Raw genomic sequence first — 72,089 nt, 5'->3', positions numbered from 1 at the left:
AATACCATTGAGAAATGTAGATTTGACATCAATTTGATATACCTTAAATCCTTTGTATGCAGCATATGCAAGTAAGGTCCTAACACCTTCCAATCTTGCAACAGGAGAAAAAGTCTCTCCATGGTCTATTCCTTTTTCTCGAGAGTAGCCTTTACATACCAGTCTAGCTTTATTCCTTGACATCTTACCATCTTCATTCAACTTATTTCTAAATATCCACTTAGTTCCAATCACATTTTTATCTTTAGGCCTAGGTACAAGAGTCCATGTTTTGTTTTTCTCCATTTTCTCTATCTCTTCATTCATAGCCTCAATCCAACTTTCATTTTCTAATGCATCTTTGACATTTTTAGGTTCAAAATCAGCAAGTAAACAGGTAACTTTTAGCTTACTTATTAAGATTTGTCTCCAATGATCTGATCTGGAGCATGATGTCTCCTGACATACTTGGCTAATACAGGTTCCTTTCCTTCTGGACAAACTGCATTATCATCCTCTTGTATTTCAAATTTAGGTTATGGCTGCTCTATCTGCTACTTGGGTCCTTTAGACTTGGTAGGCATTAGCTCAATAGCATCTGAATGTGACTCGGGTTCTTGTAGCTCGGTTTGAAATTTTTGCAACTCAGTGACTGAAGACTTGGGAGTAGAAATTTCCTAATTGACAAATGTATCTGGCACTATATCAGGTTCAATGAAAATAAACATCCTATAATCTTCTAGGTCCTTTTTGCTTTCTTCTTTAGTCCTTTCTACAAACTCATCAACTTTCACATGTGCACTTTCTATGACTTTTTGAGTAGACAAATTCAAACATCTATATGCTTTACTCTTGCAAGATTATCCCAAAAATATTACTTCATCACCCTTCACATCAAATTTACCTTTTCTAGATTCTTTTATATTATAACATTTACTTCTAAATACTTTTAGGTAACTTACATTAGGTTTATAGCCATATCATAACTCATAGGTAATTTTGAATGAGTCCTTCTTCAATCGTACTTGGTTCAAGGTATGAACTGCAATGTTGATGGCTTCCAGTATTTGATAGCAATTTTCTTTTCAATCATTAAAGTTCTTTCATAGTTCATGATAGATTTGTTCCTCCTTTCAGCTATTCCATTTTTCTTAGGAGTTTCAGGTGCTGATACCTATCTTTTGATTCCTCTTTCAATGCAAAAGTTGTTGAACTCATGGGAGATGAATTCACCACCTCCGTCTGACCTCAAGCATTTTAGTCTTTTCCCTATTTCCTTCTCTACTTTGGCTAAATACCATTTGAACTTTTCAAATGTTTCTAATTTCTGTCTTAGATACATGATAGTTATCATTCTAGAGTAATCATCAACGAAAAGAATGAAGAACTTTTTTCTAGTATAGCTTTCAATTCCAATCAGTCCACACAAATCAGTATGCATAATTTTAAAAACTTCTTTAGACTAATAATTCTTAATTTTAAAGCTAGCCTTTCCCATCTTACCAATCTAACAATTCTTGCATAGCCCAACCTCGAGTTTCTTTATACTAGGAATGCCTCTTACTTTCCTGAATTTTCTTATTTTCACCAAATTATTAAAGTTCACATGAAATAACCTTCTATGGCATAACCAACTTTCTTCAACTTGAGCAATAAAACATGAACATTCACCAAGTTCAATATAGAACAAGTTACCTTTAGTTTGTATGCCTGATCCAATCAGCTTTCCTTTGTCATCCAGCAATCTTCCTTTTTCATGCATGAATTCCACTTTGAATCCAATATTGAGCAGCTATGCCACACTCAACAAATTGTGTTTTAGACCTTCAACCCAATAGGCATTATCACATAAAAGCTCTTTGGTTATTGAGATCCTTCCTCCTCCTTTTATGCAAAAAGGTTCATTATTACCAAACCTCATACTACCACCATCATAGTCTTCAAATTGTTCAAACTTAGTTTTTCCACCAATCATATGATGAGAGCAACTACTATATATGATCCATGTATCATTTTTCCTCACATGAGAGATGAGTGTAATTTTATCTTCCTCATCATTATTAGATTCATCTTACATAGAAATGTAAACAATTTCATCTTCATCATCATTAGAATCATTAGAATCCTTAGCCATGAAACATGTTTTCTTACCTTTGTCCTTAAATTATTTTAAATCTTTCTTCCCATTGCACTTGTGTCCTTTCTTCTCATCATTATTTTTCTTGTTTGGGCACCTAGCAGAAATATGTCCAATTTTCTCACATGAAAAATAGATCAGAGGAACCTTACCTTTGTATTTTCCTTTGCCTCTAGAATATTTCCTTGCTAGTAGAGCTTCAACCACCTCAAGATCACTATTAGAACTTTGTTCTGATTCTTCTTCACTTTCTGACTGAGAATCCTTTATCTTCTTGCCCTTTTCTTTGAGTGAAAGCTTGGCTTCAAATGTTGATTCAATGTTCTTGGAAGCTGGAACATAGTTATCATAGTTATCTAGCTCAAATGCAGTCAATCTTCCTACTATTGCTTCTAAATTTATCTTATGATTTGCTTCACATCTTCTTTCTTGAATTTCATAAACTCTAATTGCATAAATGGGAAGTAATGTTCTAAGAACTTTATTTACAACTATTTCCTCTTCAATGTCTCCTCTAGAAGCCTTGATTGCATTGATGACTACTTTGACTCTTTCAACATATCTTGCAATATTTTTCCCTCTCTCATCCTCATCTAATTAATTTTTCCTCTTAGACTCTCTACTTTGGCTCTTCTCACATTTTCATCACCCCCATACATATCTTTCAGCTTGTTCCACATTTCAAAGGTAGTTTTGCAGTCCTTGACATCATCAAATTCTTCATAGCTTAGGGCAGATGCAATGTCTATCATCATGGTGTTATAAGTCTTCTTCTCAGCAATGTCATTGATAGATAGTGTACCAGAAGGAGTCACATATTCTTCATCAAGATATTTCAATCATGTATCTCCAATGGAAGCCAGATGGAGTCTCATGAGACCTTTCCATGCTAAAATTTTATCCTTATTAAGTCTTTGAATTTCCCTCTTGTAAGACATCCTGATCTTTGGCTTAGATCCTTGAAATCTTTCCTGTAAGCACCAAAAGCTCCAATACCAATTGTTGGAAATATAGATGGAGTAACAGAGAGGGGGGGTGAATTAGTTGCCACAAAAAAAAACCCACAAATCCCTTAAATGTCTTATAAACTTAGATACTACTATCACTTGGTAGCCACATTGAAAAATATTGTAACTCAGTAGATGTATGTTAACTTATTTAGCATTCACAACGATTTAGCATGCATGCATAAAAGAAATAACATCAACAAAAGTCACAAAGATTCTAGTCTGGGTGTCTCAATGAGTACCAAACCCAATAAAATTTTTGGTCATGATTAACAATTAATGAGATTAATTTGTATAACAATTATGGTGATATTTTTGACCTTGTAGATGATGGATTCTAAATGCATCCCACTTCTTACAAGAAGATCAATGGCACCCCAATTTTGTCTATCCCATCTATAGGTCTTGTCATAAACACTATGGAGGTTCTTATGTAGTGGATAATCAAAAGAACAAATAAATGGGTGGGTGGACCTAAGTGAGGAAGAAGAGGACTAGGAGCATTGGTTCTATGGGTGGAGTATCTACTAGAGCTACCTAGTCAACTACAACAACAACCACCAAAACTACTATTTCAACATCTACAAGCCCATTACAGTCCATTGGTCAAGGTGGAAACCAACCTCTAGAGAAGAATGGGCCAATCATCCCTACCTATGAAGCTAGCTCTCTTTCAAACACTAGGAAAGTTGGGGAGGAAGAAGCTGATAAGGATAAAGGGAAAGAATAAGAAAAATTAGTTAGCAAGCCATCTTCCCCTATCCAAGTCATCATTTTGGATAGTGACACCAACCCCATGGATGGCTAGGAACAAGATGTATCTTAGCAAGGGGATACCTTAGCCCTCTTTGTGAATAAGGTCACTGCCTTCCCTATTGATTCTTAGAGAAAGAAAACCCCCTTAATTCCAAAGAATTTATTTGATCCCACTACCTTGCAGTTAGTTATCAATATGCTTTCTAGAGAGTCATGGATCAAAGAGGCCATTAATAGGAAGAAGAGGAGATATGAGGAAGAAATTCCATCAAAGAACTTCATCACACATGTCACCTCTTCTCAGCCATCCAAGAAGGTGAAGAAGCAAAAGACAATTTCTACAATGACTACTAATTTGACAACTAGCCATACTCTAGAAGAGATTGTTGAGGCACAATAGGAAGGAAGATTTTATGAGCATTCCAAAGATGACTTCTAGATCAAGATAGTGGATCTTGGCATCCAAGTTCATGACTCCATGGTAAACATGTGGAAGTCTACCAAAAATAAAATTGAAGATTAGCTAGAAGAGCTTAGAGAAAAAAAGGAAATCTTGAAGGCCTCAAATATAGAATTGGTGGAGTACATAAGGTCTACACTTGGGAGTACTTTGTCAAGTCAATTTGACCCAAATGTAAAGGGACAAAAACCTACTCCTAAAGCTACAAGAAGAAAGGCAAGTCAAGTTGGTCAAGCATGGGTAGATCAAATGAAGGCTTGAGATCTCCCATTAGTTGAAAATGTGGGAAGCCTAGTGTTAGATGCTAATAAAGTTAGGGAGGTAGCTTGAAATCATTAGACCACTATACAAAAGGCAACAAACAAGCTGACGAAGTAGTTGGCCCTTCAACAAGAAGCAATTGACATGAAGACAAATTTTTATATTACTCATGGGATCCTCAAGATGGGAAAGGAGTCACTCTTTCAATAGAAATAATCCTTGGATTTTGTTATAGAAAGCTCTATGAGGTCCAAAAATGAGCTTAAGGATGTACATGACTTGGTGTAGAAGGTCATTAAGAAGTTGTTTCAATATTTGAAGATATTTCACATAGATTCCTTTGTGTTTGCTAATGGAAAGCTTGTGGATATTAAGAGAATAAAATCAAAATTTATGGTATTTGTCGATGAAGTCATTGACCCACTCAACTTCCAAGTGTCCAAGATCTAGGAACTCTTAGCAGTGGATGTAATCATAAGGAGAGAATCAGAGAAATTTTGGTCAATTGTCTCTAGAATAGATGAATTGATTGAGGTCCATGACTAGTAGATGGTTTGAAACATCATCTTCCAAATGTTGAAAAACTGGACAAAGTAAATGATTCCATGAAATCTTATACAGCCAAGCTAGTTACTCCTAATAAGACATGTGTTTTTCCAAACACCTATCATTCTCCCTCTTCTCTTTCTTTTTGTAGCTATTCATTGCATTTTTTCAATCTTTGTAATGGAAAATGATTCAAACTTGTCCTATTTTTAGTTTATTTTTTTCAAAGGTGCTCTATAAGCAACCATGCAATGTAACCAACCATTTTGAGAAGGCCTATAAATGTAACCTTTTGAGAAGTTAATAAGATTAGCAATAATTACTTTTGGGAAAACCCCGATTATTGGGACTACTATGTGTGACATTGAGTCCATTTCTAGTTTTGATGTTTATTTAGTTTCAATATAGTGTATGGAATGAATTTTTTTTTGTTGAGAATTGAATGAATGTAAATAAACTTGGTTTTGTTTCCTTCATTCAAGAGATTATATGTCTTACTTTCTTGAGCATAATCATATCTTGTGTTCTCTCTCTTGTACATGATAGTCTATTTGTGTTTTCTATATTTTGTTACATAAGGAGGCCAAAAATTGGTGGATGGAGTAGATGAGAGATAGAAAATCTTGGTATTGTCAAAGCATCAGCCAGCAGTGTAATCTGGGAATTACCTATTTTTCCATCTCTTTCTTTCCTCCTGTTGGCACAATTGGTTATGTATGTTTCCATTTCTTGCAATTAGGTTAGAATATATTGCATGTTGTGAGTTAGTCCCCATTTCAATTGCCTAAGTTTATTAAAGTGTTGAGCAGCTCGGTATTTGCCTCTTCTACTCTCTAGTTAAGCACATACCCCAAAAACTCAAAAAACAAAATTCATTGCATATCTTGCATTCAAAAGGGAGTTGTACCTTTCAATCTAGGGTCCTTGATAGATTACTACATTGACCCATTCTATTGTTAACTTGTTTTTTCTCCATAAGCCATTGGGTAGTTTAAGAGTCGAGGTATAAACCAAAAAGATAAGGAGACAAACTATTAACCAACACATATCAACCTTTAATCCACTCTTCAAATTTTGTTTCTCTTTTGATACCACTATTACATTGCTAACCTATTGTAACATGATCCTCTAGCTATTACAATCTTCAAGTAAATTGGAACATGTTTATTCATCAAATATTTCAACAACTGTACAACCTTAGAAACCCTCTCAACCACCTCCTATAGATCCATTACCATCTAATTCAAAATAATATAATCTCTTAAGGTATATGTCATCTTCATTCTTAAGCTCTTATCTTCATTGTTTACTCTTTCAAAGGAAGTAAAGTAAATCTTATTCCACCTTTGATGATAGAAACAAAATTCCTTTGATAGTCATCAATAGCACTAATATATATTACCAAGGTCTACCCAAAAAAATATGTCAAGGATTCATGTCAACCAAATCACATAATTAATATACCATCCCAATATAGTCCAATATTTAGGTTAACCTAATACTATTATTTCAGTTCCACCATGTTGGGACTCAAAATCGAAGCCTTGATTTTGAGTACCATCCTAAATATTGAGCCCCTATAAGTGCATTAAATGCATGTGTACCTGGTTGTATTGTTGAGGCCTATGAAGTGTTTAATATTTCTAACACCTTTCATTCAGTATATACACTCCTCCCATCAAGATAATTTGTCATTCTAAATCATTTTGTGAAGTTTCATTTTGAGCAATGTTCAAATCTACATTTTTTGCATAAGTGTGAAACAATGACAAGTAGCCTAGTTTGCATTTGAATATCTTGCACCCAATAATGTTTCATGACTCTCTACTTTGGGAATTCTTATTATGAATATCAAATAACCTTTTTTTCAGATTTCAAGTCATTTCGATATGTTTTGACTAGGTTTTGAATCCCTCAAAGTCAGTTGTTTACTATTGTCATTCAGATGTGAATTGTTCAAAATTATGGGAGGCCCTATTTGACAAATTATAACTTTGACCAAATTGACCAAAATGAGAAAATTCCTTTTTTATTTCATTCTAGAGGTCAAAAACCTACTATTTTTCATATTTGAGATTATGATGAATCTATTTGATCATTTTTTGAACACGATTACATGCAATTTGTAAAGTATTACTAGTGTCATAAAATGTAGATTGATTAGTACCCCTGTTCGGGATGTCATAACACCAAATCCATGTTTTCCTTAACAAAATTGATTTTACCATTTTATTCTACTCTAAAAATTCTTTAAGTGTGTTATTTTTTAAGTCTTAATGAATCCATCTACACACTTTCCCAGGTCCATTCCATTTGTAAAAATCACTTTTTTACTAGTGTTTCCAATCCTACAAATCCAAGTAGCACACTTTGACCACTCATAAAATTTTCCCAATTATTCATCATAAGCCCTAATCCCATTATTATATTCTTCTTTTTTCTTTTAACCAATGCCCCAATTTTTGTGCCACCAAGTGTCTGTTTGACCTATTTTCGAAGCCAAAACTGAATGTGATTTACAATTTTCTAACATGTTTTCTTGCAAGTAGTTATAAGAAGGCAGCTTTGATGGTCAATATTTTTTGACTCCAAAATCATCATGAGGAACAATAAAATAGGAAAAGAGAATGTGGAACATATAATTAGTGTGTCTAATTTTAGAGCTCAGTCATGTGTTTTAGTCAGTTTTTAAAGCTAGCCTATAGGTCTTCCTATTAGAAAATCTTAGTCTGCATATAAGTGGTAAAATGAGTTTTGAATGGTCAAATAATTAACAATTCTGATCCAAATAAATCAAATTAGCTCAAGGGTCATATCAATGGATTCTAGATTTCAGGTGTTTCAGTTCAAAAAAAATTAGCCGGACCCATTTGGGGGCCCAACTAATTTAGCCATATTGTTACAATGTTAGGGAGTGAAGTTGCTCAAAAGATGTTTAAACTTTTTTGATCATTAAATACTTTGAGGTGTGGAAATATGATCATAAAAAGTCAAATGGTGTATAAATGGAAGAGTTAAACATGCTAAAGGCCTCAAGTTTCACATATGATGAGGACTATTTTAAACTATGGCCAATTTTTCAAAATTGTTGTTTAAGAGCCAATCTAATTTTCTAGACATATTTTGACTATGTACTAGACACATGATATGAGATATGATGCTTGATGTTGGAGTTTATATATCTAAATTTCTTACAAAGCATGTCATCCATTTACTATAACACACCCTAACATTTGAAGTATCCATAGTAGTATACATGGTCATATAAGTATGAACTTTTATCATAGTTGGAATATCAGAAAATGGAGCAGCATTTTCCATTTGTATATATTTCCATGACGTCTTGAAAATTAGTAGATGTGAAAGGAGAGGGATAGTTATGGAGTTTTTTCTCAAAATCAAGTATGGATCATGTTTGGTACCATGAAAATATGTTTCAGACATTGCTGCCAACAAATGAAAACTATTCTTACAAAAAGGGAATCACATATCTCATATGGCAGCTCTGTGATTAATTACCAAATCCAAACAAAATCTTGTTGTGGTAAAAGGATGAATAGTTTCTAATAGAAGTTCCATGGAGGCAATGGAATTGAGTGTGTAAGAAGAAGAGTCATATTTGGTCTTTGAAAGGAGCCGATTCTAGTAGGAACCACCCGACAGCTAATAGAGTTCAAAACAAAGAGATGGGTAGAGTTATGAGAGTGGAGGTTTGGGGCCCTATCTACATCTCTTCTATTCACATAGCTCACACCATAGATATATAGAGGAGCATAAATGCCCTGCCTAAAGCTCCCTCTCCCAATGCCTCCAGATATATGGTATGTGGGCATCTACTCCCCTCTCCAAACTATGGGGCAAGGGAAACTCTCTATAGTCAGGGCGAGCAATAGGATGGCAAACATCTACCAAATATATGGTATCTCAAGACTCCATATCTATCAGGGTGGCCTAACCTTGAAAATGTTTCAAACATTAGGGAAGCCATCATCTTTTTACCTCTCCTTCAAATCTTAGAAAATGTGGAAGACATAAGGAGCTTGATTCCACAAGGTTGGAGAAAACAAGCGAAAGTATTCTTTAGTCCTTTGCAGAGAATGGAGAAACACGTTTGAATTAGAAGAAGAATTCTCGTGTGGAGAAACTTTCCTTGAAGTTCACTTCTCTAAAATATCCCACATTGTGTAGGCATGTGTACTTTTGATGTTTAAATACACTTAGGAAAACCATTTAAGTGTCTAACAAGACACTAGACTTTTACAAGCCAAAGCCTCCATGCGTGGGCCCTACGCTTGAGTAGAGGTTGAGTTGATTTTGAACAAAAAAATGCACTGATGTGGCATAGTGACTAGATGATGACATGACCCTATGTCAAACCAGGAGTTGACACATGGTAGTAGGACAATGAACCAAAAAATTGACAAGTGAAATCTCATGGGAGATTAGCAAGATGACACATGGCAAATATCTCTAGACTTGGCACATTTCTAAAGGTGATATGGTGAATATATCTAGACTTGGCACATTTCCTAAGGTGATGACATCAAAAAATAGGACACATGGTAGCTTGTCACATTCTTGCAAGCGACATCACAATTGAATAACAAGGATGCAAGAATGTGACATGTTGACATGTGGCACTAGGTGGTAATGTGGCAACAAATAGGTCGGTGGACTAGATCATGCCACATGGAAGATCAAATGAACATTGCTATATTGCAAAAAAAAAAAGATGCAAGGAAGATAAGAAATACAAGAAATTGAGGATGTTACACATGGCAGTGGGCCTGGGTGGAAATGAGCAGTCTAGTCAACCAATCAGTAAGTGTCACATGGCCATGATGTGGAAAGGTTCCCAATAGATGATGACATGGAAGTGATCATACTTAGAGGACCAATCAAAGAGTACCACATGGAACCTAGATGGTAGTGATAATGAAAAATTCAACCAATGGTGAGGCGATAAATGTCAAGATGGTCAAACCCAGTTTGACTCAGATTGGTAATTGAGGGAAAATTTTCCAAATACAAAATATCAATTTTTTTATTATTTTCCTCAAGATCATGTATAGGTAGTTTTAAATAAGTAGGATGATATAACCTAAAGTTTTTACTTTAGGAAATTTTGAAGTTTTGCATAAAATATTTGTGAAGGGATGCAGAAGCTAAAACCCAATCCAGAAGCCTATTTTTCAATTTGATCTTCTGGGCATCTTTGGTAAGAAAATATATGACTATCATATACCATTGGAACTAAGAGAGAATGAACTTTCTAGTTTTGAATTTTATTCTCACATAAGAAGCAAATTGTTCAAGTTATTTAGGTTTTTGTACCAAACGCTCATTTTTTAACCACATTTAGTTATGGTAGTTCAGATTTGATTTCTGATGAAATAGTGAACTGGGTGAATGTCAAAGGTAGTAGGGATGTAGTTAGGGATAGATTTTTTCACATAAAAATTAGTTTCACGAATGATTTATTAGTATTTCAGATGTATGCTTGATGGTTTTTATCAAAATAGGGTTTTTTCATCATTTAGAGGAGATGTTTTGAGTTTGTTGAGATACAATGATGAGATTCCTTTCTAATTTTAGTTGTAGAGAGAAGAGAGATGCTTTACAATGGTAGGGAATGAAGATTCTAGTTGATACATGTCACTTCCAGATTATATCTAGCTTCTTCTTCCTTTCCTATAGCTTTCTCTTTCTCTCTCATTATAAGGGTTCTAGTTTCTTGGACATTTTTTGACTGCTATGATACCACAAGGATGGCTCCAATTACGTTGAAATTTCTATCATGACTATGATACCATTTTCTTCAACATATTTCTCTATTATGAACATTAGTTGTAGTTTCTTGTAAGCAATAGATTAAACACATTCATTATTTGTGTATATTCTGAGTTTTGGAATATGCCATGATGTATTGCTTTCAAGGAGAGTAATATAGAGCTTCATTTTCTTAGTTTCATTCTGATTCTCATCTCCTTCCTATGTTGTCTACAACATTTTGTGTTTAAGAACAAAAATCTTAAACTCATTTGCAATCCCTTAAGTTTTTATGTTTGGAAGGGTTTTCTATTGGAACAAAGAGCCAAGTAAATGCTTATTTACCTTAACAAGGTTGTAGGTTTCACTAGGAAGATATCACAATAAGTATGAGAGTTTTTATGAAGATGAATGTCTATTTACAAGGTTAATGAATAGATCAGATATTTGAATATATGAGTGTATCTCAGGTATCCATGTGTATGTTTTTATTTAGCTTATGCCCATTGAATAAGGGACTGGTCAGCTAGGAGATTGCATGTGTTTTCTATTGCATACTTGGGTTGTGTTTATATTCAACATCATTAATCAAAATCTTTTCCCTTTCATGTTGGAGAGCTAAAAAGTGTTACCCTCGCTCAACTTGTGGATTTCATAGAGTTGCAATTTGCTAATACATATCTTTGTTATTGCATAAGTATAGGAGAAAAAGGGGTTTTATCTTCTTTGTTAGATTCAAGTTTATGTTTGTGAACAACTGGTACCATATAAATGAATTTGAGGTCCACCCACCTAGGTTTTGCAAAGCCTAAAGTAGAAGAAGGGTCTAGCCTTATAGTTGGTCTAGTGTTTGAAAGGATGTGTTATAGATGGGAAGTGGCTACCCCTAGATGTATTCTATTCTCATCGAAATAATTTGAAACATAACATTTTAAAACACCAACATAGAATACAATCATATTGAAACCAACTTATGTTATAAAGACAAGGTTGTTTGAGTCTCCTTGACCCCAACTTCTATACCATTTCCTATGAGATTAGTTCATCTATAATTCCATCTTCCATTATCACTTCGAAACATTTTCGATTGGAATTAAAAACATTTTAGAATAACTACCTCCTCTATATAGGATTTATTCCCTTATTGCTTAACATAAATCTTATGGATATTAGAAATTCACTCATCTTAGGTGAAACTTATCTTTCAATTGGTTCACCCTTCTCTTCTTATTCTTCACATGAAACTAGGTTTTGTTTTCTTTTTAGGATCAACCAAACATTGGAAAACTCTACGACCATCAATCCCACATTTGAAACAAGTATCTTTGAAATTATAAAAATGAAATTGGTTGGGCTAACTCTAACATAATAAAATATGAAAAATAAAAATAATTTAGGGTTGGTCAGTCTTAGGGCCTTGGGCTAAAATTTGAGAATCTTCTTGGGTAGTGGAAAATTTCCTATACAAAGAAGGCATGTAGGGTTGTCTAGGTAAGTTTTGGGTTGTTGGTGGTGCCTCTAGCTTATAGAATATTGTAAGGAAAATGAACATGTGGCTTTGTATGTCATGTTTATAAAAAAAAAAATTTCATACTTTTGGAGATAATAAGAGGTCAACTATCTATTCTCACAAGTTGTTATTTATCTATTTTTGGTGTATCTATTTTCTGAAGGGGAGAAGCCTTTATCAAGTGCTATCAAAGGATTTCTTGAGTGTGTAGACAGATCACTACATGTGAAGAATTTTTTTTCCAAGACCATGGTTGTATATTTGAGTGATAAAACAAATGTCCCAAAGATGTGACAACCAAGGATTTTAGAGCCCTCCAAAGACAAGTGATAGAATTGTAAGAGGGGATTCATAGAGGACCGAATAATGTAGTGGGGGATGAAATTGATGATGAATTAAAAGAAGAATGAAATGTTGAATGGGAAAGAACATAAATGGATCCTCAGGAGGATAGGTTTTTCAAAGACATTTCTAATATTACAAAAGAGCTAAGATTGAAGTCCCCACATTTTTGGGATATCTTAAACCAGAGGAGATGATCGATTGGATCAATGATCTTGAATAATTTTTTGATTATGAAGAAAATAAAGATTCTAAGGTATAATTCCTATTCATTCACAATTAAGTTTAGGTAGAAATTTTTTTGATTAGGTTCCTCTTTAATTATAAGTTTGTATTTTCCTTTACCATCAACTAATTTATCCATAACCATAGGGGTATCTTTTAAACACATATTACACCTTTACTATAAACTAATAAGAATACTCAATTATACTAATCCTTAGAATATTTAAATCATATTAAATGTTAAGCCTTGGATAATTAACATATCTAGCCACTTTCTCCTTAGATGACTTTGTATGTCTAAATCCTATTATCATTTTGTAGAACTCATCAGTATACTCCATCATTGTCAAACCTTTCTATTTTGGGTTTTATAGTCTCTTAAAAAATTCAAGTTCATAATCATCCAATATAAAATTATCCTTAAGTATAGAAACCATAACCCTCCATATACTTATCTTACGTTCACCATTATCTTCCCTATATTTTTGTAATTTTTTCCACATAAGAAAACATGGCCCTCTAACTTAGTCTATTCTAACCTATATCTCTCTAGATCATTGACATCTTTAAGCTCAAATGAATCCTCACATTCATTAATCCAATCTATTAATTATTCTTGATATAAAAAACTAGAAAAATAAGTAATATCAATTATGACTCTTTCCCATTTGTGCTATAGCTCTCGATAATATTTCCTCTTTGACAAGAATAGCAATTTTTGTTGTCTAGAGATCTTTAGCACCTTCCTTAAATTCATCTTTAGTCTCAATATTTTTGATGTTAAATAATACTTGGATCATTCACAATCTTACATCACCCAACAATATTTCTAATAAAGGGTCATCCTAGACGTAAGGGAAACTTTGTATCACCCAAAAAAAAACTATGTATTATCTTCTTAATAAGGATTATTTTAGCATAGAGTTTCTATTTTTGGAAACCTACTATTTTTAGTAAGTTATTCATTCTAGCTCAAAATGTTCTAATTTCTTCTATTGAAATTCATTGTGTGTGTGTATGTGTGTGCGTGTGTGTGCGTGTGTGTGGGTGTGTGTGTGTGTGTGTGTGTGTGTGTGTGTGTGTGTGTGTGTGTGTGTGTGTGTGTGTGTGTGTGTGTGTGTGTGTGTGTGTGTGTGTCATCCTGCAACTAGAGTTTCACTACAATACCACATATATTAGTGAATTTATTGATAATTTTAGATACAAAATCATTGAACTTAGTTTTGAAGGACTTAGATGCTTTGAAATGGGTTCAAACCCTAGGTATGTGTAGGATCATGGTCAACCAAACTATGCTCTTAAGTGGTAATAAAAAATCAAAAAAATAGGGTTATGTCAACTTGACGTGCAATTTTCTACTTGCTATTAACTTTATATCAAAAATTTGAGAGAAAAGAATCTCTAGAAAATTGGATCTAGTTTCTAAACTAGGACTTATCTCAAAAAAATAAAAATTGATTGGTCAAAATTTTAAATTTTAATGCAATATTACAAAAATTTCAAAACAAAAATAAGAAGTAGATGTATGTTTGACCACCTTAATCAAAATCAAATGATAGTTTTTTTAATAATATTCTATATATAAGTAGTAGACTCATGCCTGGATGTGACACATATTTTTGGGTATTTTTATTCTAAATAAATAATGATTAATTAATTTTTGACTTTAGCATTTTTGAAATAAAAAAACTCTCATGTCTAACCACCTTAACTAATTCAAAACTCTGTAAAATTAAATTTTTCATTGGTTTTCCTTATCACAGAAGAAACCTAGAATGTGATGCATCTTTTGGATTTAAAAAATGTTGTACAATTTGAAAATTAGAGTTGTTTTTCAAATAGTCTGTCAGTCAGCACTTTATACGTAACTCCATTAGAAAATAAGTAATAATTACTTACTAAACTCATAATTTGACAAAAATTACATTTATGGAAAGATAAGAACATTCTTAAGAAACCCTTTTCATTTCATCAAATTTTGGTGAAAAAAAGTGATCAGCTACATGTTTGAAGTAAAAATCACATAAAAATAAGCCAAAAGCACATTTTTAGGATGTTTTTAAAGTTGACTATATATGTTTGGTGTCAAAAGATATAGTAGACCTTATAAAGATATTAATTTTTTTCATTTAGTATCAGGGTGGGTGGGAAAAAAAGTTGGAATAGATTTCGAAATGGTTTGAGGTATTTTAGAACTATAGATTTTTCAGATCGCCATTTTTTGGCACACCATGATCCTACACATACCCCCCTGACTAATGGCACTTACACTATTAACTAGTGTAGATCTAGAGGTGTCATTTCCAAAAATTAGTAACCATTGTCAATTAGATAAAAGGTTGATGGATTATGGTCTTTGGAAGTTGTTCTACCCAAAATTATAAAAATAAAATTGTTTGAATTGACTCTAACATAATAAAATATGAAAAAATAAAAAATAATTTAGGATTGGTTGGCCTTAGGACCTTGAGCTATAATTTAAGAACCTTCTTGGGGAGTGGAAAACTTCCTATTCAAAGAAGGCCCATAGGGTTGTCTAGGGAATTCTTGGGTTGTTGGTGGTGGCTCTAGTTTATAGAATATTATAAGAAAAACACACATGTGGCTTTTAAATTTGTATTTAAAAAAAAATTAATTTCATACTTTTGGAGTGGCCAAATTTCTATTCTCACAACTTGTTATTTCTCTATTTATGTTGTATATATTTGTTAAGCAGAGAACCATTTATCAAGTGGTATCAAAGAAGGAGTTCCTAAGTGTGTAGATAGATCACTTATTATGAGGAATTTTTTCTAAGGCCATGGTTTTGGATTTGAGTGATAAGAAAAATGTCTCCATGAAGTAACATGATAGAAGGGTTAGAGGTGTGGCAACCAAGGGTTTTAGAGCACTCTAGAGACAAGTGCAAGAATTGTAAGAGAGGATTTATAGAGGAATGAATATTGTCTTGAGCTATGAAAATAAGGATAAATTCAAAGAAAAAGAGAATGTTGAATAGGAAATTAAAGAAGTAGTTAGGGATCTTAAGGAGGATACGTTTCTCAAAGATTAGAAAAAGACCTAACATTGAAGTTCCCACATTTTTGGGAAATCTTAACCCAAGGGAGTTAATCAACTGGATCGATGATCTAGAATAATTTTTTGAGTATAAAGAAACTAAAGATTATAAGAAAGCCAAGTTTGCAAAGTAAAAAATTAAAGGACATGCAAAAATTTAGTGGCAGAAGATTCATTTGGAGTGAAATAAAAGAGGAAAGGATAAAATTACAAGATTTATTAAATGGTTGATAAATTAAAGTGATATTCATTCTTATTTGATATGAGGTTGATCTCCTAGATAAAATAAAAGATTTGAAGAAATTAGGAAGATCTATTCAATAATATATAAAAGAGTTCTATTGAGTCCTCATTAAAATATGTGGATTGTGAGAAGGAGAAAGTTTTACATTAGCTTAATGGGTTTAGTCCAAGTACTCAAGAGGATTTGAGTTTGGTTAGATGAACAATATTGAAGAGGAATATCAATTTTCCTTAAGGGTAGGGGAAAATATGAACAAGAATTTTGAGAGAAAATAAAGTGAAAGAAGTTTTGGGGGGAGATCCAGTGGATGATCTTCTAGAGGTAAAAATAAAAATCAAAAAAAGAAGGATGAGGAGAAGTTGTGGGGGGAGATCCAATGGATGATCTTCTGGAGGTAAAAATAAACATCAAAAAAAGAAGGATGAGGCCAAAAAAAATTAGAATCAAAAGGGAAATAATTTCAATTGTTTTCATGAACATAATAGTAGGAAATGGAGAGGAAGAGGAAGAGAGAAAGGACCAAGAAAAGGAGGTTTATGTGGAGCTTGTTTCTATAGTAGTGAAGAAGGTAACATTGCTTATGAATTTCCTCATCACCAAGGAAGGATAGATGTGAGAGGAAAAGGCCACAAAAGAGTTTTACATGTAGAAAACATCACATTCTAAAGATGCTAGTAAAGGAGAGGTCATAGTTAACACTAGATTCTTACTGAGTTATGAGAATGAACCTCAATAAAGGAGGATCTAGTTTTGAACTGGGTGCAAGTGTGAAGATAAGTGTCATGATGTAATTATTGAAAGTGGGAGAACTAAATTCTTTTTATTAGAGGAGATGGTCACAAATTTAAATCGAGAGAGAGAGAGAGACCCATGTCCATATCAGATTGTCTTGGTACAAGATGATCGCAATGTCTTAGTCAATAAATAGTTCTTGGAAAAGTTCAAGATTGGGAGGAACCATGTTGAGGTATTATGTGACATCATTCCCATGTATGAATTCCATATATTTTTGGGAGATTCATTGTAGTTTGACATGCATGTTTTACATGATAGCTATGTGAATACATATTCTTTGAGAAAGGATAAAGTGAGACATAAGTTAGATCTATTGAAGGACCTAGAATAAAATATATGCAGTGACTCCATAAAATGTCTAGTTAATGGAAGAAAATTTCTAGAAGGTATGAGGTGTGATCATATGTATTTTTCTTTAATTCAAAAAGATAGTAAAGGAGTAGAAGATGTACATGCAGAAGTTGCAAATTTATTAGGTGATTCTTAGGACATGGTATTTGATAATGCACCTAATGGATTTCCACTAGTAAGAAAAATCATTCATGAGATAGAATCGATTCCAAGAGCCAATTTAACAAATAAGGAAGAACATAGAATGAAACTAGTAGAAAGTGAAGAGTTCAAAATAGAAGAATAAAAGTTATTGTAGAAGGGGTTGATTTGAGAAAGTTTGAATCCATATGTTGTACCAATAAAATTAGCATCAAAGAAGGATGGAGAATGGAGGATGCTCATATAGATTATTATGCCATCAACAAGATCACAATGAAGTATAGATTTCCATTTCCAAGGATGAATGATAGTATGGACTATTTGAGTGGATCTATGTATTTCACAAAGATATATATAAATAATTGATATCACCAAATCTAGATCAGAGAAGGAGATGAATGGAAGACCTACTTAAAGAAAAAGGAGTTGTTATATGAATGGTGAGTCATGAATTTTGGGATAGCAAATGTACTGAGAAAATTTCATGAAACTAATGAATGAGGTATTGAAATAATTTACAAGTATGTTTGTAAACATTTTTAATTTTGTAAAGAATGATCTAATGTATCTTAAATTTATACTTTAAGTAGAACATCTAAACATGGAGCTAGAGAATGTGAGAGCTATCCTCAAATAACTATTTCCAAGAACTATGAGTAAGAATATATTTTTTTCCTAAAACATATAATTAAGAAGTAAAATAATTCTGTAGATGCTCTTAGTTAGAGATAAATTTTGTTGCAAGAGGTGTAGATCAAAGTAGTTGGGTTTAAGGAACTCAAGAGTGTGTACCCAAAAACTCTGGATTTTGGTGAATCTTGGAAATCTTGTATATGATCTATTACTTTAGACAAAACCAAGAGGTAGGATTTCATCATTAATATGTTATTTTATTTAGAGGAAATCAATTTCACATTCCAAGGAGCCAAATTATGGAGAATATCATTAAGGAGAAGCATAGTGGAGGGTTGGCTAGATATTTTGGTCATGATAAAATCATTTCTCAAGCTAGTGAAAACTATTACTAGCAAAAAATGCAGCAAGATGTCAAGAAATTTGTGTAGAGTTGTAGAGTATGTTAGATGGAAAATGGAGAAAAGAAAAATATATGATTATATCAAAAGTTATGTGGACCAAATCATGGGAGGATATATTAGTATGGACTTTGTTCTTGGATAACCAAGGACTCAATGAGGGAATGATTTAGCTTTTGTGGTAGTTGAAAGGTTTTCAAAGATGAAACATTTCATTCCTTGTAAGAATACTAATGATATTTTTCATGTGAAAAAATTATTTTTTAGAGAAGTGGTGAGACGACGTGATCTACCAAAGAGAATATTTCTAGATAGAGATACAAAATTGTTGGGTACTTTTGGAAAGTAGTGTAGTTAAATATGGATTTCAAATTCATCTCATCACATCATCCATAGATAGAAGTGCTTAATAGGAGTTTGGGATATTTCATTTGATGCTTGGTTGGGACTAAACTAAAGTGATGGTATTTGAATTTACCATAGGAAGAATTTCCATAGAATAATTTTATCAAAAGAAGCGTTGGTAAATCATCATTCTAGATTGTATATGGAAGTAGTTCTAGAAATAATTTTGATTTTGGACAAAGAGGAGACACATGCTACCATAGTTGAATATTTTATAGAGCACTTGAAGAACATTCATGAGGAGGTGAGGAAGAATATCACTAAAATAAATACATAGTACAAGGATAAAAATATGATAAAAGGATACATAAGAAATTTCAGGTTGGGGATGAAGTCATGTTTCATTTGAGAAAGGAGTGCTTTCTATTAGGAACACATATTAAGTTGAAGATGAAGAATTTTGTGTTGAATTTGATGAAATATCAACTCCACAACTCACAAGAATCACTTGCATGCAAACACCTACCACAAAAAGAGAGAAGCAAAAGCTATGGAGGTTGGAATTATTATATCCATAGATAAGACATTCTTGATGAAAAAAAGAGAATTTGTATTATAAAAAGTAAATGAATGTAAATTACAAAGAGATCAACCCTTATAAAGGAGATAAAAACCCTAATAGGTAGCTAACTTAGGTTGCATGATAATAATTAATAAAAGAATTAATTATTATTTGTCCAAAGTTTAGCTTAAGTAAACCAGATATAATAAGTGACTTAATAATCAATTCAATATGATTTAATTAACAATTAAATACTTTATTACTCTAACAATCGTGCCCCCCCCCCCCTCCCCCAACCCACCCTCAAGATAAACTTAGCAAGTAGCTAAAAATCTAGAAACTACTACTGAAAATATTTTTGGTTCCCAGCAACAAGGCTTGATGCGGTACCCAAGCACAACCAAATCTTTGTAAAGAGGATAAATAGAGAAAAACACATGAGAAAACCCTACTCTAAAAAGAGATGGAAATAAAATTTTCTAGAAGATAGGAACAAAAGGATGATCATGAAGAACACCATTGAAGCATGAAGCTGCAAACACTGCCAAGCTATTGATCTAAAGAACCTTCATTGTATAGAATATGACCAGGTAGAGAAGACTAAGTCTAAAGACTTGATCAATCAAAGATGAAAGGTATCTTATGGCCTCCAAAAATAGGAATGAAAGAATTTCTATATGGTAAATGATCCATCTCACTAAAATGCATAGGTATCCACCCACTACAATCACCTAGTACATAGGATCAAATATAGAATACATAGGTCACTCTATCAAACCAAGAAAGAAATAGAACCAACATATAACCCCCCCTATAATGCTAAGAGGTAAGACATGAACACTGAAATTGAATGCAATATCTCCTGCAAAAAGAAGAACTAGGAACATTGAGAGTGCAAAATAAGTACAAACACTAATAATGGCAGATGTCATTGATACATCATGAGGCTAATATTGTGGAAGGCACATTCACTTGAAAAATAAAGATGGAGAATATGGACAACATGAAACCCCCCAAGGCACTTTATAATGTAGTGTGAGTAAAATAAAATGTAAAGACGTCAAAGACCCTGAAATGCAATAGAGTAGCACTTTATCTCAGTGCATTTACAAAAATACTACAAAAGGATGTCAATAAAGATCAAAAGAGACATAAGGATGGTACAAGAGATAATACAACCCATGAAAAATTATTTGAAATACATTTGAAATACCAAAATTGATCCTCAAACTTGATACAACCAAGATATCCACTAGAATGCAAAAAAGCAAAAAATTAAATGGGATGTGCCTAGAGCTAAATCTAGAAAATAGAATGTCTCAGGATATGCCTCTCAAAGTTCAAAATAGAACCTTTGAATTTGAATTCATAAATCAAAAACCAAATAGCACCAAAAGTCAAAATAAACTACACCATCACAATGGGCTTGGAACCAACTTTTCAATGATATCTCATTTTCAAAAAATGAAGTACAGATGAGTAAGTTATAGCCAAAAAACTACATGTAGGTCAAAATAGAGCTAGAAGGGCCCAGAAACAATTACTACCTTGGGATACGTGTCAAAATGAATTGAAAAGTGTGCACACTAGCAACAAAAAGTTCCTCAAGAAGTGTGTCAGTTTTGTACAAAACTGTCTCGATTTGCTTACCTAAAATTTTGATATACACACCAAAAATCTCAATTTGCATGCTAGAAAATCTCATTTTGTGTACCCAAAATCTTGATTTACATACAAAATATCTCAATTTGTGTGCAAAAAAATGTGATTTGTGAATCAAAAATCTCGATATGTATGTCAAAAATCTTGATATATGTACAAAAATCTCAATTTGCATGCAAAAAGCTTTATTTTTAGCCAAAAGAGCTCGATTTGTGCGCTAAAAATCTTGATTTTTAATGCAAAAAATCTCAATTTGTGTGCCAAAAAATCTTGACTTTCAAGCAAAAACAACTTAATTTTTGTGTCAAAAATTAAAAAATCACCACCTAAATAGATGTGCCTAATTTGGAATCAATATTATTTTGCCTCAGATTCTAAGTATGTCCAAATTTGACAAATTCTATATGAAAATAGGGATTTTGGGGCACTCTAAGCTCAATGGTAATGTTCATTTGGGCTCAAAATGCACCAAAATTAGTGACCACCCATATTCAATACAAAAGTCCTTTGAAAGCCACAAATCTGAAAATTAATGCCAAATCTCTCAAGAACAGAATAGGGGCATGAAGATCTAGAGCTCTAGTACCATGTTGAAGTTGATGAAAGATCAACTCCATAGCTCTAAAGAATCACCTACATGTAGACACATACCATAGAAAGAGAGAAGCAAAAGCTATGGAGGCTGGAATTCCTAGATCCATAGATGAGACATTCTTGGTGAGCAAAAAGAGAAGTTGTTATTATCAAAAGTGAATGAATGTAAATTACAAAGAGAGCAATCCTTATAAAAGGAGATCAAAACCCTAATAGGTAACTAACCTAGGTTTCGTGATAATAATTAATAAAAGAGTTAATTATTATATGCCCAAAGTTTAGCTTAAGTAAACCAAAGATAATAAGTGACTTAATAATTAAATTAATATGAGAGGCATGATTTAGGAAATACTTATGAAATAGAATTACCAAGGAATTAAATATTCATTAATATTTAACATCTCAGATCCGATGAAGTATCATGAAGGAAGTGTTGAAGATTAGATTCCAAAAGCACAAAAAGTATTCCTTCAACTTCTTTAGCTGCAAAGGAAGTTTAAGATATACCAGATAGTTGTGTTGGGAAAAGTGCAAGGAAAATAACATATGAATAATATTTGGTCCAATAGAAAGGAATACTTATAGAAGATTCATCATAGTGGCTTACAAAGGAGGAGATTAGACATCTTTCTTTCCCTCTGAACACCTAAGATGTGACAGGGTCACTTCTCAAATTATCTTGGGTGTTTGACATAGGAGAATCTTAGGTGTAAGGCCAATATTGAATCACCCGAAAATATTTATGTTTCATTTTTTTAACAAGGGTTATTTTAGCATAGATTTCATATTTCTAGAAACCTACTATGTTTAGTAAGTTGGTCATTTGATCTTAGAGTGTTATGATTTCTTTGATGGAGGTTAAATTTAGATATACTAGTCTTCTAGTAGAGTTTCATTGTGATACTAACTCTATTCATGAATTATTGAGAATTTTAGATAGAAAAATTATCAACTCAATTTTGAAGTTCTCAAAGGCTCCAAAATGGGGTCAAGCTATGGATGAAAGCACGTATTTTGTGAAGCATTATAAATAAAGAGATGTCATTTCCAAAAAATGGCAATCTATTCAATCAAAGCAATGCTTGATGAGCTATGGACTTTAGAAGTTGTGCTACCTAAATTTATAAAAATGAAATTTTTTGGTTTGACTCTAATGTGGTAAAATATGAAAAATAAAAATAATTTAGGGTTTTTCATCCTTAGGTTCTTGGGCTAAAATTATAGAACCTTCCTATGAGGTGTAAAATTACCTATATAAAGAAAGCTTGTAGGGTTTTCTAGGGCAGTTATGGGTTCTTTGTGTTCTCAATGTTAGAATATTGTAAGGAAAATTCCCGTTTAGCTTTTTATGTTGTATTTCTAAGATTCATAATTCTATAATTTTGGAGATAAAAAAAAATCCATCTTTATGTCCCACAAATTTCTATTATTTCTCTATTTTTTATGTTTTCTCTTGTTAGGGGGAGCACCCTTCATCAATTTTCTTTCGATTTATTTCTTTCACTATTCATTAGGATAGTTTATTAGTTTGTTGGCTCATTTTATTTTGTGATCCTTATGGTGTGATCTAGGCACTATCAACTTCCTATGTGTGGGTTTGCATCATGATTTGATTTTTTGAAATGAAGATATCTTAAGATTAGTCTACTTTTGTTTTGGGTTTCTTTTTCTATTGGTCAAATTGAGGAGGTTCAAATTTCAATGGAGTTTTATGATTTAAGATCATGTTGCCACATTTTATTGTAACATGTTTCACCAACCCTCTTGTATGTTTTCAAGGAAGAATCCATTTATATGAGGGATCTTCTTACAGTTTGTGTCCTGGCCTATATGATGTAATATGTTTCTTTTGTCTTGGAGATGGGTAGTCCCACGCAATTGGTTCCCACTGTCCATCGTGAAGGAATTGGATGGAAAGTTGAGAAATTGAATTTTTCCAACTTCGCGTGAATCCATGGCTTCGAGCGAAGTGCACGTGGAACTTCGCTCAAAGTTGGCTTTGAGCAAAGTCAATGGCTTCGCTCGAGGCCCTGTGGGGATGCGCAAAAGTGGTTTCCTACTTTGTGGCTTCGTTCGAAGTTGTTATGATCGAAACACTTCGAATGAAGACCCCTTCATACGAAGCCTCCAAAATGAAACTTTTGTCCAGTTTATATAAAATTCACCCTTTTTTTGCCATTTGGAGGGCTCAAACAAGGGGCAAATAGGTCTAAATTTTTTAACTATACTTGGAAAAATCTTCTCCTTTCAATAAGCATTCTAATGAATATATTTTTAGCATATATTGTTTTGATTATGATGTTATAGTTTTAGTTTTAGTAAGTATAGGTTTTTTAATCATTTTAGAAACCTTAATTCAAAGCTTCGAGAAAAATATAAAAACGAAGAATAAAATTTTTGAAAAATATGAATATCAAAGCTATATGTGTTGGCTTTCTAGCAAATCAAGAAAAATATTATTTCGATAAATACAAGTCAAGTTATATTGATCAAAAGCAACCTATGTCTAAATTATAGTTACTGTCACTTTGACACTAAATAAAATCGTCAATTTTTTACGAAATTGAACAAAACCAAAAAAACGTGTTAGATATCGATGTTAGTATTCTAGCCTTGAAATAATTTTGTAATTATCAAATTTTTAAAAAAAGTTATGTGGATCAAAATACCCATCACTTTTTGAAAATGTCAATTTTCATATAAACCACTTCTCAAAGGAGATGAAAAAATGGACTTCAAATGAAATTATTAAAAAAATATCATTAGAAACTAGATAGAAAATGCTAAAAAATACTAGTTTACATCATCATCAAATTCTCTATGATTTTTTAGTAATATGTATTTGAAAATGAAGTTTTTGTTAAAAATATCTATTTTAGTGTCAAACTTGGCCAAAAAGTGGGAACCATTACCATGGGACTACCCAGATTGTTGATTGGATATTATAACTCATTATTGGAAATCTTTTATATAAGTAGGGTAGGGGTTCAACATTTAGTAGTGTTAGGTGTCTAAGGACATGTATAGAATTCAAGTGATAAATAAGTAGGAAGGATAACATGAGATATGAAAAGGAAAGTGATAGATTTTCAAAGATAGGAATAAGATTATAGTTTTAGAGATATTTTGTAGAGAATAAATATTGGAGATAAAATTTTACAATTCATGAGTTTGATTATAGTTGTTGATAATTTAGTGAAGATACCTTTGGTAGACTAGCTTAATGCTAATGTATTTATTCTTCCATATTATGTTCTCTATCTCTAAGTATTTTTTTATATTTATTTTGTGGCTCACTCTTTCTATGAGCTTGGACATCTCCCTTGGGGATTCTCTTATCTTTGCTACATCAAATGGTATCAAAGATGATTTTAATTTTAATGATCTACATTAATCAAAGGCTATTGCAAGCTAATAAGGAAATTATCAAACAACTATAAGGTAGAGATAACACTTCTAAACCTAATAGTGGGGTAGTAAAGTATTAGATCTATTTTATAATTATGGTGGTTTTACAAGAAGGATTATTTGGTTAACAAAGTTGATAATTTGAATGGTTACTAAAAAAACCTAGTTTCTTGAGTGAGTTTGATTGTGTTGGTAGATTGTCATATCTCATCCAAATAATCAACACGTGTTTAGATTAGTGAAGTTGTGGGATTGCAATTTGGCATCTTGGTAAACATGATGCCTAGAAGATTGCATCCTAAAAGAGTAGAGAAGATGATGCAAGATCTTAGAATGAGATAAGGGTTGGGATCTGAAATGCATTATCTAGGACTAGGAGAAATCCAAAGATAGAAGATGTATCTGAGGATGTTGTTGAAGATCTTGAGACAATAATAGATGTAGATATTTTTGTAGAAGATGAAATATTATTAAGAGTTATGCAACATATGGGTAAGATTCATTAAAAAATTGTTAGAAAGATTAATCTTTCCTTGGATATATTTTAATTGGGATATTCCAAGGGTCCCTACATGTAGTTTGTCCACTTGTACACATGTGGAGGACATGTCATTGTTTGTCCTTTATTCCACATGTAAGGACAACTCTTGTTTATTTCTTTATTTAGTTTATCCTCCTTAAGAGGATTGTGACACTTTGCACACACCTATTATGAATGTGGCATTCATAGAAATGGGAGTTACAAATGCAACTCCTCTCTCATCTCTATATAAGAGATGCTCCTCCTTCTTTCTTCATAACTACACACCACCCTAAGCACTTGATGTTATTGTATTGAGCTACCTTTGCTCCAACACTCTCTCTCTCTCTCTTCTTTAGGCATTTGCCTTCATTCATAATAACTCACAAGGGGTTTTCTTTGCTTTCCCCTTATAAATCCTTGTCTCCATTGTTGAACCATCTTGGTGTATGCTCTTGGAGTTGCTTATCTTATGGTAACATTGTTTCACACTTAACTTACTTGGATTGTTTCTCGTTCCTTGCTCAACATTATTCATTTCTTACAAAAATAAAATCATATTTATGGTTCTTTACATTTGGAATAATCAATATATTGGATTAATGAACTAGAAGATTACTTTTATCTTGAAGATGTTAAGGATACATAGAGAGTTAGGTTAGAATAGAATAAGTTGAAGTTCATGCTTCTGTAGAGTGAAAAGATTTGTAGAAAGATAGAGAAGATAATGGTTTACAAAAGATAACCTAATGGATGGTTATGAAACTTATAGATTTAAGGCCAAGTTCATGATGGATGATTATCAAATTGAGTCATTTAAGAAGTTGATAAATCTAAAAAGAAAATAGTTGTCAGCTAAAGAGTATATTGAGGATTTCCATAAGATGATAATCAAATATGGACACCAAGATTCATCCAAGGAGAAGGTTTCTATATATAAATGATATAGGACTTATGATCCATGATGAGTTAAGTGTGTTAAAAATTATATTAATTTAAAATGCTTATAACTATGCCCTAAAGGTAGAAGATAAATTCATGATAAATATAGTTACCTAAAGGGTTAGGGATACACTAATGGACAAAGGGAAGGATAAACTGGTAGTAGAAGAAACCAATTATAAACCTCATGGAAAGAGGTGAGGTGATAATGGAGATTCCAAAGGAACTTGTTTTAAATGTGGGATTGTTGGTTATAGGGATTCCTAATATTAAGCTAGTTTAATAAATGGAAAATAGAACTTAGTGATATATGAGCAACATGATGTGAAGGATGGATATTTGTAAAAGAAAACTATTCCCAAGATATGAGAGTCTCTATTGTCAAAAGATTTATTTTGAGAAAGAATGAACTAGAGCCTTAGTAGAGGATGTAATTGTTCTATACTATTTGTAATTCTTGTGACAAATGTTGCAAGGTAAATGGATGGTGAAAGTATATATAATCTTGTACCAAAGAAGATAGTATAGAATCTTTGATTAAGGAGAATTTAGTATACTTTTTCATATAAGATCATATGGTTAAGGTAACCAAGTAGTGCAAGGTTACTTTTAAAATTGGACTATATAGGGATTAGTTACTATGTGATGTGGTTAACATGAGTTTTTTCCATGTTTTGTTAGATAGACCTTGGAAATATAGTGTTGGTGTCATTTATGATTTTTGAAGGAATGTTGTTTCTATCATTAAGGATGTAAAAATATTTACTTTACTTCCTTTTAAGGATAAAGGAACTAAGTATAAGAACTTGAGAATGATAAAGAATTAGTACACCTAAGGTAATCAGACCATTTGAGCCACAATGTGATAGATCTACAATAAGTGGATAAAATGATTTATAAGGTGGTAAAAATTTTGAGATATTTGATGAAAAAATCATGAATAAGTTTTCTTGAATACTAGTGATAAATGAAAGGTGAAGTTACAATAAGGAATTGAAGAAAAAATATTATTTTTTGGGTAGAAAAATTTGACAGTGGATTGCAGGATGTTGAATTAGATGTTAGAGATGGATCTAAGCAACATAAGTTTAAAAAGAACCTTATAGTAGACTACATAAGTAAAACTAGTAGTCATAATTGGGTTAGTATAAAAGGTTGTGGAAGTAATGCCAATCAATTTTCTAATTTTTGTGGTTGTTTTGTTGGTGGCTTGTTGAATGCTTGCATCAATGGTAGCAGAAATTGTCATGTCCATATTTAAAGAAATTATAGTGGTTTAGATAAAGAAGGAAAGTGGGTAAAGAATTCCCATGAAATTCACATTCTAACTTCTTCTTGACTTTATAAATTCCTTTTATGAAACATATTTTATTCACATGGGGTGTTTGATTTAGGACCATCGTTGGGTCATTGGAAATATTACATCACCTAAAAAAATATTTCCTTTTTTTTATCTATTTTATTGTTCACTAGGATAGTTTCCAATTGTTTTAGTCTTTGATCAATCCAATTGGCTCATTTTCTTATGAGATCCCTAACATGTGATCTAGGAATTATGGAGTTCCTATGTCTATGTTCACATCATGATCTAATGTCTCTATATGGTGATATCTCAAGATATGTTTTGTCTTATTTTGGCCTTCTTATTCTACTAGTCAAGTTGGCAAGACTCATATTGTGATGGATTTTTTATGAATTGTAATGCATTTTGGTATATTTTGCAATATTTTAATATAATTAATTGACCCTCTTGTATGTTCATTAGTAATAGTGTATTTATATGAGGGATGTTTTTATAGTTTTTTCCTAAACTATATTTTACAAATATAAGATAGGCTAGGTTACTAAGAGGGGAGGGGTGAATCAAGAACCAATAAAACTTAATCTTAATTCATCAATTAATCCTTCATATGTATTCTAATCTAATTGTGTGCATGGAAAACTAAAAGCATTAAAAAATTCATAACACTTTGAGACAAGATATGGTGACCCAAAAACCTTCCAAATAGAAAGTAAAATTGGGGTGGAGATGATACCCATAAGCTTTAGTACTATAGTTTAAAGTTGGCTGGTTAAGGTTTACAATTGATCTCTTCTAATGATCTACCCTATTAGGAGTGATAAGGACTACTAGGTCCACCTTGTGAAAGGATTTACAAAACATACAATAAAGTATGCACTCAGTAAAGAGATTTACAAAAGACTATTAAGTCTACCTTGTGAAAGGATTTAACTATTCCACCTATTAGGATAAACTAGTGGCTGATCTCTAATCTACAACTTTGATTTGTTGGATGAGATTCCCTTGGAATGTAATGATCACCTTGTTGTGATAGATAAATCTTTTTTCTATACTAATTGTAGCCTTCTTACTTCACACTTCTGCTCTCATTTATATATTCTCTATTTCTTACTTCTTACATTTGGATGAGATATAATACATTACATATACATACCAATCCAAATTATAATTCATCAAAGTTAGCTACAATACTAGTTTCACCAAACTACACAAAGTCAACCCAACTACTAGTACTTGGGTTCTGAAGATAAACTCGGTGAGTTTTTGATACTCGACAATCATTTTCAATACTTGACATTGTCATTCTCTCAGTAGATGTAGAAGATCAATTCATACTAATCACTTCCAAGTAGTCTAAACTCAGTCAACATTAGTGACTTGGTGAACACTACAAAACTTGGCATCTAAACTAAATCACTTAGTTAACATGGTATTTCTTGGTCAACACTAAGATTGTGAGGTTAGTATAAACTAAATCACTTGGTTGACACATCCTAGCTTGGTCAACACTAGATTCACATCACTAACACTGCAAGCTTGGTAAACACTGGAGAATTAGTTTGCACTATGCAACTCGGTAGGCACTATGAAGCTCAGTTTACATTGATATTCATCAACTTGATAGATACTACTTGGTGCAAACTAAATACTAATTTTGGAACTTGGTGGCAACTATAGAATTTGGTAGAACCTAAATTACTTGGTTAACATAGTAAACTACAAGATAATCTTGGTAGCTACTAACCATTTGATTAAGTGTGAGTCACTAATAAAAAAACTTGACTATAATATCAACAATCTCCCCCTTTGGCATTAGTGACAAGAACACTTATCAATCAAAAACTAAATTCTCAAAATTTCAAGTTCAAAACAATCTTTTAGTCTCCATCCTATGTCTTTAACTTGGTAACATACTCTATTTTTGAGATTTTTCAAAATTGTTTTTGTAAGAGATGTTTTCTAATTAACTATGCATGTATATATATAATATTGCCACTTCCCCATACATTTATATACATTTTACTTACTATATATCTCATGTCTTTATATTACATCTTCTCTCCCTTTTATCTTATCTCACCTTCTCATCTTCTCCCCTTTTTTGACATAAATTCCAAAGTTGTATGCTATATGGTAATGCCAAAAGGTGACAAGAAGTTAGAATGTACCTTCAAAATCAATAACATTATCTTGTCCCAATTTTCCTATAACACCTTGCTTGCATGTAATGCAATCTATACTTTTGTTGATAACTCCATCATGTGATCAACTATGGAGAAGTTATTATCATGGATGAGAGTTTTGGTATGTGCAATGTGTTTCTACAATGCATCCATGTTTGGAAGAATCATGCCTTGAATGTTTACACGTGCGGCCTTGATCCTAGCTTCTTCCCTTAATAATTTTCCTTTCATATTAGTTAGAAACCTTATTTATGAGTAGCGAGTAGAATTGTAGCTCGAGTCAAGTGACAGCTAGTGTGCACTTGCCTTCAAGTCTTCATCTATCTTAGATAGTTTATCTTTGATTTCCTAAGTGAAGATAGATGTATCACATAGCTTGCTAAATAATGAAGTAACATTATTTGTAGAGGTTTCCAATGAGCTGAGAATAGTAGATAAGTCTACTTGATAAATTGCAATTTTATGTGCAACTTGCTCCAATAATTTGTTTTGAAATTTCTTCGCTGTTCTTTGTAGGAATTTTTCTTGTCCGTTCGGATCTTCATTGAATTTATAAATAACTTTTGCTAACTGAACCAAAATAGGTCGTGTACTATCAACCTTGGTACTTAGTGCATCTACAAGTATGTTGTTCACATCTTCTAGCACTTGGTTTTCTCTACTTTTCTCTTCTCTAAGCTTTTGTTGCTTAGCTTTCTTCTACAATAGTTCACCTACGATGTTCATTTGATCAAGGTTCAAAGTGGAGATATCCAAATTTGGGATAACTATATCCTCATCAAGATCAATGTCTTCTTCTTTACCTTTGCCCTTGTTTGAAACTTTAGTATTCAGTTGAGGTTGCTCTCAATTGTCTTTGTACTAACTATTTGCATACTAGGAATTGTAGCAATAGTAGAAATATAAGGACTAGGAAAAAAAATAGATATTGCACTAATAGTAGAAATACCTAGTTGTTGTATAGCCAAATATAATGAAGGAGGAATCACTAACTACTTAGTATATGAAGTGCTAATCACTTCATTCAATATAGTACTTAACTAAAAAGGTGTAGAGATTGGTTGGGTGCATGGAGTTGTAGTGGTTGCCACAACCAACTTGACAAAACCTATCTTTAAGCTTGATGGATTTAAAGATTTTCTCAGAGAGTGAGCAAATGAGGCCATAATCATTGTTGCAATCTTCTCTCGGTCAGTTTTCTCAACACTCTAAATCTCAGGGAGATTCTCCTCAGTAGCTTCTTGTTCTTGCTCCTCATCATCCAAGTTTACATCATTTGTTTCTATATCTTCTTCATCAATATCACTGACATGAACAACAAAATCACTCTTTTTATTAAGATTGTAGATATTCTTCCATGTAGTAGTAGTTGTCTTCACTACATGTTCAATGTCATTAACCAATATCATTCAAGTATTGAATTTTAGAGTGATTTTCTCTTCATTTCTCTTCAAGGATTCTTTTACTTATTTATCACTAAGGCTCGGCATTAGCTACCTCAGAGTCTGTTCAAATATATATTTTATAGTATTCTTAGCATTTTCCCATCTAGGCTTGATTCTTTCCATAAGTTCATTGGGAATTTGGTGTACAAGTTGATAAGATGAATATTTCTATTTACCTAACTTGGACATAATCATGTCTTCAACTTGCTTCTTCTCATCTACATTCTTGGTCTCATATCTAAGAGATTTGAATTTTTTCATACCAACTCCTGCATCAATCTCTTTTAATTTTTCTTGAAATTTAGGTGGAGATATTTTGAAAATAATATCCTCTACTTCTTATTCACCTAATTTCAATTTCTTTCTAGATCTGGATGCTCTTCTACTAAATACTGCAGTGGATGACTTGGTAGGTCTAGTTATGATAACCTTAACCTTTTTCCTGATTGGCTCTTCTTCTTCAAATTTAGTTTCTTCCACCTCATCTTTTTCATCATCCTCTTCCACATCATCTCCTTTTCCTTCTACCAATAGCAGAGTGGAACTTTCTTGCCTCAGTTTGGCTATCCTCTTCTTTCCTTTGTTGACTACTCAAGGAAGCTTAATTTCAAGTTCTATTATAGCTTTGGCTTCATCATAAGTACCAAAATATGTGGCCTTGGGATCCACAAATTCATTAAAAAATGCCTCAATGATATCCTTGGTGTCATCAATGTTAACCTCATAGCTTAGACTCTTAACCCACACCACTCTAGGCTTGACTGCTTGAATGTACACTTTTTCATAGTCTACCATGAAACAAACAATATCCTTTTGATCTTCTACAAGTTTCATAGGAATTTTGAATCTATTATTCATCTTTTCCTTGAATGAATCAAAATAATTATCCATGAGATACTAACAAAGTTCTCATCCATCTCTACTATATAATCATATAGTTTTGGTACATCTTTTCTCCATATGACTGAACCTTTTGAAGGGAAAAACTTTTTCACAAAGAAGAATAAAAAAGTTAAGAGTGAATCAAACTCACATGGTTTATTCTTGAAGTCCCTATGCTCTCCATGTTTTTGTTAAATTGAATTAGCACTAGTTTAGCAACATTGAAGGACATGTTGTACTTCACCACCTCAAGAGCCAGATCAATTGCCTCACATCACACATTGTTGAGATGATTGGAGCTATAGATCTTATGTGCTATCACATGGATTCCAAATTTCAGCTCCATGTCAGTCACAGTATTAATCTTAATGCCTCTTCCATCCCATTCAGCAAGAGTTTTTCTTTCCAATTCTACCAGCTTAGGATTTTGGTAGTCTTTTTTCCTTGTTCAACATTGGGAGCCCAGTGATTTGATGAATCATTTTCTTTATTATTTGAATAGGCTTCTCCAACCATAGTTTCCCATTGTGTACACGGCTAAGGATAAACCTTATCTATTTTATCTAGAAATCTCAAGGCATATGCAAAATGTGTGTTTAACCCTTGGTCTCCAAGTGTTGATGCTTGGGTTTCAATGCACCATTCACACATAAATTTTCTAGAGTCTCATCCATTTCTAGGCTTCCAATTTCTTCTATCAAATAATGAAAATGTGAATGAATATCATTAATAAGTAGTACCTTTGGTGGAATCTATGATTGAGCTCCAATTGGATTAAGTGCTTCCACAATTGTTAGACTTAACTTGAACTCCGGTGCCTTCCAATTGACTCATCAAACCAACATCTTAGATCCTTTCTTGTTTTTGCTACTAGAGGATTCCATGCTTGGTAGGGTTTATGAAAACACAAAAAAATTCAACAAAAAAATGCACAGATTGCTTGGAAGCATAGAAATCACTCTCAACAAATAGATCTTTGAAAATTCACAGTGATAAATGAATTTGATTCCTTTCCTTTTAATATTTTTCACTTTCCAATAGCCATAAATGCTTTGTATAGTCACTTATTCTATGACAAACTATCTTCCACTCAATTTGATCTTAGTGCTTGATAGAGTCATTCATAACTTAGTGTCCACACAATGATTTAGTATATCCTGACCTTGCTAGACAAGGTCTTGCAACCTAACCTAGCTCGATAAGGTCTAGTTTTTTTTTTAGACAATTGGTGATCCCTTTGCATCTTAAATGTTGATATGGATATTTCCTTCTAGATGACTAGAACTAATGTAAGATGACTGCTTCAGAGTCTTAGTTATAGTTATCCCAATGAGAGATCAAGTACAAATGCTTGAGTCACCCAATTCTTGAGTGACATGTGCTTCATGGCTCAGACTTGCATTCTCAAAAGATTTTGTAATCCATTGCTACCTCATCTACTTTCTAATATTTTTGGCCTTGGCTTTCTTTTCATCTTCAATGCTTCTAGTGTTCATACAGTTCTTCGAAAGGTGTCCAAGTTTTGTACAAATAAAAAATCTTGTAGTGATGTCTCTTATCCTCATGTGATGTTTCACACAGTTTTCACCAATTTGTCCAAATTCTCCATAGTAGTGGCATCTACACCATGTCTTGTAGTCCCAACCAAATATAGCTTTCACAATCTATTATGTTGGGTTCAATATCTTAGTTTTGCATTTAGAAGATTTGTGCCCATGCTTCTTGCATTTGTGACATTTTCCTTCAAATTTAAGTTTTTCTTTGCATTCATTAGCTCTATGACCATGCTTATTGCAATTATAACATTTTCCATTGAATTTAGCTTTACCATTGCTCCAACATTTGTTTGATGTATGACCTAAATTACCATAGTGATTGCAAGTAGGCCTTTGATTCTTTTAAGCTCCTTTCTTGGATGATTCACCTTCTTCTATGTATCTTATTCCTACTTTACCTTTCTATATGTATTGATTTTTCTCATTCAACTAATTCATGTCTACTTGAGATTTCATCATCCTTTTATTGGTTTGCTTTTCAGTGTTTAGATCATTTTGCAATTTTTCATTCTCTGATCTTAGATTCATGATTTCTTCAATTGCATTCGTAAGCTTATCAATGAAGTCTACTTGTTGAAGGGATAGATGTTGAATTTCATTGTTCTTTTATTCTATCTCTTCTTTGGCCTTGTCTTTTTCTTCCATGACTTCACACAATCTTACTAACTAAATTTCTTGTTCTCTTTTCAGCTTTCTAACTTCTTCTTGAAGGTTACAATTCTTTTCTAATAGTTCTCTAATTGCCTCGTTAGCTTCATCTGAATTTCTTTCTAAATAGATATCTTCAATTCTTTCTTCATTGTAGAGTTTTTCATTCATCTATACTACAAGATATTTTCTTCTTTTCAAGGATTGAGAGAGTTGCTACTTTTCTTTCTTAAGTTTCCCAGTAGCCAATTCCAAATCTAGCTTTTCATTGTTAATAGCTTTATCAAGTTTGAATAGCTAAATTACCTCTAACATTTGATCAAGTTGTTAAACTTATTCTTTGAGAACCATAAATCTCGGATACCAATTTTTGGAAATATAAGATGGGCTAGGTTACTAAGAGGGAGAGGGGTGAATCACGAACTAATAAAACTTAATCATAATTCACCAATTAATCCTTCATATGTATTCTGATCTAATTTCATGCATGAAAAATTGAAAGCATTAAAACATTAATAACACTTTAACACAAGATGTGGTGACCCAGAAAACTTCCAAACAAAAAGTAAAACTAGGTTGGGGATGATACCCACAAGCTTTAGTACTACAGTATAAAGTTGGCTTATTAAGGCTTACAATTGATCACTTTTGATGATCTTCCCTATTAGAAGCAATAAGGACTACTAGGTCCACCTTGTGAAAGGATTTACAAAATATACAATAGAGTATGCACTCAATAGAGAGATTTACAAAAGACTGTTAATTCTACCTTGTGAAAGGATTTAATTATTCCACCTGTTAGGATGAACTAGTGGCTGATCTCTAATCTACAACTCTAATTTGTTGGATGAGATTCCTTTGGAGTGTAATGATCACCTTGCTATGATAGATAAATATTTATTGATCCTTATACTTCTTGTAGCCTTCTTACTTCACACTTCTACTCTCACATATATCTTCTCTATTTCTTACTTCCTACATTTGGATGAGATATAATGCATTACATATATACCAATCTAAATTACAATTCATCAAATTTAGCTACAATAAAAGTTTCACCAAACTGCACAAAGTCAGCCCAACTGATGGTACTCATGTTCTAAACACAAACTCAGTGAGGTTTACATATTTAGCAACCATTTTCAACACTCAACATCATCATGCTCTCGGTAGATGTAGAATCTCAGTTCATACTAATCACTTCCAAGTAGTCTAAACTCGATAAGCACTAGTGACTCAATGAACACTGTGAAACTTGACATATAAACTAAATCAGCTAGTTGACACTGCATAGCTCAATTAACACTAACATTTCAAGCTTGGTATAAACTGAATCACTTGGTTAACACATCCTAGCTTGGTCAACACTAGATTCACATCACTGATAATGTGAACTCAGTAAACACTAGAGAACTCAGTTTGTGATGTGCAACTTGATAAACACTATGAATCTCAATTTACACTGATAGTCATCAACTTGGTAGATACTAACCATTTGATTAAGTGTGAGTCACTAATAAAAAAACTTGACTATAATGTCAACACTATATGGTGTAATATGTTTCCTATGTCTTGGAGATTGTTAATCAAATAAGTTGACTACTGGTTGGAGATCTTGTATATAAGTAGGGTAGGGGATCTAGATTTAGTTGTTATAAGTGGATAAGGGAATATACACCATTCTATTAATACGTGAGTAGGAAGGATAAAATATTATATATGGTAAAAGTGATAGATTTCCAAATCTAGGAATAATATCATAGTTTTAGTGATTTCTTGTAGAGGAAAAATATTGGAGTTGTAGTTGTGAGCTTGATGGGTTTGAACATAGTTGTCTAATAATGTAATGGATTTTTCTTTAGCAAGCCAACTTAATGGTAATTTAGTGATTATTCCATATTTTTTCATCTTTCTTTAAGTTTATTATTAATTTATTTATTTTGGATTACTCTTTTTGAAAGGTTAGACATGTCCCTTGGCTATTATCTGATCTTGGCTACATCATTTTCTATTGGTCATGGCTAAAGAATTCTAGACTCATCCCTTTTTTTAAATACTCCATCATTTTCTCTAATCTTCTAGGATTCATTCTTGTAGGAGACATGTTTACCCAGATTCTTATATTCAATTCATCTTGTTCAAATATCTAATCACTTGTGTTGATTTCTCTAATCTAGTCTGACAATATACCAACACTAACAATCTTCCTCAAGAAATTAGGTCTATTTGGTAACCAAAAATAAATAAATAAATAACCAATCCTTCTTATGAAATGTACCATAATTGTAGTTCAAATTTGATCTTTTATCACCCCACAACTACGTTCACCAGTGTGATCTCAATCTTCCAATAACAAATTTTTTCCTTGGAACCTTTAACCAACCTTGATTTGATGTATATTAGAACATTAAAAAAATCCACTCTAAAAAAATAAGACATTTAATTTAAGAAACAATATTCCCAATGCTTGTCTTTCTCTAATATACAAACAACAACCAAATATTATACCAAATGATGCAATCAAGGATAGAGAACCCCATAGGGAGATGTCTAACCTTGTAGAAAGAATATAGAATAGTGGAAATGTCCATATAATAAAAAATGTATAAAACATTATAGATGCAATATTTCATATAGCATCATCAATTTGACCTTCAAATATAGTTTTTATGTCACCATTATTAATATATAACCACTACAAAGTCAAACACAACCTTAATAAAAAGTTTGTAGTTGGTCATTGGTCAAATTTTGAAATATTAATTAGACCTAAATGTAATACCCCAAAATTGGCTCATTGCCATAATCACCAATTCTAGTCTATTCTGATCAATTCCTAAGTCTTATGTCACTAGGCAATTCTAGCTCTAATATTCGCTACTTGACTTAATTGTCATATGTAGAAAACCCCAGATCTACATTAATCATACTCTTTATTTAATTCCTATAGTATTGACTCATATTAGTCACATTAAACCTATTGATTAAGATTTAATTTAATTTAAAGTATTTATACTTTAATTAAATTAAAATATCACCTAAGGCTAATGTACTAAGGGATTAAATTTATTTAATTTAATAATTATGCTTATTTTAATTAATTGAATATGATTATTCAATGAAAATGCATTTATGAGATCATATCTCACTTTATTAAATTAAATAATATCTTCAAAATCTTCTCTTCAGTTCTAAATGGAAACTTTAAGTGAACTACTTCTCAAAATAGAATCAATCTAGTTAACTCACTCTCACACTTTTGACAAGTTTAGTTAACTGCATGAGGAAGTTTACATCTTAACTAAATATTTGCTTCAATCTTGACCATCAATCTAAGTTGATCTCAACCGTTGATGGATTCTAGGAATTCTATTTAAGAGGCTCATAATTCCTCATTACAGAGATTGAAAATTATTGCTATTGAATCGTTGTTGAATTACATACTCATCCAAGCTCATTACATTTTCATAGACTTTCATTTCTTAGCTTAATATCATATAGTTTTAATATGCATACATTTAATCTAGTTTGTTTTACAAGTTCTTAGAATAATTGCATAATCATTTTGATTACTTGCATGTGCATATAGATTAATCTTCTTTAAAACCTTCATTCTAGCATGGTTTGATTTCTTGTACCTCGAATATGAGAGCATAAGTAGGTAAAATCCACCTAGATTGAAGGCAATAGGTCATCTTGCAGGGTTTCTCTCAAATGAACAATCTCATGTTCATTTCGAGATGAATCTACATACAAAGACCATGTTGAAGTGTGTGTGTGAACTCTGAGGCCACATTCTGCATATACATTTTTGGTGCCCACTGTGGAGCCAAGGAAATCAATTTCTCTAGCCTCATCTGCATTTTTTCTATTATTTTAGCATTTTGTTCATACAGTTCCATACAGATTCTCAAATTTTTGTGCAAGAAATTTCATTTTCACATGAAGATTTGAAGAGTCTTGCACTAATCTAACTTTTGAAAGAGAAAAAGTGCCTCATTGTGCAAGTCTTCATGCGGCACCTCGTTTTCTTGTGCAGGTCAGTGAAAGATTTTGCACGGACCTGTGCATGATTTTGCATAGTATAGAGCATTTCTTTACACAAGTTTGTGCATCATTTTGTGTGGTACAGAGCATTTCTTCACATAGGTTTGTGCATGATTTTGCGTAGAATTTTGCAACAGTAATACAAAAGACAGTTTTTCCAATTTTCTAGATAAAATAATATAATATAAAAAATAAAATTAAAAAGTATAAAATGAATTTTGACTTTTGATGTTTTTGTAGGTTTTGACATTTTCTAAGCTTTTTTATGGGTATTAAAACGAACCAAAAAAGTTAAATGTTAATTTTCCAATAGTTAAGCTTCTGTTTGACTAACACATTCTCTCTTAAGCATTTTTATTTTGGTTTTTCTAATTTTTTGTAGCCTAACAATTGTCTGTAGGATGTCTGATGAAGACTCCTTTATACAAACTCTCCAAACATGAACTAACTGTGTGTTTGTAGGATGCTATCAAAGATACATTTGATGAAGATCAACATTAAAACCCACTAAACAATGTGTTTTCTTTCCTACTTTCAAAACATAGTCTAATTAGGGCTTGTGAACTTCCTAGGGTGCAAGACATAAGAATAGGGGATTATGCTCTTCACCACTTGGAGGTCATGACCAAGGGTGAATCAGAAACCTAGACGCTTCTAAAAGATAGCATTCCAAAGAAGGCAAGGACCTTAGTGGTTCTCTAGTATAGATCCTTTTCTATGAAGAGATGATGGTTTCCTTTTAGGGAATTAGAATCTTGAAAAAGGACAAGTCTGGATTGATTAAGCTAAGTCAGTAAATTAACTTGTTTTGTGTGTTTGGATGAGAAAGTAAGGTAGAGGAGTATGCTCTTTCCCCAAAGTAAGGTAGAGGAGTATGCTCTTTCCTCTTGAGGGAAATTAGAAACTTTGACCCTTGCCTTCAAATCATCAATCCGAGTCAATCCTTTAGAGGGCATGTTGGAGTGATCCAACCTCTAGGAATGACCCAAGTGAGCACACTCCTTTCACCAAACATTTCAACTTACTATAATCAAGATGCTTTGTAAATCGAAAGACTCCAAAGTTAGATTAATTTCTTTCCCTTGATTCTTGATATCGCATATCAAGGGGAAGCTCTGTCGGTTGCATTGGCTAGTGCCATCCCCAATCTTGCTAAGCAAGTGTGTGCACTCTCAAATGCTGGTGTGGGATGCTAGTCTCAACTCTACTTGTAGAGCCACTGAGAATTAATATTAACAGAAGCCAAGTAAAAAACTTTGTAGTTAGAAGCCACCCAATTCACCTCTGAAAGGAGGCATAATCTTTGTACAAGGAGGGGGAAGAATCTCTCCTGTAGAACTCACCATAGGCATGCTACTGGAGATTCAAAGGTGGTATATGAACTTTTGCCTTGCCACAAGGGTGCTCATTTAGTGTATACTATTAAGTCCTTTGAATATACCAAAAACACAGGCACCCTCTAGGGGGTGACACAACTGTGTGAGGTACATGCATACACATAAGTTGTGGGACAAAGGTTTTTCCTTCTCTACCATTTTTTGTTTCTAGGGATAGAGCATGTTTGTTATCAATTCCTAAACATGTCCAAACCTACTTAAACAAACAACAATTCAAGAATCCCCTGTCCCTTTGAGTTTCTTTGTCCTCAATTGGGTTATATTCGACTACTGCTTGCTTCTCGTGTCTTGTTGAAAACACTTACCTTGTTCAAAACCAAATGTTGTTTAAAACAATTGAAAATTAACCTTTCTATCTATTTGAAATCTACCAAATGAACCAACAATCTATCTAGAACTGTCTGAAATCTTCAAAGCCCCTTCAAAATCTAGTTCAGTTGTTAGTCTAGTTTCCATTTTTGCATATAGTTTGCAAACTTTCACTCGGATACTTGGTGTCTTGCCATTTCTTCGCAAATCCTAGCATGTTTTTGCATAGTTCTATGCAACTCTTCACATGAGTTTAAATTATTTTTTTGAGTCTTCACATGTTTCCATGTACTTTCTCGTGTGCCTCTCGGAGGATCTTCACGCGAGGTCTTGAGTTTGAACTCTCAAGTTGGCCTATCAAAGCTATCTACACTCTATACCAAGTCTATTTTCTACATCAGTTTAACTACTTCTCTATTTGAAAATAGTCCCAAATGGTAGCATTTTTCTTAGCTAAGATTTGTGACCTATACTTTGACTAGTCTTGTCTTTTACCTATCTTTATTCTTGTCCTTTAGTGCTTGTCATACTCCATGCTACAATAGTCATAATCTTTGGTTGTTCGAGTCTTCAAATCAGACTATTTGTGCCTTAGTATACAATACTCTTATTTTTATCCTTTTGGAGACTAAGTCCTAGAGTAGTCCTTGTCTAAGCTTTTTCTTTTTGTCATTATCTATGACTGTGGCAACTTGACTTATGTTCCAAAACTTGGTTGTCATTACTTGAAACATAGTACATCAAAATGGCTAACAACAAATGTGATAAATCCAATATTCCTAGTGAGGAAGAAAAGCTACTTATTGCAAACATGAAGCAACAAATCCAATCAATGAGCACTCAACTTCAAAGACTAAAGAAGGAAGATGAAACATCATTGAACAAATTATCCTTGAGAGAAAATTTCCCTTCCTCCTATGACAACCAAAAATCAAATTCTTGTGATCTTGAATCCAAGATATCTAAGAACACTTCACAAACACCCAAGAGATCTTGAAATATATTTGAAGAAAAACATTGGGAACCTAAACCAAAGCATGATTTCACCCCTTTGGGAAGATCTTATGAATCAACTTTGGAAGAGCTTCTTCAAAAGAAACTCATTGTGTTACCTAAGGTCACTTTGGCTAGAGTTTCCTTTATGAGTAATTATTGTGCTTATCATAGACATAATTTACATAAAACTTCACATTGTAGGGAGCTGAAAAATGAGATCCAAGATTTCTTTGACAATGACATAATTTGAAAATCTAAGCTCTCATCTACTATAGATTATACTCTTGAGAAGGATCAACCTCATGAAACCATGTCTAGTAATGGTTCAAACATGACTTCTACTTCTTCCAACATACAACCACCTTCTAAATTATCCAATCTTTCCAACACATATTCACCAAAAGAAGAACTCACTACTCCCCTTGTTGACTATGTGTACCCTCAAGGACTGCCTTTGAAAGAAACTCAAGCAAATAGATACTGGGCCACAAGTCTTTTCACTACCTTCATGGATCATAATTCTTCATGCCTTGCTATGCCTATGAAGTCCATTCCAAGTAATTTTCCTTTTGAACTTCAAGAGCCTATTATATAGACTCTAGAAATAGATTCAAACACTCCCTTATCCTCTAAGTTGATTTTATGTCAAGTGGACTACTTAAATGATGAAGAAACAAGTATTGATCAAGGCCAAGATTCCTTCATCCCCTTTCATATCTACCAAGATCTTGTGCCTCCATCTCCCATGTCATGCACCTCTACTAATCAAGATCAAGATATTCCTTCCACCACCCTTAAGGAGACTATTAAAACCAAGAGAAGGATACTTTTCCTAGACTACTTAAAATTCCTTTTGAAGATAAAAGTGTTCCCTCACCCTCTTGTTCTACCTCACTACATTCACTTCCATACTATGCTCAAGCTTTAAATAATCTTGTCAAAGGTATTGCTCCTATAATAGTTACTCATAAATCTATTAATGCCATTGGTCATGTTGCTCACTCTAAAGATGCTGATATCCCTACTCATGGTACATTCACATTTTCTAAATCTATCCTTGGTCCTATCCATCTAAGCTAAAACCTTCAAACCTTACATCCATATTGGAACCTTATGTTCCTTTATCTCCTACTTCCATTCTTAGCCCATTGCACTATCCTCCTACCCTACCCCAAGATCAACAAATATACACACACTTGAACTCTTCGCATTCACCTTTCCATCTAAACTAGTCATATTGGCCTCATTCATCCACAAGTCCTGAGTCCTTTGGAAGCAATTTGGATGATCAACTCAAACACAAGTACATGAATCCATTCTCAAAAGTTCACTATCTCCTCTAATTGACATGTGAATGTCAAGAAGGAAAATACACAAAAGAGACTACAAAGGTCCACTATTCAAAGAGCGCAACCAAAGAAAGTATGGGTTCTTAAATCTATTATTGAAGAAATGTGTTCAAAAGCATCTAATGCAAAATCAAAAGCTATATGGATTCCCAATTCTCTTTTGAAGGACTTTAATATTGAAAACAAATCAAAGATGACATTTAAGCTTCCACAAGCTTCCACTCCATCTTCTTCCCAACATCTTCCTAAAAAGGTTTCAAAACATTATACTCCACCTTCCTCCAAAATTATTCCACTACCTCATATATCTAAACCTCATATTATTTCATCCATATTTCCCCCATCATTCCACTACCCTTCAAGGTGTGTGTCAATGTTGATCTTGCCCACTTTTTCTTCTACCCTTGAACATCCCTTTCAATACCCTATCCACTTCACCTTCTATCCTCCACCTTTTATCCTTCCATCACATTTATCTCATCCAAAGCCTAAAACATTATCCTCCATATATATTTTCTACTATCTTCATTCCATTTCCTTATCAGCATCTTTGAGTGTAACTTGCTATGGTGTTGGCTTATCATAACTTATCTTTGTTATAGGCATTCTATCTAACTTGAGAAAGGCTTGAATTCATTCCAAGAACTCTAAAAATCAAAAAAAGAAAGTGCCTTGGTGAAAACTTGGAAACAAGCGCCTTGGTAGCAAAAGTAAAGATAAATAAATTTGTCCTATGGTGAAAAACACTTCTTGTGGCACCTTGGATAAGTACCATGATGAAAACCTAGTAAACAAGCATCATGTGTAATTCTTCCATCCATGACATCCTATCATGATCTTTCTTATCCTTCATATGTCCTCATTCCCAAAGTCATTCACTCATAACCTCCATAACAAACTTTGCTGTCCTATTCACTTAACCCTTTGGTCTTGATCAATGAAAGAAAGAAGAAAACTCAGTTCTTAGCAATCTCTTGACATGGTCATTTTCTTGGATTACTTACATGACACCATTCATTACACCGTGAGCTCATATTTTTATATCTTTTCTCCTAGCTTGGGTAATCTTGTGAAGACTTTCCTTGAGGGTAACATTCACTACTTCATACTCCTTGCCTTTCCATCTCCATGTATGCACCAGCTTGCTACTACATCTCATCCTACACCTTGCTAGACACTAGAGCAAAATCAAGGTAATCCTTCTTGAGAGTTAGTAATCTTTGAAAAAATCTTAAAAATCAGAAAAAGTCCTGAAAAAATTGTTACCCTAATGAAAACCTAGCAATAGGCACCTTGGTAACACAAAAAAAAATTGAAAAATCAAAAATCAAAAAGAGAAAAAATATTAAAAAAATTGAAAAACAAGAAAAGTGTCATTGGTAAAAACTTGGAAATAGGCATCATAGTAGAAAAAAAAAATGAAAGCCCTGCCAAGAAGGTGAAAACCTGGCAAACAGGTGCCTCTTGTTCCCAATGCTCCATCTCATAGTGCATCTTTTGATTTCTTGTACAATTGCTTTACTACTTTTCTGACTTTCTGCTCATGTATACATGGATTGAGTCTTCTCATAACTCGTGGGCATTCCCCTTTGGTGTCACTCTTTTCAAGATTCTCCTCATAGAATCTCTTTCATGACAGTCATTAGTCATTCTGGCTGTGTCTGCCTACTGTCACTAAGTGTCACTCTTTTCAAGATTCTCCTCATAGAATCTATGTTGCAACAAACACCAATTTTTTTAGCTCTGTCTACCTACTATTGCTTTGGTCACGTCTCTAGATTCCTTTATGGAAGATCTCTCTTGCATCAGTCACCAGTCATCTTGGCTGTGTCTATCTACTATTGCTCAGTCCTCTTAGGTTCTTCACCTCAAAGATTCCTCTTTGACCTCAATCACTAGTCATTTTGACTACATCTGCCTATTGTTGTCACCCTACTAAGGAGATTTCTTTCAAACATGTTTTGAACACTGACACTTGACATCAATCTCATGACAAACATTGAACTCAAAATGACATGCTTCTTTGTTTTCACTTTATCATGTCTCCTCAAGAAACTCAATGATGTCATTTCTGACTAGAGAAGTAATGACTAGGGGCATGATCTTTTCTTTGCTTTTTGTCTGCAATTTAAAGTCCAATTAGTTCAAATATTCTTATAAGAGGGGTGTCCACTATAAGAGCCTCCATCTCGTATCAGATGATTGGGTTTACCTCGACTCCTTTTATATAGACACATCAATAGCATTGGTTCTTCTCCTTGTCTGTTGGAGTGAACTTTTCATGCTATAATAAATACTAATACTTTTTCTACTAAGTGAACGTATGGGTCACTATGAGTGTACCTAGCACATTTCTATCTCAGGTTATGAACATAAGGGTCGTTGCAGATAGCATACTTACTAAATACTTAGCATAAGATGGATCTCTCATGTGTTTGGTGTGTCTACCATGCAAGCAACATTCTGTTCATCCTAACATTTATATTTTGATGCTTATGTTAACTTGCTACATTAAAAGAAACAAATGATCTGGTCATTCTGGCTTCTTGTGCCTCAAATGCTTACATTTAATCCTGACAAACTTATAACATATGTCTTATTCATATTCTCATGATTGCAATGTCAATGGGAATTGTATGACATATGGGATTTCTTCCTATGCATAGTGATGATAAATAGTCAAGGCCTAGTAATCAAACCTAGGGTTTCATTGAACATCGTCTTGCATTGCATTCTTCACTTGCATAAGCACACGATTCGATTGCAACTTTGTTCCCATCCTTCGTGATGGGGGATTGTGTATCTCTTCAAATGTATCAGGATTCTCCATGATTGCACAAATGATTGATTAATCACCCTCTTTGCTACTTTGGTTGCTCTGAACTCATTTTTCTTTGGGATCGAATTCAAAATCTGATGCACCTAAGTAGCCCAAAAATGTGTTTTAAAATTTTTGGGACCTTCGCAGTCCAACGCTTGTGCAGTCCAATTTTTTCTAATACTTTATGATTCATGGAATCCTTTCAACTCAAAATTATTCATGTTTTCAAATTTTATTTTGGAAAAAGTCAATTGTGGTCAAATTTGGTCAAACTTGGTCTTCTGAACCTCAAAATCATGTCAAATTGACTCTGAATTTTCTTCTGGTCATTTTGATCTCTTCTACATTTTGTTGAATCTTGGATTTCTTCTATATCTCTCAACATATTACTTTACATTATATTTCTGGTGTATCATCTTTCGATTTCACTCTCAAGGGGGCAAGATGATTACATCATTGAATCTAAATTTTTATTGCTTAGGGAATTTTCTTCCCATCTTATGTCCTCATCACTCGGGACATCTTGTTTCCCTCTTTCTAGCATCTTTGTCCTCTATTTCATCTCGTCATCAGTTGAATACAAGTATCATGACAATCTAAAACTCAACTCCTGAGAGTCAAGCCTCATTCTTAGGATGATTCTATGACTTATAATTCAATCTTGCTATTTTTTATCAATCTCAAGTATTTAGATGTTTTTTCTGGATCCTTAAAGATTAAGCTCCATTCTGGAGATAATCTTTTAAATGCTTATCAATCTTGGATATCTAGATGTTATGTCTAGATCCTTAAAAATTAAGCTCTATTCTGCAGATAATCTTTTAAATGCTATCAATCTCAGGTATCTAGATGTTCTATCTAGATCCTTAAAGATTAAGCTACATTTTGGAGTTAGTCTTTTAAATGCTTATCAATCTCAGGTATCTAGATGTTCTATCTAGATTCTTAAAGATTAAGCTTCATTCTAGAGATCATCTTTTAAATGCTTATCAATCTCAGGTATCTAGATGTTCTATCTGGATCCTTTAAAATTAAGCTCCATTCTAGACATAGTCTTTTAAATGCTTATCAATCTCAAGTATCTAGATCCTTAAAGATTAGGCTTCATTCTAGAGATAGTCTTTTAAATGCTTATCAATCTCAGGTATCTACATGTTCTATCTGGATCCTTAAAGGTTAAAATTTGTTCTGATGGAAACCTTTAGAATGCTTATCATTTTGGGTATCTAGGTGCTCTGCTTGGATTTCTTGGGAATAATCTTCATTTTGGAGATGGTCCTTAAAAGCTTATCAATTGGTCTTTGTGTCATCAACTTCGGAACCAATCTCATCTTCACATCATACTTTCTAATTTTCTTTGAATTGAATGTGTTGCTCACACATTTATTCAAAGAGGGGGAAAATGTAATACCCCAAAATTGGCTCATTGCCATAATCACCAATTCTGGTCTATTCTGATCAATTCCTAAGTCTTATGTCACTAGGCAATTCTAGCTCTGATATTCGCTACTTAACTTAATTGTCAAATGTAGAAAATCCCAAATTTGCATTAATCATACTCTTTATTTAATTCCTATAGTATTGACTCATATTAGTCACATTAAACCTATTGATTAAGACTTAATTTAATTTAAAGTATTTATACTTTAATTAAATTAAAATATCACCTAAAGCTAATGTACTAAGGGATTAAATTTATTTAATTTAATAATTATGCTTGTTTTAATTAATTGAATATGATTATTCAATTAAATAGAAAATGCATTTATGAGATCATATCTCACTTTATTAAATTAAATATTATCTTCAAAATCTTCTCTTCAATTCTAAATGGAAACTTTGAGTGAAGTACTTCTCAAAATGGAATCAATCTAGTTAACTCACTTTCACACTTTTGACAAGTTCAGTTAATTGCATGAGGAAGTTTCCATCTTAACTGAATCTTTACTTCAATCTTGACCGTCAATCTAAGTTGATCTCAACCATTGATAGATTCGAGGAATACTATTTAAGAGGTTCATAATTCCTCATTACAGAGATTGAAAATTATTTCTATCAAATAGCTACTAAATTACATACTCATCCAAGCTCATTATATTTTCATAGACTTTCATTTCTTAGCTTAATATCATATAGTTTTAATATGCATACATTTAATCTAGTTTGTTTTATAAGTTCTTAGAATAATTGGATAATCATTTAGATTACTTGCATGTGCATATAGATTAATCTTCTTTAAAACCTTCATTCTAGCATAGTCTGATTGCTTGTACCTTGAATCTGAGAGCATAAACAGGTAAAATCCACATAAATAGAAGGCAACAGGTCGTCTTGCAGCGTTTCTCTCGAATGAACAATCTCATGTTCATTTCAGGATGAATCTACATACAAAGACCATGTTGAAGTGTGTGTGTGTGAACTTTGAGGCCACATTCCACATATACACTAAGCTAAAACCTAATGTCTTATCCAAGTCTCTTCTAACTTATATAAATCTATTAGTTCACCCACACTTTTCCCCACTTAAAGAATTAGTACTCCACTTATGTACCATATCGCTAGCAACAGGTCAACATATCCAATCATTACTTACAAGCCAAAGGGAATATATTACAAATAGATAGGTTAGGACCCAATAATAAGAAAAAAAAACTAAATGAATAAATAATATTGTGAAAAAATACAAGGAGATTAATCAACCATGTAATAACACACAACAATGTACCAATTCATATTGCATGTCATAGATCTCCATTATAAGTACCAACTCGATACCTTAACCATTAGGAAAGGAAAAATAGTATAGGACCATACCAATATTGATATATCTTCATTTAGAAATATCAGAACAAGGTGAATATATACATATACTATATATATATATATATATATGAGTGAATGCACAAAGTTCAATCATGAAGTCAATTCGTGGAATGGACCTCTTCAGAAACAAGTACCCAATTTTTAAAAATTGGGTACCTCTTATGGTCTAGGTGCCTGATCTGTATTCAAAAATTGAGTGCCCAATTTGAGAATACAGATCAAGTACCTGAAGCACAATTTAAAAATTGGGTACTCGATTTCTAAAAACTATAAAACCCACTTTTTATGGGGTTTTCATTCATTTTCATTGGCATCATAAACGGGAGCCCATTTTGGATTTCTACTAACCCCCAACTAATGTTTTCCAGTGTATCAGGTATTTTACTTTGTTGTCTAGTATTGTGTTTCATTGTTTTCAGTTTTACACTTAATAATTTTGTCAATTTATTATTTTTTTCTCGTTTAATAGTTTTTACTATGTAAAATTGTAAATTCCATTGTTAATAATTTTCTATTTAGATTATTGTATCTATTAATTTAAATAGTTTTGTATCTGTTCATTTCAATTTTTGTTTTGTAGATGTTCATTTAAAAAATATTATTTTAGATGTTTTGATGTATCTAGTAAAAGTTTTAGTGATGAATGATTAGATAGATATAAATTATATTCTTTAAACATGTAATTGCATTCATGTTTTAGATTTATTTCAACTAAATAATAATTAATTGTAAATTAGTTTGTAAACCATATAATAAAAATAATAAAGTAAAACTAACTATATTCCTAAGTCTAACCTAAACCTAACCATAACTTTACAATAATTTAATCTAAACCCTAAACATAAAACTAAGTATTTAATGTTCTCCCTTACCTTAAAACTATAATTTAACTAGATTCATGTAACTCTAATTGTAAGCCCAACTCTTTAATTCTAAAATTAACTAAAACTCTAATCCTAAACAATCATGTAACCAAATCCTTAACACAACCTTAGCTCTAATTATGACATAAATGTAAACTCTCTTGAATTCTATTTGTGATTTTCAATAAGTAACATTTTCCTTCCAAATAAAATAAAATTTTAAATCCCATACTCCAAATTATGTGTCATTGTATCCATTTATCATTTCATTATTTAGTTAGATAAATTTTACAACAAGATTTTCAATAATTTAATGACCATATCTTTATTATAAAATTACACACTAACCCTAAACATAGTATTAACCTTGATGTAAAATCTCACTCTCACCATTACTCTAAGCCTAACCCTAACACTAATTAATTTATTTTAACCATTATATAATTAAAAATGAGAAACCTAATGCTAATCATTAATTCAAAACCCTAATACAAGTATCCTAACCCATTTCTTAAATGATGAACTTATTCCTAAATGTTAAAGCCTAAATATAATTGTAACTTCAAATCTTAAACCTAAAACTTGATCCCTAGCCAAGTAACCATAACAGTAACCATAATGGAAAGTAGTCTTAACCTAACCATAGTTTAAAATTGTAATCCTTAAACCTAGCACGTGATCTTAAAATGTAAACCCTTATTCTAATTCTAATTTTTAAACGCTAATTCTACATGCTAAACTATAATCTTAAATTATCATCCATCAATCCTAAATCTAAACCTAAACCATAATTCTAAATTTTAATGCCTAATCTTAAATGATAAGCCTTGAAATAGTAGGCTCTATAATCCTAAATCTTATATTTTGTGCCCCAATCATAATGTTAATTACTCTACCCTAATTCTAAATGGATAACCCTAAATCCTAACCAAAACCACAATCTTATTTATGTTAAATCCTAATTTTTTAAATATTGAACCTTAATCATAAATGCTAAGGCATAATCCTAAACATAAATATAAGTTATTTTTAGAATTCAAATTTAAGTTAATTTTTTAATAGTTTTTTGGAGTATTATTTTATGATTAGGCTTGAATTTGGTATAATGTTCTATTAGCCTTAACATTAAATTTTACTTAAGTGTTTAACTTTATTTACATAATTGATACATGGTTTTAAAGATGTACATTTATATAATTGATATTTTGGATTTATTTTATTAAATAGTAATTTTGTTATTTTTTATGTTGTTTAAAATATATGTAGATTATATTTGATGGACCCCCCACCCCCTCCCCAGCCCCAGCCCCTGCCCCCATCCCCTCCATCACCACCTCCACCTCCACCCCCACCTCCATGACCACCTAGTTCTCCTCCAACACCTACCATAGAGGATCTAAGGGAGAGCATGAGGCACAACCTTTGTGACCTCATGCATGATATTGAAAAAATTAGGCATGAGCGCCCCCCCCCCCCCCCCCTCCCCCCCCCCCCCCCCCCACCTACCTCGCCTTGAAGATAGTATGCAAGGCATTGTACACTCTATCGAGCATTTGGATAGTGGCATCGATAGCTTTAGATTATGGAGGCAAAACATGTGTGCCTTCTATTCTGATTGCCTATCCTATAGAGAAGTCCATTAGCTCAAAATAAATAAAGGAAATTTTAAAATATATTTTTTAAACCCTAAGATAGGTCTTGAGATTAGCAATAAGAAGCCTAACATTTCTATTAGATGGTGCACACATCTGTGTATATCAGTGCACTTTTGGGAGCAGTGGTTGATGGTATTTGACAATCCACCACACACAAAACATGAGGTGCCTAGCTACTTTCTTAAGAAGCTTCCGGATGAGTTTGAATTGGGTTTGAAACCCAATTATTTTTATATTAGATCATTTCAAGGGGTTGGTGGAGGGATGCCTCAAGATAAGCCTAGGGAAAAGCTAAGCAATAATATGAGGAATCTCATATGTCCTTAGCCTCTTGTACCTGTTCCTACACTAGTTGTACTAGCGCCTCACCATCATTGAGAAATTTCATCTGCTCTTACTTCATTGAGTTCCCTTTCAAGAAATTTAGTAGAGTAGTGGACACAGATGATAGATATTTGTCCACTTGGACACATTTGTACCAGTTGTAGAGGTATATGTAGAGGCCCCCAAAGCAATGTCAATCTGGCACATGATGACCATGATGTTGAGGGCACTAATTTTGATGATGACACATATGTTGCTCATGGTGATGGTAGCGATGATATTGATGTGTCATCATTTGTAGACCTTCTACATGGAGAGGGATACAGTCAAGAGCAGAAAGTAAAAATTTAATTGAAATTTATTAAGTACATAATTATTTACTCTCTACATATATGCGTAATTGTATTAACCATATTAATGTATGTTGATTTTCAAAAAATAGAGGATGGATGATGTTGTTCCTCCTAAGAGATAGTATAGTCCCTTTTTCAGACCTATAGATGTTGGCACCTCTCATATGGTATGCACTTTGAATTACACTATAAATAATGTACATTCAAACTCAAATTTAATAACATGTGCTCATATGTTCCTTTTATTTATTTTGTAGGGATTATCATCTATTACATAGTTTGGTGTTTGTATAGATTTTGATCCATCGACCACTGAGGCACAACCTCAAATACCTATGGTAGGAACTTTTGAATACAAATAATTTGTACTATTTTTATGTACACATTATTATTAACTTATCTTCAACTTTGATTCATGTAAAAATTTATGCATTTTGATTTTATGAACACGAGATGGATCGTACTTATCCATATAGGCCTCAGTATAGTTTATTTTGACTCCATCTTTTGACCATTTGAGACATGGCAATGGTCATCATGGTAGTATATCTTTAGACACATCTGTGACACTGGCTACTACTCAGGTATGATGTATATGTTTTTATTTCAAAAAAATGTAGTGTAAATTATGTACTTTTTAATTTATGTATTTTGTAATTCATGTATATATAATGTTGACTCAAGGTTTATGTATCCATAATTTTAGGACTATGTCACCATGAGTGTTTTTTAGACTATGGTCTTGGAAATATTCTTAACAAAGCTAAGTAAATGAAAGGGGAGGGGTGAATGAGTAACTTCTAAAACTTCTCCAATTTTAACTCTTAATCCAACAATCTAATTAGCATTTAATCCTTCACATATAATCTGATCTAATTGTATGCATAAGAAACTGAAAACATGAAAGCATTCATAACACTTTGACACGGAGATTTGGTGACCTAGAAACCTTCCAAATAGAAATTAAAACTGGGGTGGGGATTATACCTACAAGCTTTAGTACTATAGTATAATGTTGGCCTATTAAGGCTTACATTGATCTCTTCTGATGATCTACCCTATTAGGAGCAATAAGGACTACTAGGTCCACCTTGTGAAAGGATTTACAAAAATATAATGAAGTATGCACTTGGTGAAGAGATTTACAAAAGACTATTAAGTATACCTTGTTAAAATATTTGATTGATCCATCTATTAGGATGAAATAGTAGTTGATCTCTAATCTACAACTTGGTTTGCTAAATGAGATTCCTTTAAGTGTACAAATCACCTTGCTATGATAGATGAATCTTTGTTGCTCCTTATACTATTGTGGCCTTTGTAATTCACACTTTCTGCTCTTCTCTTAAGATTACATTACATATGCATGGTTACTGCACATATTAGATGTGATACAATACACTACATATATATCAATCCAATTATACAAATTACAAATTCAGCCACTATACAATTTTTCACAAATATTACAAAGTCAGCTCAAATGTAGACACTCGAGCTCTAAAGACTGACTCAGTGAAGTTTTGATACTCAACATCCATTGTCAGTGCTTGACATCATCATGCACTCAGTAGATGTAGAAGCTTGGTCCATACTGATCACTTTCAAGTAGTCTTGAACTCGGTCTAAATTGGTGACTTGATAGATATTGTGAAACTCGTCATATAAACTAAATCACTTGTTTACCTCTGCATAGCTTAGTAAACACTATCAGCTTGAGCTCAGTATAAACTGAGTCACTTGGTTAACACTGAGTAGCTCAGTTAACATTGGACTTGCATCACATTAACTGCAAACTTGATAAGCATTGCACAACTCAATTTTCATTAGTAAACTTGGCATACACTAAGATGTATGATTCACACTGTTGATCTTCACGGTAATTGTAACTGCTCGATAAACATTGGAATTTTTTTGAAGGACTTGGTAGGAACTATAGAACTTGGCAAGAACTGAAATGCATGGCAAACACTGATAATTTTACAATAAGCTTGGTAGATACTTACAATCTAAATAAGTGTATGTCACTAATAAAAAACTTGACTGTTATGTCAAAAATATCCCCCTTTGGCATTAGTGACAAAATCACTTATCATCCAAAATTGAATTCAAAATGTTTCTTGAGTACCTTTATCCATCACCTAGTGATTCTTAGCTTAGTAGAGTGTACTATTTTTGGGATTTTTCATAGTTGGTTTTGTAAGATATATATCTTTCCATGGTAAGGCTCCTATATAGTATACTATATATCTAAATACATTTCCTTACTATATATAATGTATATTTTTGTACACATTTGTCTCCCCCATTTCCTTTATGTATCAATTCTACAATGCATTTTCTCCACCATAACTTATTATTTCCATATCTTCTCTATATCTTCTTATTCACAGTATATACTCCTCATTTTTGACATTAACCCCAAAGATATTTACATGTTAATGCAAAAATGAGACAAAAAGTTTGAATTTACCTTGAGTATTATAGCCAATGTTTTGTCCCAATTGTCTTGCAAGACCTTACATGTGTGAAGTGCAATTTTTACTTCTGTTGGCAACTTATTCATGTGATCTTCTATGGAGAATTTTTTGTCATGGATGAGGGATTTGGAATGTTCAATATGTTTTTGAAGTGCACCAATATTGGGAAGAATCATGTTCTGAAGATCTACTAAGGTAGATCTGATTCTAGCCTCTTCCTTAAGCAATTTTTCTTGTAACTTAGTCAAAAATTTAATCTTATTGAAGTGTACTGAGCTTGAACTAGGTTCAAGTTATAGCTAATGAGCACTTTCCTTGAGGTCTTCATCTATCTTGGACAATTTTTCCTTTATTTCCTTGGTAAAATTTGAAACATCACATAGCTTACCAAAAAGTGATGACACACTAGTACAAGATGTTTCTAGAGAACCCAGAATGGTAGAGAGTTCTACTTGATAAATAGCAATTTGTTGAGCAATCTGCTCCAACACTTTATTCTCAAACTTCTTTTTTGCCTTCTATGGTAACTTATCTTGTCCATTTATATCTTCATTGAACTTTTGAACTACCTCTGCTAGTTTATACAAAATTGACTTTGAAGAATCAACCTCTATACCTACCACCTCTACCAAAATATTATTAGCATCCTCAATGATTCTAAATTCCTTATCTCTTTCTTCTCTAAGCCTCTATTGCTTAGCTCTCTTTTGGAGGAGTTCACCAAATGTCTGCATTTGGTCTGGAGTCAGCTTGGAAATGTCCTAATTTAGGATTACAATTTCCTCGTCTAGGTCTATTTCTTCCTCCATCTCCTTTACTTTGCCCAAAATTTTTGTGCTTAGTTGAGCCTTGGTTTCAACTGTCCTTGCACTTATTTTGTGTGTACCTAGAATAGAAACAATAGTAGACATACTAGGACTAGTTGTAAAACTTGATACTACACTTATTGTAGAAATACCAGAAGTAATACCTATAGTAGCCAAAATTGATGTGTCCAAAATTGATGTTGCCAACATGGTAGAAGAGGGAAGAGTCTACAACTTGGTAGATGAAGTGGAGGTCACTTCAATCAATGATGTACTTAGCTGAGTTGGTGCAAAGATTGATTGACTAATTGTGCTTTGAGTGCTGGTCACAATCAATCCTATAGAGATCGTCTCTATGCTTGATGTGGTCAATACCTTTCTTGGAGAATGAGGAAGTGAGGCTATAACTACTACAACAATCTTGACTGGGTTAGTTTCCTTATCATCTTGCTTTTCTTCCTTGGTAGCCTCTTTCTTATGTTCCTCTTCATCATGAATGTTATCAAAATGAGTTTCTTCTTCAAAATTTTCCTCTTCATCTTTCTTCTCTTTATCATCAGCATCATCATCTTTTACTTCAATAGTAAAATCACTTGATTTATAAAGAAGATAAATATTCTTCCATGTATGTGTTGCATTCCTTACAACATGCTCAATATCTTTTATCAAAACCAGAAAAGTATTGAACTTTAGAGTTAATTTCTCCTCGTTTTCCTTTAGAGATTCCTTAATCTCTTTGTCTGTTAAGCTTGGAATAAGTTGCTTTAGGGTCTGCCCATAGATGTATTTTACAGTTTGCATGGAAAATTCCTATCTTGGCTTAATCTTATCCAAGAAAATGTTGGGGAGCTAATAAGTAACCTGGTCTAGTTAGTATTTCCACTTACCCATTTTGTTCATCACTAGGTCTTCAATTTGCTTCTTTTCTTCCTCGGTCCTAGTTTCATACTTTAATGCTTTAAAATTTGTTATACTTAATCCTTCCTATAGTTCTTTTAGTCTATCTTGGAAGGTGGGTGGAGGTATCCTAAATATTATATCTCCTCCTTCTTTATCATCTTTCTTTATTGAAGATCTTCTTGTAAATATAGCAGTGGATGTCTTGGCAGGCTTGGTGATAATTACCTTGCCCTTCTTCTTTAATGGTTCTTCAATTACCTTGCCCTTCTTCTTTAAGGGTTCTTCTTCTTTATATTCTTCTTCATCCTCAACTCCCTCATCCTCACCTTTTCCTTCTGTCAACAAAAGGGTAGAATTGGTTTTCAATTTAGCAATTCTTTTCTTTCCTTTGTTTATCGCCTAAGAGAGCTTGATCTCCAATTCTACCCTGGCTTTTGCTTCATCACAGGTACCAAAATATGTAGCCTTGGGATCAACTAGTTCATTTACAAGTACCTCAATGATATCCTTAGTTTCATTAATATTAACCTCATATCCAAGAGGTTTCACCCATAATATTCTAATCCTGACTGCCTAAATGTATACCTTATCACTATCTACCATGAAATGTACATTATTCTTGTAGTCTTCCACTAGTTTTCTTGAAATTTTGAATCTATTTTTAATTTTTTCTTTAAATTCTTCAAAATAGTTATCCATGATATTATTATAATTCTCTCCCATCTCAGCAATATACTTATTAATTTGGTAGAAAACTAGTACATCTTTTCTCCATACAACTGATCCTTTTGAAGAGAAAATTTTCTAAAGATAAAAGAATAAATAGTTAATAGAGAACCAAAATTACATGGGTTGTTCTTTGTTTTCCAGATGCTTTCCATGTTCTTGTAGAATTACTTCAATAGTAGCTTGGCAAGGTCAAACAAAATATTGTTCTTGACTACCTTGTAAGCAAGGTCAACTTCTTCACAAGGCACACTATTCAACTAGCTAGAGCTATAGATCTTGTGTGCTATGGTATGAATGCAAAATTTTAATTCCATATCACTCATACTACTTATCTTCATGCCTCTACCATCCCATTCTATAAGGGTTTTCTTCTCAAGATCAGCTTGACCTAGGGTTTTGGTAATTTTAGCTTTGGCCAACATTAGGAGACCAATGATTCTATGAATCATCTTCTTTGTGATTAAAATTGGCTACTCCGACCATAACTGACCATTGTGCACTCGACTGAGAATATACCTAATCCTTTTTACTTGAAATTTATAGGGCATATGAGGAATGTGTGTCAACCCTTTTGTCTCCAAGTGTTGATGCTCGAGTTTCAAGACACCATTAACACACAATTGTCCTAGGGCTTCATCCATTTCCAAAGTGCCAAAATCTTGAATCAAGCATTTAAAGTGAGAAAAAATGTCATTTATCAATAGTACCTTTGGAGGAATTTGAGATTGAGCTCTACTCAGATCTAGGGTTTTGATGATTGTAGGGGTGAGTTTGAAGTTTGGAGCTTTCCATTCACCACAAACTAGCATGTTAAAACCTCTCTTTGCCTTGTTACTATTGGATTTCATCTCTACTTAGTATGGTTTGAGAGAACTCAAATTTTTTATTAATAATTCACTCAAATCACTTGGAAGCTCTGAAGATCGTACTATGCAATAGCTCTAAAAAATTCACAGTGAAAATGACTTCAATTTCATTCCTTTTATCAAATTTTTCCATAAGTACTCAGTACAGATGGTAGATCAAGTTGATAGATTATCATCCACTTCTTTGCATTGATTTCTTGTAAAAGTCTTCCATCATTTGGTAGCCATATGAAATTTTAGTTACTCTCAACCTTGCTCAGTAGTGTCTGTGACCCAACCTTACTAGGTAAAGAAGGTAACTCGGTAGTGACTAGTACCCTTTTCACTCAATGATCCATTTATATCTTGAATATAGATATGGATCTTCTATCTTTTCAATTTGGAACTATTTTTAATGTCTTCTTTGGTAGCCTAGCCCCAGTTTCTCCTTTGAGAAATCAAGTAGAAATTGTGGAGTCACCCAATTCTTGAGTTACTTGTTCATCATTGCTTGGACATTCATTGTCGGTAGACTTTGGAACCCATTATTATCTCATATATTTTTGGATGTTATCAACTTTTTCCTTTTTCTTATCTTTAATTCTACCAGTATTCATGTAGTTTTTGGCAAGATGACCAAGTTCTATACAAATGAAACATCTTTTGGTAGTATCTCTTTTCCTCAAATGATGCTTTACACAATTCATTCCAATATGTCCAAATTCTCCACAATAATGACATCTACACCAGGTGTTGTAGTCCCAACCAAATAAGCTTTCATAGTTTGTTCTACTAGATTTAATATCTTGGTTTTGCATTCTGATGATTTGTGATATTTTCCTTCAAATCTTGGCTTTTTTTTCCATTCATTAGCCTTATGACCATGCTAATTGTAGTTGTAGAACTTTCCATTAAATTTTTCTTTTTCATTGCTCCAACATTTGTTAGAAGTATGACCTATCTTACCACAGTTATTGCAAGTAGGTCTTTGATTCTTTTGAGCTCCTTGCTTGGATGATTATCCTTCTTCTGCATATCTAATTCCTACTTTACCCTTTTGTCTATAGAGATTTTTCTCATTCAATTGATCCATGTGTTCTTGGGATATCATCATTCTTTCATTGATTTTCCTTTTAGAGTTTAGATCATTTTGTAATATTTCATTTTTAGATCTTAGGCTCATGATTTCTTCATTTCCATTGGATAGTTGATCAATGAGGTCTTCTTGCTGAAGGGATTGTTGTTGGATTTCATTATTCTTTCCTTCTATCTCTTCTTTTATCTTTTTCCTCTCTTCCATGACTTCACATAGCCTTACTGACTAAATTTCTTATTATCTTTGTAGTTTTCTTACTTCTTCTTGTAGGAAACCATTCTTTTATAGGAGTTCTTTGATTGCTTCATTGGCTTCATCTTGGTTACTTGAATGAAGATCTTCAATATTTTCTTCAATGCAGAGATGATCATTCATTTGAATTGCAAGTTCTTTTCTTCTTTTCAAGGATTGAGAGAGTTGTTCCTTTGCTTTCTTGAGTTGGGCAATGGCTATTTCCAAATCTAGCTTCTCATTGTCAATAGCTTTGTCAAGTCTAAATATCTCCATGGCTTTGATCTTTGCTCAAGTTGTTAAACTTTCTTCTAAGAACCACAATGCTCTAATACCAATTGTTCAAAATATTCTTAACAAAGCTCAGTTACTAAGAGGGGAGGGTTGAATCAATAACTTCTAAAACTTCTACAATTTTAACTCTTAATCCAATAGTCCAATTAGCATTTAATCCTTCACATTTAATCTGATCTAACTATATGCATAAGAAACTAAAAACATGAAAGCATTCATAACACTTTAACACAAAGATTTGGTGACTTAAAAACCTTCTAAATAGAAAGTACAAGTGGGGTGGGGATGATACCCACAACTTTTAGTACTGTAGTATAAATTTGGCCTGTTAAGGCTTACATTGATCACTTATGATGATCTACCTTGTTAGGAGCAATAAGGATTGCTAGGTCCACCTTGTGAAAATATTTACAAACATAAAATGAAGTATGCACTTAGTGAAGAGACTTACAAAAGACTGTTAGGTATACCTTGTTAAATGATTTGACTGATCCACCTATTAGGATGAAATAGTAGCTTATCTTTGATTTGTAACTTGGTTTGCTAAATGAGATTCCTTTTTATGTATAAATCACCTTATTGTGATGGATGAATCTTTGCTACTTCTTATATTGGTGTAGCCTTTTTAATTTTCACTTTCTTCTCTTCTCTTAAGATTATATTACATATGCATCGTTACTACACATATTGGATGTGATATAATACACTACATATATCAATTGCATTATAAAAATTACAAAGTCGGCTCAAATATAGATTCTCTGGCTCTTAAGACTGACTCGATGAAGTTTTCATACTCGACATCCACTATCAATGCTTGACATCGTCATGCACTTAGTAGATGTAGAAGCTCAGTCCATACTAATCACTTTCAAGTAGTCTTCAACTTAGTCTGCACTTGTGACTCAATAGATACTGTGAAACTCGTCATATAAATTGAATCACTTGTTTAGCTCTACATAGCTCGATAAACACTATCACCTTGAGCTCGATATAAACTTGGTTAGCACTAAGTAGCTTGGTTAACACTAGACTTAAATCACATTACCTACAAAGTTGGTAAGCATTGCATAAATCAATTTGCACTAGTAAACTCGACATACACTGAGATGCAAAGTATACATTGCTGATATTCACAGTAATCGTAACTACTCGGTGAACACTGGAATTTTTTCGAAGGACTCGTTACAGAAATAATTGAAATGCATGGAAAACACTATTAACTATATAATAAGCTTAGTAGATACTTACAATCTAAATAAGTGTATGCCACTAAAAAAAAACTTGACTATTATGTCAATATATGGAACTAAGCTAGATGGACATACAGACATCATCCTTTTGTTGATCTCAGTTTGGTTTTGACAATTGAGTGTCAACACAGTTAATTCATCTACTTAGTTCATGTCAAACTAGCAATGCATGTCAAGTATAATATGTAAATACAAGACCATGTTGAGTTGCAATGAGTGTCGAGTCACTCATGTGCCAAGTCACTCAAGTGTTGAGTAGATAGACCATGTTGAGTGATTCAAGTGCTAAGTGAATAGTAGATGTCAAGAAGTTCAAGTGCCAATTCAGAAGTAGAATTACAATGTATGTCAAGCATCAGTAACTACATATGTTGAGTAACACAGATTGGACATATTTGTATGTTATAGCACAAACAACTATGTAAACCATTTTTTAGCCGACATAAGGTTAGATTTTGATTCTTTACAAATAAGGATGAATCTACATGCAAATTCCCTATGAAATTACATGCAACCAATTAGAAAATGGGAAGGTTTAAGTGGTAAAATGGATGAATCTCAGCTATAGATTCATACCTAACCCTAAGCCACCTAAGCCTTCTTAAGGAGGAAAAAGTTGTAAACCTTTTTAATGTGTGAGAGAAGAGATTTGAGGGCATTTTGAAGGGGTGAATGATCTAATTGAAGGTGCAAACAAGATAGTTTGTAAAAAATTCAAGGTGACTTAGCAGTGAGAGTGAATTGTAGAATTAGTTAAGTGAAGAACAAAGGATAAGAGGATACATCATTGTTACATCAGATCATAAAGGATTAATCAAAGACTAAATAGAGGTGATTTTTTATCAGGCAAGCAAGTGCCAATTGCAAGATCTATGCTGAGACATTTTGATAGGTGATTTTACTTAAATCTCCAAAGTGGACTGGTCCTAATAGGCCTTACCAAATCCTTTAATAGGGTGAAATTCCAAGTGATTGATTAGAAGTCCTTTAACCAAGCACACTTCTAATAGGGTCTTCAAATTCTCTAACAAGGTGGGACTTAATAGTCTTTGTAAGCCTTTAACAGGGCAGGCCTTTCATAGGGTAGATCATGTTTCATGATCAAACCATTGTAACCTTAATTGGCTACACATTAGTGCTACAATAGTGAAGATTTGTGGGTGTCATCCCTACCCTAGTTTTACCTTCTCATTTGGAGTGTTTTTGGGTAATCATATATGGTGTCAAAGTGTGTGTGTTTAATTGCTTACATGTTTTAGATGCATTTACTTTACATATTATTTCAGTATGTTAATGCATGTGATGAAATTTTTATGGGTCCAAGTTTAAACACTTGATTCAACCCCCCCCCCCCCCCCCCCACACAAGAAGTTTACCTTTTTCCACTTGTAATTCCAACAATTGGTATCAGAGCCAAGTTCTTAGAAGGAGAAACTTTGTAGCTTAGAGGAAAGATCCTAAAATGGAAGTCTACAAATTGGGAAAGAACATTGAGAACTAGGAGATTGAGATACATCTTATACTACATCAACTAAATGAAGCTAGAGATGCCTTGAAGAGTTCCTTGAAGAGAAGGAAAGAGATTGCTATGTTAAAAAATGACACACAATACAAAGAGATCGACACCACAAAGCTATTTGTAGATGGTAACTCTAGCGAATTTGATGCAACAATTGTAGATCTAATCAAAAAGAATAGAGCATAAGTTAATGAAATCAAAAATCTCAAGTTGGAGCGAGAGTCACAAGCTATACTGTTATGTAAGGTGACTAAATAAAAGAAGAAAGCCATGGAAGACAAGGCCATGATTGAAGAAGAAAAAAGAATGATGGCAAATAGATTGGAAGAGAAGTCAACAAAGCTATCCAGAATATCAAACATGCAATTGGATACCTTGAGCCAAATGATGAATGCTCATCATGAGTTGAATGTCAAGGACATTGAGATAACTACATTGAATTTGTAGAATTAACAATTGCAGAATGACCTAAAAAGAGAAAAGGAATTTGTTAAAAGTTTCAACAAGCCAAATGAAGCCACCAAATACTTTGAGAAATCACTAAAATCCCCTAGATCTAACAAAGATACATTAGGATTGGACTACACAAGCACTAAAGAAGGAGAATCATCCAAAGCTACTGAGGAAAGGAACAACAAAGGTAAGAATTCCAAACCTACTTGTCACAATTGTGGAAAGAAAGGGCATATTGCTAATGTGTGCAAGAGCAAGAATGCAAATCAAAATACTAAGCCTAAGAACATGGTCCACTATCATAAGTGCAATAAACAAGGTCATCAAATACATGAATGCAAAACAAAAACCATGCATGCACCAAATTTTTTAGAATATTGCTACAACTATCAAAAGTATGGACATAGAGCCTTTGAATGCAGATCCAAGTCCACATGGTCATCAAGCAAGCCAACAAAGGTAAGAGGTTATGGAAATTCTTATAATTGGGATTACAATACAAGATATAGCTATCATTATTGTCAATAATATGAACATGTACCTGAGAATTGCACTAGGACTCACTTCATTGGTAACTATAAAAGGTGGTTGAGTCAAACCACATGATTTAATTTTTTGAAGACTGGTCATATTAGCAAGCATTGTCCAACTAGGTCTACGGCACCAAGTTGTGAATTTGATAAAGGCAAATGCAAGGCATAAGTTGAACACATCATAAATGAAATGAATAAGACATGGAAGAAGAAATATGGTTGTAGTACATCAAGTAGAGAAGGGATCACTTCACCCAATGGGTCAAGTGGTCACACCTCATCAAACTAAGCAAACAAGAGGTATGTGGGACTAATATTCAAAGTATTACATCATATATTAGTTCTAAAAAGAAGTTAGTACTAAAAGGACTACATTAGCATGAATGAAGATGCAAGAAGTAGTGGAAAATTCAAAGTTAAACCTTTAAAGTTTTCATGTTGTTTCCAAGCATGGAAAGTTTTCAATGGATGTTGAGTAGAATGCTAGTTGATGCTAACTCTGTAGTAGCTTCTGAGTGATGATAATACTTATAGATGTTGAGTTTATAGCTGTACAAGCACTAAGCATTAATTACAAGGTTTTTGAAGGGTATATGGTCATTTTTCACTCATTTCTCATCATTTTGAATTTGAGTAAGAGCTAAAGGTGCAGAAGGCAATTCAAAAGTTTTTTTGAAGTGACTACAAAGATCTCAGCAAGAATTTCACTCCTATTCTTTGAATCTCAAAGGTATTTATTCACAAGCTGAGCTATGTAGTTTGCATTGGTAGAAACCCTAGTTTGTCATAATGGCATCAAGCTCAAGAAATATAGAAGGAAAAGATGTCTTCAATGTATAGTTAGCAATGAGGTAAAACAACTAGATTTCAAAGAAATTCTAGATGTTTCCTATAAACAAGACCCATCAAGTGCATTATCCATAATTCCCCCAAAAGTTATTATGGTTTAGGATGTTAGAAAATGTTATAACTGCAAGATAGGTGGAATTGGTAATATGGAGATAAGGGAAGCATATGACAAATTGTATGAAAATGGCATCTTAAAAGAAGAGTTCAAAATCGTTGAAAGGAAGGATTTGACGTGTGCCCTAGAATTCCCCACTATTTTCAAAATTGATTGGATAAGAATAGTTTTGAGCCAAATTCATGATGGATCCCTATGGTTGGAAGGAGGACCAATAAATATTTCAAAGAGGATAATTCATAAGGTGATTGGTTTTCCAACCCTAGATCGGCCAAAGACTCTACGAAGTGATTAAAAAGAGGTGATAGAAAAGAACACAGGTGTAAAGTGGAATAAGCATGGAATAACAATAGACACCATAACTGATCCACTAATAAACTTTGTAGTAAGGGTTATTTCTCATAAGTTTTATCAATTAAGTAGATTGAACATCATACCCTGTATTGCAGTGGATGTGGGATATAAAATTTTGAAGAAAGATCATACCTATGATCTAGCTGAACTTCAATTGCAACAAATAATGGAGAACCTAGGAGCAGTCAAGAAGGCTAAGAGTGCTCAGTGAAAATTTGGATCAATCCTAATTTGCATATTTTTCTATGTACATAACACATTCCCATATTTTGGTAAAATAGTATGGAAGACAAATAGGATAGTAGCTACTTAGATAAGTGAATACATTGAGCAAATAGGTGAAAACTTTGAAACTATCAAGTTATTTTGAAGACTTTAAGAAGTCTATGAAGTAGAGGATGAGAATATCTATTTCCTTAGTTTAACAACACTAAAATGATATATGTTTTCTTGTTGATACTCATTACACATATGTATAGGCTACCATACCTAGGGTAAGATGGCTAAGACCCTTAGGATATGAGATTAATGTTGATGAAGCCTCAGCTACCATCATTGTACTTCTTGCTAAAGAAGTTGATAGAATAGCCAAAATATTTGGAAATTATGATGTCATGAAGTCCAAAGTAGAGATGGAGTTGAAGACAGCCTCAACACTGAAGAAGAAAGACAAATTGGTGAAGAAATTAAAGGCAAAATTTGGTGAAAGTGTTGAAGAAGAAGAAGAGGACGGTGATGAAGAGGATGAAGAGGAAGAATAGGAACAAACTAAAGAACCTCTTTCATTAACCAAGGCATGGGTGAGAACAAATAAGAAGAAGAGGGTGTCAAGGAAGAAGAAGTTGAGGAAGCACCAATACATGCCAAGCCCAAAAAGAGAAAGGCCAAGGTATAGCATGTGGTCAAGGCAAAGAAGGTTGCAAAACCTAGTCCAACAAAGCCAATAGCACCAGCCACCAGAGCTAGCAGAAGAGCCACCACTCAAAAGGCCAAGGAGAAAACAAAACAAATAGAACAAGGAGGTCAAGAGAAAAAGAAATGGAGAAGAAAGTGCATTACTCAACCAAACTCAAATAAGGAAAGAACCAAGTCAGATGATCAAGGCCAATTCAAAGTGGTAAGTCATACATCACTTTCTGATCTCGAAAATATGTCTGAAAATATCAAAAATAATGTTGATTTGTCTAGTCTTAAGAATGTAAATTTTGATAATTTGGGAAAAGAGGAAAAAAAATAGTAGAAGAAGCCCTATACACAATGATGTCCAAATTTAAGAATACACCATTAGAATTTTCCAATTTCAATACCCAAGGCATCATATAATTTAGTTGAGAAAAAATGGCACTATTGTTTAAATTTGGAAAAGAAAAAAAGGGATACTACTCTAGCCCAAATAATGCTAGAACTAACAAAAGGGAAAATTGCTAAGGCAAATAAGAAATATGGTGGAAGGTTCACAACAAAATATAGAGCCTTTAGCATTCTCCAAAAGAACATTGAAGATGTTGTCAAGAAATCCACACAAATGTGAAAATTAATTTATGAATTAACAACTATGAAGCAAGGAGCGAAGAACCCCTTTAAGGGTAAAGATGATGATAAAGAAGAGGATGACAAAGATGATAGCAAGGAAGAGAGAAATATAGAGGAGGAGATTGAGAAAATGGACACTGACATGGCAACAGTTGACCAGCAACATGAGGAACAAAGTGTGCAAGACATGCAATTGTCAAGTGCCAATCCTCCTTATGACACAAGTGCACCTACAAAAACTATAATTGTTAATGATTTCTTTGATGCATCATCTCAAAACATTAATCCATTAACTATAGAAGATTTGAAAAAGATCTTAGACCAATCTACACTACAAGCTCAACTTTGTACAAATCCAATTTTGATCAGTGTAGAAGAAATTTTAAAGGAAATAACATAAGTTACAAGGGATAAGGTGAATACAAAAGAACCATCTTCTAACACCCCTACTATTACAAGTGATAAACCTTTGATTCCAACAATAGATACATCAATTAAGGTTGACACAAGTGTCAAAGAAGACATAGTTGAGTAGGGGCAAATTGCCATAGAAGAAGAAAATGAGATAGCAATAGAGCAAACAAGATAGATAGAGACTTCTATACCTATAGCATTGACATAAGGTGCAACTCAAGTCATTTTCATAGATCAAGAAAAGGCTAAAGAAGGTGAACAAACACCAAAGGTAAAGGAGCAAGAGTCTATTCAAGCATTGGTAACTTTACCAACATCAAGCTCCTCACCTACAAAACTTCTTCAGAAGCTAAGCATGAAAGCAATACCCCTACAAATCTCAATGCCAAGATCAAGCTCTTCTAAAGTTGAAAAGGTAATTCACTATGGTGATATCACTTTAGATAAAGAGATAGTAATTCCAAAATTTGATTATGATACAATGACTATTAATCAAATAAGCATTTTGCAACAAGCATTAAAGAAGAAGAAACACCAAGAAATGCTTAGAAAGGAGTACAGACAAAAGCAAGCATTACAAGAAATTAGAGACATCTTCTTAGATCCATTCAACTTGCCTACTCCTGAAGAAACCAAACCACTATTCAAACAATTGTTAGATATTGTGGAGAAGGTGAATAATGAAGACCTATACAAATGCCAAACTTTTGGAATGGTCTAAAAGAAAGTTCCAAGGAAAAGTGAATGAGAAGGTATCTGGTAATATAGCACAGACACAAGTTGCTTTAGAAAATAAGTTTGAAGATGTGAAGAAGGTACTTGAGAATATTTTCTCACTATGCACCAAAGTGTGTGATCCCACACTCTTCACCCAAGACACTAGACATAGAATACTAAGCTTGGAGAGGAATCTAAGCATATAAGGTACACAGCTACCCAAGAACACAGCTTAGAGTGAGAAGCATTTCCATACATTGCTTCAATCACAGAGTCAACTAGCTATGTTAACAGTAGAAGAGGCTAATATAAGAGAAAAATTGACACAAATTCAAGCCTCTCTCACCCCACACATGGAAATCCTCCACAAATAATTAGGCTATGTCAAAATATTGTTTAAGAAATATCTTGTAGCCAAGCTCACCATCCAAGTGAAATCATTAGATGTTGCATGTGACAATTGGGATGTAGCTATGAAAATAATCATGGAAGTCCATAAATCTTTTTTGGACAAATACACTATAAGTGTATAGACCTTTTGACATAAGTGTCAAAAGGGGGGAGATAAACAAGCAAGGGGGAGACAAATTAAATGGAGGAGAGAATAATGAAAGGGGAGATATGAATAAAGAAAATAAGAAAGCTTAAACAAAGGGGAAATAATCAGAACTCCAAGTGATAGGCAATTTTGAGAAATACAATGCAGAGATAGAAATAGAGAAAAATATATATCAACAAAGATAGAGCATAAAGTGTATAAGTGCATTAAAGTCAAAGAGTATCAATCAACAGAGACAAATCTACTCAAAATGGAGAATAGATTTTGGATATAGAATAGACACATTAACTCAGGAGGAGTTATGCATCTTGAAGTATATAGGTTACTACAAAAAAAAGTTGAATTTTTTTCCTGAGTCATGGATATGTTATACTCGAGAAGATCGGATAGTTTGTATATATTCAAGTGTTTTTGACACTCATGTCAAAGGGGAAGATTGTTGATCTCATATTGGTTTTGAGAATTGAGTGTCAACATACTTAAGTCACTTAGTTCATGTTGAACTAATAATGCATGCCAAGTATAATATGTAAATACAAGACCATGTCAAGTTGCAATGAGTGTTGAGTCACTCATTTTTTGAGTCACTCAAGTGTCGAGTAGATAGACCATACCAAGTGATTCAAGTGCTAAGTGAACAGTAGATGCCAAGTAATTTAAGTGCCAAGTCAAAAGCAGAATTACAGTGTATGGTAAGCATCAGTAACTACATATGCTGAGTAACACAGATTGGATATATTTGTTTGTTATCACACAAACAACTATGTAAACCATATTTTAGCCAACATAAGGTTAGATGTCAATTCTTTAGAGATAAGGACAAATCTACATACAGATTCCCTATGCAATTACATGCAGTCAATCAAAAAATGGGAAGGTTTAAGCAGAAAAATGGATGAATCTTAGCTATAGATTCATACCTAACCCTAAGCCACCTAATTCTTCTTAAGGGGGACAAAGTTGTAAACCTTTTAATGTGTGAGAAGAGATTTGAGAGCATTGTGAAGGGGTGAATGATCAAATCGAAGGTGCAAACAAGATAGTTTGTAGAACATTCAAGGTGACTTAGTAGTGAGAGTGAATTGTAGAATCAGTTAAGTGAATAGCAGAGGATAAGAGGATACATCATTGTTACATCAGTTCACGAAGGATTAATCAGAGACTAAATAGAGGTGATCTGTTATCAAGCAAGCAAGTGCCAACCACAAGATCTATGCTGAGACATTTTGATACATGATTTTAGTTAAATCTCCTAGGTGGATTGGTCCTAATAGGCCTTACCAAATCCTTTAATAGGTGAAATTCCAAGTGAGTGATCAGATTCCTTTAACTCGGCACACTTCTAATAGGGTGCTGAAATTCTCTAACAAGGTGGGACTTAATAGCCTTTGTAAGCCTTTAACAAGGTAGGCATTTCATAGGGTAGATCATGTTTCATCATCAAACCATTGTAACCTTTATTGGCTACACATTATTGTTGTAGTAGTGAAGATTTGTGGGTGTCATCCCCACCCCAATTTTACCTTCTCATTTGGAAGGTTTCTAGGTAATCATATTTGGTGTGAAAATGTGTATTTTTAATTGCTTACATGTTTTAGATGCATTTACTTTATATGTTATTTCAATATGTTAATGCATGTGATGAAATTTTTAGGGGTCCAAGTTTAAACTCCTGATTCACACCCCCCATACCCCCCGCCCCCCGCCCCCCAGAAGTTTAGCTTTCCCACTTGTAATTCCAACACCTTTGAGGTCAGTATTATGAGTTTTTTATATACATAGTTCATTATGATCTTTATCAAATTTTAAAAATTTATGTATAGTAAATTATAGGACCTCACCACTACCACATTTGGTAGCTTTCACAATGCACCTCCTCCTACTACAAAGGGACACCCATCTCACATGGTATTATTTTTTATTATGTACTAAATATTTAATTTATTTGCATGCTACATTTTGAAACCCATTTTAATTAGCCATGTACATATTGTCTTCTCAAGATGTGACACATGATGCCCCATAGGGTGTCCCACATGATGACACACCTTAGTTACATAGAATGATCCATCTGAGTCCTCTTCACATGGAGTAAAGAGGACTATAGATCAGATAGATTAGGTCTTTTGGCACCTTTAGATTGTGTTTTTATGACACATATTGTTTATCTTGATACACTTTGTATTAGGATAGTTAACTGTATTATATATGTTTTTTGACTTCAAAGATCATGTTATGACATGTTAGACCATGTATTATATTTTTACAACTTCTTATCATGCTAGTGTATGCAACTTATAGATTATTATGTTATTATGTTCTAAGTATGAACTATTTTCTTTATTGTGGCATATTTTATTCATGTTATGACACATTTTGTAAGTATATGATACATGAGCAATAATTTTAATTATTTTAACTATTTATATAGAAATATTAACTTAAACATGTTTGAATGTAAAAGTAATGGAAAAAATAGGAGGTCATTACTAGAATTGACAATTAATTTTTAATATCAAGAGCACACCTTTAACTTTCAAATAGAAGTGAACTCCTATTTTTAAATGTTCACAACATGTTTCACAATATATGTAAGTCAATGTGAATGACATAAATAGAAGTGAACTCAAAATATAAAATTGGTTCAACACATTTCTTCATATGATGTCCTACAAAATAAAATTATAAAATAAAAACATGTGTTAATAAAAGCATAAATTAATATGAGCTATTTGAATTATGTAAATATGGGTAATGTATGTACTCACTATGTGTAATTTCACAAGATCTTGATGTTCAATCCACCTTAAATATTTAAATTTGCATAAATTGTAATTGAGACATAAATAAGAGGTATATATAAGTTCTCTAATTTGATATTGACAACGTGTACATACATTTAATTTAATTATATAAGTACATATATAAAAATAGCACAATAAATAAAAAATTTACATGTGCTTGATATAAATGTAGTCATCCCACTATGCCATCTGCATCCTCTCTCTTTTGCAACGCATCTATGTTGTCTTGTGCTAATCTATTGAAATTGTCCATAATACCTTATTGGTGAGTCTCCCTTTGTATCTTTCTAACTTGATATTTTTTTCCACAACCAAATGAGAATGGTGTAAAATCTTCTTTTTGGATTGGTAGTCTTCAAATGTTGGTAAACCATTTCTTCTTGTTAGGTATTAACATAGCTAGGTTCCAGCTACAACAATAGACCCAATTGGATATTCAAAACCATCATCATCCACTTGATAACATATCAATTTTTTCTTAGGTTCCACACATCTAGCTAGCCAATACTCAGTCTTTTCATTATTATCATTAAGTGCAATAACAACATAAAATGGTCCTACAAATTAAGCTAAATTACATAAACACTTCAATCACATGTGTACATATATAAATAATATAGTAATGACATGTACTTCAATTATACTAATGACATGTACATAAATAAATAATATAATTGAAACATGATCACAACAATATTTAATTAAATTGTGCATACCAAGTTGTATGAGGTCTAAAATATGACCATAGTCTTTCGATGCAAAAGTAACATTTTGTCCTTCATTTACTATATCACCTTGAAAATGTGTGTCAGTAGGTGCTAATGATTTATGTTACCAATCTTCAACCCATTCTGTATTATCACATTCTTCCCATTCTCCTGCAAGACAAAACTAACAAAAGCAAGAAAGCTCCCTAATCCATATAGTCCAAGTGTTAGAATGTAAACTCCTAAATGAATGTCATTTAGCTAACTTGCTAATTGTGTCACAGTCATATCTTGAAAGGATATTCTACTCTTCAACTAGGTAGAAGAAACGCCTAATTGTAGATTTCTATCTTGATCCTATGTATAAATATTTATTGTGTCATTCAACAATCTCATGTACATTTTTGAATTTGGCTTTTTCCTCAAATTTTAATTGCTCTCTACTAAGGGCTCTCTTCACACATGCACTAGCACCATCATACTCTCATTTACCATGTCCAGCCTCAAAAAAACTCCACACTTGTTGGATATTAGTTTTCCTATGTTTCCTACTCAACCAATAGAACATTCTAGCATTCTTGAATTTTCTTGTACAATTATCTAACCATATCCAATATTGTGTCATTTAAATTTGTCTCTCTTTTAAATAATCATAAAAGACCTTGAAACAATATTGGACAAACTCATATGAATGAAATTTATTATCACTCATATAGAAATGGTTTTCTCTCAATATTTTCCAATCCTCCTCTATACTATGAGATGCATGTCTATAAACTATGAATTGTAATATTGTGGTTGTACCTCATCTTGAGGTGCAAGTGTGTAGTTCTCTACAAAGTCAACAATTGAAAGTATAGTACCAATTGGAAATGTATTATTACATATGCAAAATTATCCATCAAACCATCTAGTCTATTGACAGTGCTTTATATATCTTGGTATGATCACATTCTTAAACTCATCCATAAATGCATGAAAACTAACTTTATCTGCAACTAGATCATACCTTCTTCCAATCTTCCCATCCTTCAATGGATATTCAATAGTTTTTAATCTTTTTACATCAACTAATTGTTGACCAAAAGTAGTCAAAACATTTTCATGAAAACATTCATCTAACAAAGACAGATTGCCACACATATCACATGTACCAGAAAGACATGCATTGAAAATAAATTATTGGTCATTAGGTGGCTTACAAAACAAACCTAGTATGAAATCCTTTATAGTTTGAGGTGGTATTTTTATACCAAATTCCTATAACATTTATTTACTATACATGGTACCATGTATA

The sequence above is a fragment of the Cupressus sempervirens genome, chromosome 10, assembly GCF_028749045.1.
Source record: "Cupressus sempervirens isolate cs-2001-9-10 chromosome 10, ASM2874904v1, whole genome shotgun sequence".
Taxonomy (NCBI): Eukaryota; Viridiplantae; Streptophyta; class Pinopsida; order Cupressales; family Cupressaceae; genus Cupressus; species Cupressus sempervirens.
The sequence above is the reverse complement of the archived record's forward strand: the minus strand, read 5'-3'. Positions refer to the sequence as shown.